Source organism: Corylus avellana, chromosome 6, assembly GCF_965113065.1.
Source record: "Corylus avellana chromosome 6, dhCorAvel1.hap1.2, whole genome shotgun sequence".
Lineage (NCBI taxonomy): Eukaryota > Viridiplantae > Streptophyta > Magnoliopsida > Fagales > Betulaceae > Corylus > Corylus avellana.
Genome location: NC_142495.1, coordinates 20,608,941 through 20,680,300, shown reverse-complemented (window position 1 = coordinate 20,680,300; position 71,360 = coordinate 20,608,941). Strand labels below are relative to the sequence as shown.

Below are 71,360 nucleotides of genomic sequence, written 5' to 3'. Positions count from 1 at the left end.
TATTAAAAAAAATTATTTTCCATGTGCAAGGTAAATATTTTCAAGGAAAATGGCTTTCCTGAAAATATTTTTCGACGAAAACCATTTTACGTCGAAATAAGTTGATAACTCTTTGACACTCTCCCTCCCCCTCTCTCTCCCTCTCAAATTACCAAATCAAATCAAAAAATCAAAATCATAGTAAGACTGTCAAGACTTTGACACCAGACACGTTGCAATTTGTTGTGTCAGGTAGGAGGCTTAGGAGTGTCGTTATGAGCTCGCCAGCTTCACAACCAGCCAGTGCAGCTCTCGTCTCTCCCTCAATCCCTCGCAGTCTTGATCCATTGAGCCAAAGTCAAGACTCCATATTGCATTCCTATATATATAGAGTCACTAATGACCATCAGTTCTTCAGCTTTTTTCTTAGATTTATGGCTCTTCTACATTGGTTTTTAATGAGACAATATATGATCATCTTCTACTTCACTTGTGTACAAGTATTTTTGTGGTTTTCTAAACCTTCGTTTTCTATTGCAAAATTGTCCACAAAAGCAGATTTTTGGGCCGCCCGGGACTAGGGGAGACCATCCCCAAATAAGATAAGATTCCATTTCTCCTTAAAACTCTCTCTGAATGCTTTATTGACTTAAGAGATTCTTGCCAGCAGCCCCAACCGACGCTTTTCCTGCGGCCATTTTCTTGTCTTGGTTAAGGTTACTATTAATTTAAAGAGTTACATATCTCTCTTAATGCTCCCCCACAACTAGGGTGTGATAACATGGGTGTTATAGCCTTTGCCTCTAATCCCATCTTGCATGCTAGAACAAAGCATACGGAGATTGATTACCATTTTATTTTGTGAGAAATTAGTAATTAGGAGTTGCTTGCTCGATATATTTCCATTCATGATCACTGCGCATATATTTTTACCACGGGATTGACCTCTGCTAGATTTCTGCTTTTATGAGACAAGCTCATGATTATTGCTCCTCCCATGAGCTTGAGGGGCTGTTAATATCAACGAAAATAAGGATCCCTAAAGCTTTAGCAATCATGAATTTCGATACAAAAGCAATTTAAACTCAAAAAGTAAATATAAATTTTTTTTTTTTTTTTTTTTTTTGAATGGGCAAAAGTTTTATTTTATTTTTTCATATATATATACCCGGATCCCTCTAAAACATGCATGTCTATTAATTAAAGAAGGTGACAAGACAACATATGAAACAATAACACAACACAACACAACTTTATTAATAATATTCCAATTATATATCACATACATGCATGAAGATGATGAAGAAGAAAAGGTACGTCAGAGCCCCCTTGCAAGCATTTGCTCGTAATTCTCTATGGATTCGAGCCTCTGGATCAAAAGCTGTTGCCGGAACTTCTTGATGAATGCGTCGGCGCTTTCGTTGATGTCTTCGGATGCCTTGCTCTGATCTGCTGCCTTCTTTGCCGCCGCCGGAGCCTCTTTTCTGTCCACACTATGACACTTGGCATCTCCCTTCTCCCTGAAATCATCGGCTCCCCTCTCTCTTCCATGTTTTGCAGTTGTGGGGGCATCCATTAATGGAGGCGGCGTGGAGCTTTTCTCCATCTCTTCTCTCTCAACCAACAAGCTCAAGGACTGCCTTCCTCAGATCCTTTTCTTCAATATATAGAACTGGTATTATTATTATTATTATTATTATTAATGGAAGGGTTAAATATGAGGTGGCCAAAGTGAACATCTTTGCTGACTTTGAAAATAAAGTGAGTAAAAAGTAATTAAGTCTCACGCATGTGATTGGACGTTTGAAAGCAATTGTACGCCTTAAGACATGGCCCAACGTGGGGGTTAGCACCAAAATCGGCCGACCGGATCGCCATTTTAAGGAATAGAGTAATGCTGGATTAGGCTCAGGTGTTATATGAAAAAAATATATATATATTATACAAGACTTTTAGGTTTTTCAACTGTTTAAATTTAATTTTAAATTTTTTTATGATAAGAGAAAATAAAATTAAATGTAGACCCTTTAAAAAAGAAAATTATAGGAGATTTTTTGTAGTTTTTTTAACAGCTCCAAAGTCAAATCCATTTTTCATAACCCATTACACATCGGCTTTAGTGACGGAGTTAGAGGGTACTGGATATTTTAGGTTTTTTTCTTTATTTTGGCCCCTAAAAATATTTTAATACATACGGTTTAACTTCCTTAAAATTAAACTTTTAGTTTTATTCTTGACTGACGTGACATGTTTTAGTCAGCCAAAACATGTCATAATAAAATGAGTGTGATTAATATTGAATGAACATTACTTAATATGAGGAATAAATAATGCAAGGTTAGGATGATGAATTTGTGTATATATAAAACGTAAGCTATAACTATCATATCTCTCTCCTCTCCCACATGCACGCATGTAAATGTATAGGTTGAATTATTAAAAGGAAGAAGGTTGGTGGGAGATGAGTAGCTAATGAATTGAAGAATAGTATGGCAGCCATACCTGACTGTATAATTGCGTATAGGTGCATTGTATTGTATATATGCACATGTTAACAGAATAAATATATAGATATATGGTTTAATCAATTACACATGCATGTATGGCATATTTTGATGAGCATGGCAAGTGGGTCACGCTAAATCATAAATGTCATCAGAATTAAAGGATCGCATATGCATAGGGTTGAGATATTCTTTTTCCATTTGACAATATACAATCTTGGAATGTTGGGCATATAGAAAAGGAACCAAACTTTACATCTCTTAATTTTCTTTGTGTTGAAAAAACAGTCGTTGGAACAAGCTAGATCAAAATGCCTACTTCAACTTAATTTGTGGATACATGTCCACTTTTTTGCAACTTTTTTATACCCCCCCTTCCTCATCTAATCCATCTAACCCTTTTTTCCCTTTTCTTGATACTTTCAGTTATGTATATTTACGTCTCACTCCCTACACATTACTACACTAGGAGTGGCAATTCGTGTTTGTGTGTCGAGTTAATTTGGGTTAAGTCAAGACATATGTAAAAAATTATATTGGTCAATTTTATCCCGACCCATTTAATTAATCGGGTCAATTTCTTAAACCAAAATTCGCTAATTTTGTGTTCAATTTGCAAATCATATCAAAAACTGATAGCCCTAAATTAATGGGCCTGGATCAAGTTGACTTCTTAGAGCATCTCCTGCAATGTTATATTTAAAAAGTATAATTCTCTAGTGTTTTAACTACTGTTTTTTCTATACACACTCTAATAGAGTCCCTATCTCTTCTCTACTTCTTTTTTTTTATTTTTTTTTATTTTTTATATTATTGTCAACACTCATATTATCAGACATTAAGTCATTAACTATCATATTTTTCCAACAATCATATATGCTCATTTATTTTTGGCATAGGAAACTTTAACTAAAACACTCATATTTTTCCAACAATCATATATGCTCATTTATTTTTGGCATAGGAAACTTTAACTAAATGAGTGGTGATATAGAGTACACCAACGTGAGTGAACAGTGCTCACGCTGATGTACTTTTTGACAAAAAATAATATTAAAAAAATAATATTATAAAGTACACCAGCGTGAGCACTATTCATTTACGTTAGTGTACTCTATATCACCGCTCTAACTAAATTGTAGTTAAAGAATCACATTTTTTCTATTTTATTTACCCAGTATTTTAAAGCACATACATCCTAAAAATCTTTCCTTCTTTTTTTTTTAAATGTCTTTTCTTAACAGTTATATTTTCACAAATTTGTCTCTTCCCCAACGGTCATGTTTTAAAAAATTCTTTTCTAACCAGTCATATTTTTCAAAATTCATATTTTGCTAATATTCATCCATTACCCATCATCGCATTAGAAACCGAAAAACTTATTCTCAATTCCAATTAGATCTTATCGAGCACTTATGACAATGTCATGAACAATCTAAGAAACTTGGGTCCTGGGATGGATGATGAGTTTAACATGCATTATTTATGTTAAGTTAGTATTGATTATAATTTAAAATTCCACGATCATTATAGCTTTTTAGTAGTTTGTATCTAGAGTAACGTTGCATATACCATGATACCAAGCAAACATTCAACAAATATTTCACAAAGCTAATGTGGCAAGATCTAACAATTACTAGATTTTTATTTTTTTTAATAATGTCATATACTACATTTTTATCCCACGATGCTGACGTTACAATTCAAAGTAACTCTTGAAACTACTATCTAAGAAATGTGGGATAAATTTTTTTTATTTTTTATTTTTAACAATGGCTAATTAGAAAAGATAATTGAGTCGCTCACCCCTATTACCAAGTCCAGGGCCAGAACAAAACTCAAGGCCGAGCCCAACCTTAACCCACCCACAGAGACACACACACAGACAACCTAGTAGTACCTAGTGGCAGAATCGTAACTTTTCTGCCTTTGGGCCTTACAAGTTACACCCCTGATGGAACAAGTTTTATCTCAGAAGAAAGTAATCAAAATAAGGAAACGGCCATGGAGACACTCCACCGATACTCACTCCGTCTCCGCCCGATATTCCTCGCAGATAAATGCCTTAAACCCGCCACGACCACCCCGATATTTCGGAAAACCAGAATGCACATTTCGGTACCCGGATCTCCCAACCCTAAACGGCCCTTTAATCCCACTTTCACCGCCTGGAAACCGTACAGTTCGGAATCGACTTCCGTTGCCAGAGCAGGGTGGCTTCTGGGTCTAGGAGAAAAGAAGAAGGTGAGCTTGCCCGATATCGTGAAGGCGGGTGACCCGGTTCTTCATGAACCGGCCCGCGAAGTTGAAGTTGGAGAAATTGGGTCGGACCGCATCCAGAACATAATTGATGACATGGTTAAGGTTATGAGGAAGGCTCCTGGGGTTGGCCTCGCTGCTCCTCAGATTGGAATCCCCTTAAGGGTCAGTTTTAAATTTTATTTTTTATTTTCTTTAATGGGTCAGTTTCAATTTTTGTTTCTTTTTTTCCTTGTAAATTTCTTATTTTCTGCCTGGTTACTGAGGAAGTGCGTGAAAAGAAAGGAAAACATGAAGTGTGGCAAATATGGGTTTCATAATTGTTGTGTTTGTTTTGGTATCGAGTTCAGTTGGGTGGACATTTTGGTTTTCTCAGGCGTCGTTTTAAATTACAAATTATGCTACCAATAACTATATGGGAGTATGGTGATCCGTACTGTGTCTTTGGCTGATGTTGAAGCTAAATATTGAGCATATTGCTTTGAGTAATGAGAGAGTGTATGTATTGGTAATGGCTAACTTCAAGCTACAATGGTGGATAAGATTGCACTTTTTTTAGACTTGGTCATTTGCCTGCTTCTTCTTTTTTCACGCACTGGAATTTACCGCATAGGAAGGAAAATTCAGGATTAACATCTTTCAAGGTCTCATATGACAATGTAAGAAATAAAATGGAGATAAAGGAATTAGTCTTGCAGTTGTACCCCATTTTACTTGTCCCGCATCTTGATCTCAAGTAGAAGTATCATCTTATTGTTTCAATGATTACCCTTTTCTTTCTGTTGACATATTTATACATGAATCTAAATTGGGGAACCCATCCAGTGACCACATTTTGTTGTTAATTGCTGCAGTGAAGATTGTAATTTGAATTCAACTCTTTTTATATTACCGTGCATCCCGGCAAAACCGACATTGAGGGAGAGTGGGTATCCTCCTTGTTGACTATCCTATCATTTTATTTCTGCAGATAATAGTTTTAGAAGATACAAAAGAATATATTAGTTATGCACCCAAGGAAGTGACTAAAGCACAAGATAGACGACCTTTTGATCTTCTGGTATGTGATTCTACAGGCAATGTTAAAATTCAAATGATACTGATATTTGTAGCATCCAAGAACTTTCACTTGACAATTACAATTTATTAGTTCTTTCGAGGCAGGTCATTTTAAACCCAAAGCTTAAGAAGAAGAGCAACCGGACTGCTGTATTTTTCGAAGGGTGCCTGAGGTAAAATACAAACACTTAGGAGTAATTTGTATGGTGTTTTTGTTTCTTTTTTTTCTTTTCTTTTCTTTTTAAGTCCATAGCATAGTTGTCTGTTTTTCTACGACCCTTTGTTGTTTTTAACTTTGTTGAACTCATTGTGTGATGTGTGAGATGGGAACTACATTACAAGCTTTAGTACATTGATTGCCTTTTCCTGTAACATCGTGATTAATTGAATATTTGTCATTTGTACATGCTGTAGTCTAATGTTTTAACTTGTCCAACAGTGCCTCTTTGAAGGATCTAAATCTAAATCAGAGCATATCCAAAAAAAAAAAACACATGTAACTATCCAAAAATTAGGTAGTTTTTTTAACCACAAGGGGTGCAAACAACTCCTTGGAGCCACACCCCTGGCGAAAGCCAAACTAAAACGATTCATGTGGTGTGGGTGCATACCGTGCATTACATGGGTCCAGAGTTTATCCTTCTAGGGTGGGTACACGTAGGGGTAATACGATAATTCCCTACTATATACGACATCGTTTCTATATATATAGGCCGTTAGCGGTTTTGAAAACACCTGAAACCGTTAACCGTAACCGCCTAGACGGTTAGCGGCTTTTCCTAACCGCCTTCAAAAGTGGTTAGTGGTTAGTGCAGTTAGCAGTTAGAGGCTAGCAGACAGTTAATAACCGCCTGCCTTTTCACCCCTAGGTACACGAGGTGGTCCCACCTTTGGCCTCAACACATGTGATGGCAACATCATCTCATGAGATCCTATGACCAATCTTGTTTCACCATTTGCATCTATGACGTTTCCTCAAAGGTTCAATTTTCTAAAGACTGATTTACCTTTCACGTGATTTTTTTTTTTTTGATACGTAATCGTCGATAGATTATTAAAAGCATAAGGATGGAAATTGAATGGATGGACTTGAGTGAGATGGAAGAAGTTGGCTTTGTAGGATGATTTGCAAAATTAAGGAGTATTGAGCACTGAAATCTCTGGGATAATACTTAATATATAGTTTTCAAGCAGTTGTTTGCCCTAATATTAATGGGAGGCCTATCCCTCGAATGGTTATTTGTATGATTACATTTGATTGGTAAACCAAGAGAACTTTCAAAACGTGGGTTTGAGTAGGTAGGTGAAGTCATCAGATTTAACTCAACCTTAATGTCTAATGCTTGAGTGAAGCTTACCCACCGAAAATTTGTATGAAATTTGCATCACATTTATAAGATTGAAGAGGAGCTTAGGAGCAAGGAATAATGATAAACTTACTCCTACTTTTTTACACAATTTTTTCACACCCATAAGTGGCTCTTAAATCCACCATTGGATATGAGATGGATCTTTATTGGATTCTGATCCAATGGTAGTTTTAAAAGCCACCTATAGGTGTGAAAAAAATATGTAAAGAAATTGAAGTAAGTGTAGCATTCCTCCAGGAGCAAGACAACACCTATCATGTAGAACAGCTAAATGTTTCTTCTATTACTAAGCTAAATTGAAAATAAACTCAATGCTTGTGTATGAGCAAAAATATTGCTCCCTTTGCTGAAAATGACTATTTAAACTCCTCTCTTATGGAAGTAACTTACGGGGTAGTCAGATATTACAGAGAAATGATGTTGGTCCTTCCTGTACTAGTATTCTCTCTTAGCTGAATGGGGTATGTATTATTTTCTATAATTTCTTGAGTAAGACTGTTTTCCTGCATCTATCTTGATATGAGCTTTTGCCCCCACTGGCTGCTTTCTACATGCTCCAGATTCATTTCCTTGCCGTGTCCAATGCCCCTTGGTTGCATGGAGAAATTTCAGCTTCTGCTTACCATCTGGGTAGTGAAAAATGGTGGAGCGGTACTCCTTGTTAAGGCTATTTGAAAATTTAGTAATGAAAGGTGCACTTAATGTGGTAGTCCTTCCTGCCCATGGATCATTTCTTTCTCTCCAAAAACGCTACATCAATACCCTATACCAAATGGTGAGAGGACAATGGTGGAATTAAAGGCCTTCTTCTTCCATTCCCTATACCCATGGATGGTTGCTTATGAGTGTTTTCATATTTCATGTTTTTATGATTTTTTTTTTAATCTTTTTTCCTTTTATGGTTAGGTGTTTCTCTTGTATATTTCATGTGTACTTGGATCCACCCTTTTGTGTTTTAATGAAGTTCTCTTGCTTATAAAAAAAAAAAAAAAAAAGATGTGATAGTCCTTTGTCAGTACAAGAATGACTGTCCTAGTGTCAATTAGTTTATAACATGATAGGATCCAGCATGCCTTTAATGAGTTTTTGGTACACAAATCTATTTTTTTGGATGAATAATACTCAAAATTTTGTTACAACATTGTAGTTCTATTGTGTTGTAAGTTGACATTTTGAATTGACGAATTATAAGAAATGCTACACATTTAAAATGTATGTCTTGTTGTACTGTTGAACTTCCATTTGTAGCTCAACCATGATATTGATGAGATTTCATCACCTATGATTGGTGATCTTCTTGTATTGGGACATGCAGTGTTGATGGATTCAGGGCAGTGGTAGAGCGGTATCTCGATGTTGAGGTTGCAGGTTTGGATCGTTATGGCCAACCCATTAAGATAGATGCATCAGGCTGGCAGGCCCGAATTTTACAGCATGAGTGTGATCATTTGGATGGAACCATTTATGTTGATAAGATGCTTCCCAAAACATTCCGAACCGTAGAAAACTTGGACTTACCTCTTGCTGAGGGATGCCCCAAGCTTGGTGTTTGCTAGTTTTGGAGCTGGACACTCTAGTGATGTTGATATGCAGGTTTTCAGACTTGACAGAATGAGTTCCACTACTGCAATTGACTGTTGGAAATGAAGGTTCTTTGCTTAAGATTGGAAAAGGATGTTCGGTTTAATTTGGGGTATCATCTTCTAGGCGAATAGCTAATATTTCAAGAATGGTTCGGCTCCTCCCATGCAATTGCTTTTGAATCTTATATGAACGAGATATATGAATTATTTTCTATGAAGCTCTTGGTTTTATTTCTTTTGGCATTTTATAAAGGATAATATATATATATATATAGTTTTTCTGTATGCACAATTGGTATCATACACATTGCAGAAAGCTCCTCCCATTGAACAACATAGCAGAAAGAGGAAAAGCACAGCAATAGCATTGATGAATTTCGCTAAATTATGCTTTGTTTATTGAGTATAGTCCTTCAATGATTTACATATAATAGGAAGAAGGAATCATCGAGGAATTTATGTACGAATTAGGTATATTGAACCCCACAAAGTCATGCCGTATATCGGCACAAGAGTGATCTCTTTGCTATTCTTCTATACAAATTCAAAACTGAATGATCTCTCTTCAGATGGAATGGATGCCAGAATCCAGTAAGACTTTCTGGTTAATGTAGCTTTCACTACAAGAAAAGCAAGCAGGTGGGTTTACCAAACCCGAACTCGACCCATACGCTTTCCAACAAAAAGATCTTGTAATTCCCCCACAGCTTGATACAAGTTGAATGTCTTCCAAGTATAACCCTTCACATGGGAAGTCATCACTGCAACTTAATTTTATTGCTTCCTCTGTAGCTGAAGTCCCTCTGATGTGCATGAAGGATATATTCGCCACTTTTACAGCCAAAGTCTGCATGCCCACAGGATAATACATATTAGCCTATGATATTATATTCTACTTTAATCAGCTCTATCTACAATTCCCTCCATTTAGGCTGTTCATTTTGAATGAACGGCCCAAATTGAGCCACTTAAGCACTAAAAAAAAACCATTAAGGGATGGCCACCCCAAGACAGCTGTGGGCATGGTCGACCATTCCCAAGGGGTTAGCCGACCATCTCTACACCCTTTTAAGGAGTGGTCGGGATACTACAGTTTAACGATATAAAGAAGCGCTAGCAACATCTACGCTATTACACCGGAAAGACTTAGCTTAATCTCACCTGATTTGCACATGGATGCCTTGAATCACAATAATATTGATCTACTATTATTGGATTGGATACGTTTTCCATCAGCACATTCTGGAAGGAAATCCCAGTTGCAAAACCACTACCTCCCTGATGAAGACATAAGAAAACATGGATTCAATCAACCATGAATTAGTGCTTGTATGTTCTGCAAGAGAGAGAGAGAGAGAGAGAGAGAGAGAGATGCAAGGTTGGAGAAGAAGATTACCTGCCATGTTTTGATCCTCACCCCATTTGCAGTGTTGGTGAGGAAAGCTCCATCAACCACTACATCATGCACCTGTGACCATGAGTTTGATTTTCCCAGGCTTCCGATACTGAAAGATGTAGATCAGAATTAGTTAAGGTGTTCATGATATCCCTGGTTCTAACTTGTTGGAAGTGAGCATTTCGTCTACCTTATGCCATGACCAGGGCCACAGATAATGTTTCTGATCCGGATCCGTGAAGAGTTGCTGACAATAGAGATGCAGTCATCCCCTAGAGTCAGTTTAAGATCTCTCCATAAGACAATTAGCAGTGCATTGTTTGGATGGAAAAGAAATTTATGAACTTCAGTAAATGAAATATGCTGCAGTTTTTTTTCTTCTTTTTTGGGTTGATTAGAAAATGAAGAAACAGCTAAATGGAAGAACACATTTATCTTTGAATTTCAGTGATACATTTTGTTTCAAGGCGCGCAGTCAAAATCTAGGCATCTGTATATTCAAAGCTAAACCACAAATAAGCATGTTAGCATGAAAATCTCATCCATATAAGCCGTAGCTATGCAGTCTGAAGTTCATTCTTCTGAAAAATTATGTGAAAGTGAGTTTCAAAAACCGCCTCATTTGCCAACGCCTTTAAACACAAAACTACTTTCAGCTTTATGTCACATCAGACCATTTTTTCAACCTAAAATTAAAAGGTGCATTCTAAAAAACGTTATCAAACAAGCCTATGTTATTGGAAATTTTGGCTAAAACCAACTGATTTAACTCCTTTTGTGTTATGTTATAACCAACCTGTTCTGATTATGCTATCCTTGACCTCAACACCTTTTGAAGCACTGATGTGAATTCCATCAGTGTTAGGGCTACGTGCAGGTGCTATCACATCGAGATGGGCTGCAACAACCCGAAGACACTTGGTGAATGACATGTGCATTTGTTGACTATTAACCACCTTGAGGTGCTTCACATGCAAATACTTGCACCTATGGAAAGTAAAGGCCTGCGGTGTAATTCTTTGTAGTATATTAGGAGAAAAAAAAATGGAAAGAATGGAAAGCAGAAACAATCAAATCAATGAAACCAACTGAAAATTTCTCCAAAAACACAGCAGCACTAACCGTCGGAGCATGATGACATGGCTGCCACAAGACAATAAGAAGCCACTGTTAGAATATAATTAAAATGATTAAAGGTTTTCAAAACAAAAGTCTTGAGTTCGAACCCTGATTCAATAGTTTATCCCCCATTTCAGTTAAATATTTCACATGTTGAGCTTCACTTGGAAGGGGAGAATTAGAATATAATTAAATGATTAGATTCATCCTTTTTTAAGGATAAGTGATGATTTAACCATCGTGATTATAAGCAGACAAACAATATAATCTTTAAAAGAAACAGGTTGAAGGAGCAAGACATGAATACATTTGTGGAGTTGGTCTTGCAAGACCGTGCCCACCATTCCTGTCCCATCCCATTGATTGTGCCTCCTCCTTCTACAGTAAGGTGGTTCACCCCATGGAAGTAGAGCCATTTACGTCGATTCATACCAAACCAGGCACCAGGATCTTTGGGTGCCATGATTGTACCAGAGATCTATTAACAATATAACCCAATAAACTGAATATATCAATAATCTTATATAAATTATTTTTGTCTAATTTGGTTATAAACAGAAATTTGAACATACTTGTAATGTGATTTTTGATCGGCAAGGCCCAGCAATGTCAATAGGATGAATCAGAAAAGTTCTTCCAGCAGGAATTACAATTCTTGCTCTTGGAGAGAAAGAACAGGCTATTTCCCAAGCATCCTTGAAGGCCTGATATCATCAAAGTATTACTCAACAACAAGATTTGAGCAATGTATTTCCAACCCTCTTCCTAAATCCCAATGATTAATCAATATTAATTAATTAATTAATATTTGATTTGATTTGATTATTCCTCCCCCTCCTCAAAAAAAAACTTCGAATATTATTTAACAACCTCCATTGATTAATCAATTTAGAATGACAGCTCGCATACATTATAAAAAGAATATATTTTGAATTCAAATAATGATAGGTCGCCCGGGTAAAGTAAAAACATACTTTTATAAGAAGCTGAAAAAGAAACCCAAGTTGAAGGATTTTCTATACCTTTGTATCATCATGAAGGCCATCTCCTTGTGCACCAAAGTCGCCAAGAAAAAGGACCCGTTTGGATCTAGGCCGCATCCTGGCCGACCCAGATTGTGGGAGCTGTAAAAGAGAGTCAAAACCTTGTACACATGCGAGGTTTGAGGCCAGAAATATGAGCATGAGACATGTTGAAGATGAACAACAACATCCCAGGTTGTACTTTTTCATGTTCTGTTGTAAAAGGAAAGAGCAGAGGAGGCTTCACTTCACACTCTGGGAAGCTCTCAGAATGTCGGTACTGAGTGAGTGAATATTTTTTTTCCTTAAAATATTGTGTTTCCCACCGAACGATACGCCGTTTATCTCTGTTCATCATCCATTTGATGGATAGATACGCGACACGCCGTATAAGAAGATTATATATTATTTTATTAATAATCTTTCTTTTCTAATCTTTAGACCATCACTAAATTTTATTCACCAAAATAATTAAAAGTACATTTTTTTTTCTATTTTAATTATTTATTTTTTTAAAGCATCCCAACTGCTTCACTATTTTAATAATCTACTTTCATTATTCCATTTAAATATTCTTTTACAACAATTTTTTTTTTTTTTACTATTAAAGGAGGAGAGAGAAACTATTTTTATTCAATTGGTGAGTGAATAGTACTCACTCTCTTTTGTCTTTTTTCTTTTTTCTTTTTTATCAAAGTGGTGGGTCTAAAAATGAGACGTTTTAGGCATTTTCACCGAATTGACTCATCAAAATAACCAAAAAATAATTTTGGTGAGGCTGCAAATAGTGCTATTTTTTAGAGCATTAATAGCATCATCACCAAATTTTACTTACCAAAATAACCAAAAGTTTAATTTTATGTATTTTAATGCAGTCTCACCAAAATCATTTTTTGGTTATTTTGGTGAGGGAATCTAACAAAAGTGGTTTAAATCTCCATTGTTCAAATTCACTACTTTAACAAAAAAAAAATAGTAAAATAAACAGTACTTATCAAATATAAAAAAGTATTATTCACTCGTCTATTGATTAAACAACTTATTTCTCTCTCTTCTTTTATACTTTTCATTTCTCTCTTTTTTTTCTTTTTCTTTTCCTTTTCTCTGCAGCCTCTCTCCCTTCTCTTTTTCTTTTCTCTCAGCATTTGGTGCCATTTCTGAGCGTCATTTCTCTCCAGCATTTCATCCTTCATCAATTCAAGTCTCGCCATTTCTGACCATTAGAAAAATTACAAATTTTTAAAAATATTACCATTAGAATAAGACAAATATACTTAAAATAGACCATTGAAAAAATACAAACATTCAAAAATATAAAAGTTAAAGAAAGAATAAACAAATCTTTGAAAAATAATATTTAAATAGAACAGTAAAAGTAGATTGTCAAAATAGTGAGGTTGCTGTGGGTACTCTAAAAATGTGAGTTGTCAAAATAACCAAAAGTGGGTGAGTAAAATTTGGTGAGGCTGCTAGGAATGCTCTAAGAAAATTATTTTTTTATTCAATGGGTGAGTAAATAGTTCAAACTCTGTTCACCCACTATTTTTTTTTTTCTATCAAAGTGATGAGGCTGAAAATGAGACTTTTTAAACATTTTCACCAAATTACCTCACTAAAATAACTAAAAATAATTTTGCTGAGGCTGCAAATAATGCTCTTATGTAAGGTTTTTGCCGTGTAGGGTAGACACCTCAAAATAAGAATTAAGATCCTTTCCACCAGTTAGTTATATTGAACCAATATGTTTGTCTCCTCAAAAATTTTTAAGACAAAAATATCTCTCATATATAGAAAGGCTCAGTTGCTTAAGGAATGTGAATAATGACGAAAAATTTCTGGAACGCAGACAAGTGAGAAATTACCGGGTAGAAGCAAGATTGCGTATCTCATTACAAGAAGCCAGATTTGAGCAAATGGTGCAAGCAAGCTTGCGGATCTCATTACAACATGCCACATTTGTGCAGTTGGCAACAAGAAAGAAGAAAGAAAAGGAAATTGGTATAACAAATCAGTCCCCAGTAACTTGTAGGGTTATACGGCTCGGTCGAATCTAGAGGTGGCAAAATAGGTCCGTAGGTCAACCCATAATGACCCGAGACTTGTTTAGGGTAAATTCAAATACGACCCGTTTAGCCAACGGGTCGGTCCCACCAAACCCAGACACGACAATTTCTTAGATCACCCAACACGATCCGCTTAACCCGTTTAGCCAAGAAAGTGATTTTTTTTTTTTTTTTGGAAAATGAAAGTGATTACCCAAACCCGTTAAAGGTAAATAAAAAATAAATAAATAAATAAACGAGTGTAACAAATCACCAACGGGTGACCTGCAGGTTGACCCGTTAAGAGCAAAATAAACAGGTCATAAACAGGTCGACCCGTTTAGAGTAAACTCAAACCCGATAATTTTGTATCGTGTTCAAGTCGGATTGTCGGGTCGTATCAAAATTGCCAAGCTCTAATCAACTCAACACAACATATTTATCAAATGGGTCATACAATGTCACTTGCCTATTTAAATAGGTTGTATCATAGTCAATAGATCTAACCCGTTTAACTAAATGAATTGTGTTGGAATTAACCCTTAACGGGTTAGTGGGTCAATCAATGAGACACACCAACCAACCCGAATTACCATTCTCCAAGAATGCTGGGAAATTAGTAGACACTATTACCTCGTAGAACATGAGAAATGGGAACAAGGATGAATTTTAGACCCATTAGACTGATCAAGTTTGCAAGCAACTGGCCCAATCTTTTCCACAGTTTCAAAGGCCCAGTATTGTGGTCTGTCGACCTGGAAAGGAGGAAAAAGCAAAAAAGAAAAAGAGAACCAAAGTCAAAGATGGTTGCGGCTAACTTGCAGAGGAGCAGATGGTCCAATTTGACTGCGATGTCGGTGACACGCATCTCCGTGTAAATTGACCCGTCATCATACGGGGAATGACAGGTGCTTGGTTTCCCACCGGACGTGTGAAATTGAATTTTCTTTTTTCTCATTTGTAAAAAAGAAATGTATGATTATTTCTTGTGTTCTATTGATTTTAAATGAATATTAATTTTTTTAAGTGAAACAAAAAAAAACAAAAAGTCTTTATTTTTTTCATTTGAATTTTTTTTTAAAATGTCAATTTACGACCAGAAGAGCACATATCATTTTTTTTTTTTTTTTATAAAAGATAAAAACTTTCTCCAACCTACTATAATAAATGTCAAATGTCCTTTAATATAACATGTTAGATTATTTTTTTTTAGAGAAATGCTAGGTGTTCTTCTTGTGTTCTCAAACTGTGATATGACTTTTAAAATCATGGTTAAATTTAAGATTATCATTATTGATTTTTAATCTATTAGTGATTTTAAAAGTCATATCACAGTTGAGAGAATACCAAGAAAACACTGAAAAAATACCTAACATTTCCCTTCTTTTTATTAGAGTAGGTTGAAATTTTTTTTTCTTCAAACCAATTTGAAGGAATTTTGTGTACTTTGTAAAATGATTGTAATCAAAATACATTTCATGGAGTGTTGAAAAAAAAAAAAAAAAAAAAAAACTATTTTGCATTCACGCTTGATCCATTTTTAAATTAATTTTATTAAAAATTATAAAAATAAAAAATAAAAAGTGAATTAAACATATCACATCAACCGAATATACTATAAAAAATATATATAAAAATATAAAATAGCATTTCTTAAAAAATAAAACATTCCATGGATTTCAAATTCACACGTGGATCAGTTGGATTTAAGCTAATTGGAACTATGAGTCATTTTGTTTTGTCCACCACAGGGACAAATTTAAAAGATTAAGAAAATAAATATTGAAAAGAGTGGGGTGATCGGATATGGATGGTCTCATTATGTTCTCACAGGACGGTCCACTCACAGTGTTCGGCAAAGCATTTTTCAGTTTTCTTTTAAAAAATTTAACTTCAAATTTTATTTTTTTTCACATTACCAAATAATTTTTTTCACTTTTCTCTCACAAATTTTTTTTTTTTTTTTTAACTTTATATCACATCAATAAATTCCTTCCTCATATAATCTTAACGTGCTCTCTCATTTTGCCCTTAATTATGACCATAAACCCAGCTTCATGCATGTAAATTACCTTATTTACATTTATTTCAGGTTAGTATTAGGGGTATTACAAGAATAATATTATGGACCATCTTTTTATTCTTTTTTTTATCCTTTTAAAGTTGATATGGCTTTCAAAATCACCATTTGATCAAAATTCAAGTATGATTCATCTAAAATTTAATAGTGATTTTAAAACTCACATCAGCTTTAGAAGGATAAAAAAAAGTCTCTAGCTAGCATTACTAGTATTATAAATTTATATTATGAAATTATTTATACATTTAAGTGGTAGTTCATACTGAATAAAATAATTAAACAAAAAAATCTAATATATGAATTTTTTAATTATTTTATTAATTATAAATTATCACATCAATTTGTAACTAACTTTGTAATAAAAGTTATATATAGGCCTTATTTGGTAAACAACAATGGCTTTACAATGCATTGTTCGTGATTGGTGATGAAAAAATTAAAATTAGTATAATAGTTAGTATAGAAAAGTGAGAAAATTTTGTTTTGTAATGATTTTTTTTATTTAAATAGTAGTAAAAAGTGAATTATGTAATATAAAAAGTAAATGATGTGATATAAAAAGTGAGAATGTTTTGATGTTGATTTTTTTAAAAAAATGAGATGAATAATGTGAGGGAATGTGATGTTGTTTAACAAACAACACCTATATATCTAACTATTTTCTTTATTTAAAAGAATTATAAGCAAAGTAATGTTAGATACTATAATGTTTATCTTATAATTGTCTAATAATATTGAGGTCGCACTCCAAATTAATCCTTGATTATTATTATTATTATATATTCTATTTTTAGGGTTTTTTTTTTTTTTTTAGCCATATAGAGTGTTCAGTGCATCCTATCACGAAATTAGGCAACTTGATCGATTACGTTGTAGACAAGATGGTGGGGGGTGATGTCTTAGTGAGAGCTCCATCATTGAAGATGCAACATTTTCTCAATAATTTAATCCTTATTACTTTTGATATGAATAGTGGTGGGTCGACCGAAAGGGACCCTAACACTTTTCTAAATCAATGATTAATTGTGGTGACAATTTCCATAGCCATAATCAATGAATATATAATTGGTGTTATTGACCAATTTCTAATAAAGGAATATGAGTAATGCTATTTAGCATATTCTTATATCACTGTCATACAATTAAGATAACGTGACAGTGAAAATTAATCATTTATTTTTTTAAAAATGCTAATTCAATGGCTAATTTTTAATGGTACATCGTCAAATTGTATAACAATTATAAAAGAATCCACTAAATAACATTATTTACTCAAACAATATATACACATGGCCTTACTTTGTTCATTTTGATCTTATATTTAGGGCATGTTTGAGATTGCATTAGAGAGCGTAAAAAGTACTTTTAGTATTTAAAAAGTCGTGTCAAACAAAAATTGGTATATATGTTTGGTAAAAAATTTCAAATGTATTTTTTTTTTTTTACTCTAAAAATGATCAAAACGCACTCTTGGTAAAAGCTTAAAAATGAAGTTTTTGCCAAAAAAACGTTTCTTTTTACTCAAAAGCTTTTATTTTTCAAACGTAATTTCAAACAAAGTCTTAGAGGCCAAGATCTAGACTAAACAGCTTTTGGGTTAGATTTTGCACATGATGAGTCAAAGATGGCATATTAGTAGTACTTGAGCACGAAAGGAGGGATCAAAATTTGAAAGAGAAACACAGACTCTTACTCTCACGCTCTCAAATGCATGTTGCCTTACTTTGTTCATTTTGATCTTATATTTATGGCATATTAGTAGTACTTGAGCACGAAAGGAGGGATCAAAATTTGAAAGAGAAACACACACTCTTACTCTCACGCTCTCAAATGCATGTTGCCTTACTTTGTTCATTTTGATCTTATATTTAGGGCATGTTTGAGATTGCATTAGAGAGCTTAAAAAATACTTTTAGTATTTAAAAAGTCGTGTCAAACAAAAATTGGTATATATGTTTGGTAAAAAATTTCAAATGTATTTTTTTTTTCTTTAACTTTTTTTACTCTAAAAATGATTAAAACGCACTCTTGGTAAAAGCTTAAAAATGAAGTTTTTGCCAAAAAAACGTTTCTTTTTACTCAAAAGCTCTATTCTTCAAACGTGATTTCAAACAAACTCTTAGAGGCCAAGATCTAGACTAAACAACTTTTGGGTTAGATTTTGCACATGATGAGTCAAAGATGGCATATTAGTAGTACTTGAGCACGAAAGGAGGGATCAAAATTTGAAAGAGAAACACAGACTCTTACTCTCACGCTCTCAAATGCATGTTGCCTTACTTTGTTCATTTTGATCTTATATTTAGGGCATATTAGTAGTACTTGAGCACGAAAGGAGGGATCAAAATTTGAAAGAGAAACACACACTCTTACTCTCACGCTCTCAAATGCATGTTGCCTTACTTTGTTCATTTTGATCTTATATTTAGGGCATGTTTGAGATTGCATTAGAGAGCTTAAAAAATACTTTTAGTATTTAAAAAGTCGTGTCAAACAAAAATTGGTATATATGTTTGGTAAAAAATTTCAAATGTATTTTTTTTTTCTTTAACTTTTTTTACTCTAAAAATGATTAAAACGCACTCTTGGTAAAAGCTTAAAAATGAAGTTTTTGCCAAAAAAACGTTTCTTTTTACTCAAAAGCTCTATTCTTCAAACGTGATTTCAAACAAACTCTTAGAGGCCAAGATCTAGACTAAACAACTTTTGGGTTAGATTTTGCACATGATGAGTCAAAGATGGCATATTAGTAGTACTTGAGCACGAAAGGAGGGATCAAAATTTGAAAGAGAAACACACTCTTACTCTCATGCTCTCAAATGCATGCTGCTAATGTGACATTAAAAATCACCATTAAATTTTAGATGCATAACTATTGAATTTTGAATCCAACGATAATTTTTAGTGCCACATCAAAGAGTGTGCATTTGAAAGTGTGAGAATGAAAATGAGAGTATTTGAAGCATTTCTCAATTTGAAATAATGCAAATAACCTGTTTGTTAAAATTTTGAGGATGGGATAAGGATATGGTATATCTATTAAAATTAGTTTGAAATACAACACTTCCAAGGCAATTTCATGAAATTATCCAAATGAAAAATGTAAACAAATAAAAGGAAACTAGAAAGAAAAATGATTCCAATATTTGATGGATACTTTATAGTAGAAGGTACTTAGAGAACCTATTTAGTAGAAGTATTTCTTTTAATGTTACCATCTATATAAATAAATAAATAAATAATAGCACATATTTTGTAGAAATATATCATTAATTTAATAATAACCATTGTTTTTTTTTATATATATACTACTTTTTGGTTGAATGGTGGGCAATTTATCTTTTTAGATATTAATGTTCATCTTTTTTGCTTGGATGATGCTATTTCTTCATTCAAAGTAGCTTCTTGCATGCTTTTTTCTTTGCTAATACCGCAGAAGAGGCAATTTTTCATGCAAAAATAGCATGTGTTTATATATATATATATATATATATATATATATATATATATATATCGTGAGAATTTAATTCAATATTCATCCCACGCAGTGATCATGATCGTAGCTAATGCTAGAATATTCTTAATTTTTTCATTTTCATTGCTTAGGCTTATTGACTCCATGATCTACACCAATAGCTAGGATAGTTGAAAGTTGAACTTAATCCTAAATTTTCTTAACATGAGCATCATCAAAAGATTATATGGACGGGTATATATATTGTTATTATGTTTCCATTGAGAACTGCTAAGAACAGCAAGAGGCTAGGTGCTTCTTCAAAATCAATTGAGTTATAACTTCACTCAACCCCATAAAAATATCAGTAATTCTCAAAGCTGTTAATATTAATTAACTATACAGATAAATTACATTATCTCAAGAAAGTTTGTACATTTGAATTGTAAACAGCAAGGTGAAAAATAATACATTTTTTGAGTTTACATAGTATCGGAGCTCCCAAAAGACTAACGTACGTCTTTTTTTTTTTTCTTTCTTTCTGCGCAAATTATTTTTTTTCCTACGTCACTTTGTCTCCCTCTCCAAATTTTTTTTTTTTTTTTTTCACGTCAATTTTAGTGGAACCCACCCATCCTCAACTTGTCACCTTCTCCATCTTCAACCCAGGATAACTATCCTACATAATTGCCCCCAAATCATTCTACATATTTTAGAGAGGATAATCTCTTTAGATATGTTGAGTTTGTGTAAATAAATTTTCATTGCGAAAAGTCAAACTCATGTTTTAAAACCGCTACTCTTGGTAACAAAAACATTATATTTGATAAAGAAATTGGTATATTTAGAGTGGGATTTGGTGGGCTCTGGCTCACTTTTTGTAAACTTAATTTGGTCCAAACAAAAAAAAGTTTATCTACTTAAATCATTGGGTAATTATTTGTTAGAATTGCATAAGTAATGTGAGAAATTTTATATAAAATTCACCGACCGTCATTAATGTTAAAATAAAGTCTCGTATCTTTTTTTATTCTCTCGTAATGAACGTGACTATTAAAATTATCATAAATGTGATTGTTAAAATTATCACTAATGATAAATTAATATTAAATTTTAATAATACAAATAGTAAGGTCCACCACAGTTTATGATGATCCCAAGAACACCAAAATCTATAGCTAGGGAAGCAGTTGGAGGAGAATCTCCTATGTTGTGACGTTTCTGAGTTTGAGAGGGATCGAGAGAGATTCCAATCCAGAAGGTGAAATCCCTCAATCTACAGTAACAAACGATTCCAATCTAGAAACTTTGATGAGATTTTTCTTTTTCTGTAACAAATCAAGTAGCATAAGTTGAAATTCCAGATCGAAGCCACTTTTGAATAATCATAAATGAAAAAGAGAAAGAGAGAGAGAGAGAGAGAGAGAGATAAAGAAAAACAAAGAGATCCAATCTGAGAATTGCTTTGTACAAAGTTCCTCAAACTAAAAATAAAAAAGAAAAATCCACGATATATATATACACATATAATTACATCCACCCAGACCACAAAACCATCTCTGATATCTAAAAGAAACAAAGCATGAACATGAACATGAACATGAACAGGAACAGGAACAGGACATCCAAGAAACAAAAACAAGAAATCTAGAAGCGATCGAAAACATTCATCATTTGTCATTGTTTTCCTAAAACTCTCTTTCTCTTGCATCTCAATTTATAGAGATGAACTTAATCCCTCTACCGAAGAACAAAGAAAGAATCTACGACATGATAATCAATACGTAGTAGGAGAGAAGCCTATATAACCCCATGACCACCGGAATATCCCACCTCCGATCACCGGAAAACGCGAAACTCTACCGCGATCTAAGCTTACCAGCGTTTGTCCTCCGACCACCCTTTTTCGGCGGCTTTCCGAAGGCGCTGCAAAACCCACAAGCGGAGACCTTCGGGGAAGGCGGCTCGATCGCCGGAGACACCTTTCCGGTGCGGTAGCCGCGTGCTCCGCCGTTGGATCGGCTGCGCTCGATGGTGTTTGGTGCCTTCACCTCTTTGATATCCAGCTTCTCTTGCTCTTTTTGCGCTTGTTGTTGTCCTTCTTCTTGGTCTTCCTTCTTGTTCACTTTGTTCAGCTCCTCCGTCAAGAATCTGTCGTCCCACACAAATCCCGACGAGCCTTGTCTCCTGAATGAAACTGCAGATCTTTGCAGTCCGGCCATTCCCTCTCTCTCTCTCTCTCTCTCTCTCTCTCTGTGGATCCTTCTTGAGCAATATCAAACTTCTGTAGTTGTTGTAAAGAGAAGACTTTTCTTTCTATATATATATATATAGAGAGAGAGGGAGAGGGAGAGGAAAATCAGAAGGATATGGTCCTATGGAGAAGGTTTAATTTTATTTAACCAAGTCAATAATCTTTTATTATTATTATTATTATTATTACGTGTAGTGAATGTTTTGTTATGTTATTTTTATTTTTTATAACTACGCGCAACAAATATACTAGAATTAAAAAAAAAAAAAAAAAAGGTAAATAAACAGAAAAATCTAATCCAGATAAACTTTTTAGCATCGAGAGAAAATATGCTGAAAATATAAAAAGATAATTTCTTTTTAAGTTTTTGTTTTTTTTTTTTGAGAAAATTTGTAATTTTATTGAAGCTCAAAATGAGCAAATCAGGAATGAGGGGATATTTCCTCCTCCCTAATAATACCACCAATACATGGTGGAATACAATGCCACCAACAAATGTCAATGACATGGGTACAAGCCTCCTTAGCTAAGAAATGGGCAGCCGAATTGGCTTCCCTCCTAACATGCACGAAGCTTGCCGAGATGAAATCCTTCATATGCCGTTGCACATCCTCCATAAAATGGCCATAGATGCTGTCACAATCTCCATTGGAATTTACTGCCTTTACAACCGTTAGAGCATCCCCCTCAAAAATGCAGCTTGAGAATCCTAGCTCCTTTGCAAAAATCACAGCATGCAGGGCTGCAAGTGCTTCGGCTCCTATAGGATCCACGACAATTCTTTTATGAATCCCACATGCAACTAAGAATTTACCTGCTGCATCCCGCGCTATTAAACCCAGGCCGACATTGGTATTTCGCCGATCTATTGCAGCGTCCCAGTTCACTTTGATCACATTCACCGGAGGGGCCTGCCATTTAACCAGTTGGGGTTGACGAAATTCACTGTCCTGCTCCTCTGGTTGTGCGTTTACCTTCTGAAAAAACTCCAAGTCAGCAGATGCATTCATGAATACTTGAGTTGGAGGAAGAAATTCTCCTTCATGGACAAAGGCATTACGCCTCAGCCATATATTTCTAGCTACCACCGCGAATAGCTCCAACTCGTGCACCTCACATCTCCCAATCAACTCCTCAAACAGCTGTACAAAGTTGGGAATTCCACATTTATTCTTTTGTAATTTCTTTGGACCGCAGCTCCACACATCAGACGCGGAGGGGCAAGACCATATAATATGCTCCACACTTTCCTCTTCAATCTGACAAATCGGGCACTTTGGTGAGTTGATCACTCTTCTCTTACAGAGATTAGCTTTTGTAGGGAGAAGGTTGTGGCAGGCTCTCCACAAAAACATTTTCACCTTATTAGGAACGTTTAGTTTCCAGCAAACTTTCCACATTTCACACCCTTGTCCTGGTTTCGACGCTTCCCCCCTAATCGCAGCTTGCCCTTCAACAAAAAGATGATAGGCACTACGGACTGAAAACTGTCCATTAGCTGTACATCTCCAGATTAATTTGTCGTTTGGAAGTAAAGGACTGAGGGGTATATTATCGATCACTGCTGCCTCCTCCTCAGAAAAGTTTGCTGAGATTATATCGCTCTTCCATCTCCCCGTATTGACATCAATAAGGTCTTGCACCAAGGAGTTAGCCTCAAGAGTTGTCGGTGGGGATTGAATAGAATATGTCGTTGGTCTTGGAATCCAACAGTCACCCCATACCCTAATATCTTTCCCATTCCCTACCCTCCATATTGCCCCCTTCTTGATGATTTCCTTGGCTGATATTATGCTTCTCCAGGCCAAAGATGGCCTTTTCCCTATTTGAGCTTCCAAAACCGTTATCGTAGGGTAGTATTTAGCTTTAACTATCCTTGCCACCAACGATTCCGGCATTTGTACCAATCTCCAGATTTGTTTTGCCAAGAGCGCTTTGTTAAATGAAACCAAGTCTCTAAAGCCCAAACCCCCTTTAGCCTTTGCCACTCCCATCCTCTCCCAACTCATCCAATGAATTTTGGACATATTTTCCTTGTGCCCCCACCAAAACCGCTGCATAAGCCTATTAATGTCCTTACATAGAGTACTCGGTAGTAGAAACACCGACATACAATATGTGGGGATAGCTTGGATGACTGCCTTCAACATTATTTCCTTCCCGGCTTGAGAGAGAAAATGAACTTTCCAGCTTTGCAACCGTTCCCAAACTCGATCCTTTATATGCTTAAAGGCTTTTGATCTCGATTTTCCCACCAATGTTGGAAGCCCTAGATATTTTTCATATTTTTCCGTGGCTTGCAATCTAGACAACCTGGTAATCTCATCTTTTTTAACACTACTAGTATTGCGGCTAAAAAATATAGAGGTCTTATCTTTATTCAGTTTCTGTCCCGAAGCAGCCTCATATTTGTCTAGGATCTTAGTGAGTCGTCTCCACTCTACTGAGTTAGCCTTGCAAAAGAGAAGACTGTCGTCCGCAAAGAAGAGATGGCTGATTCGTGGGCCCTTTTTGGAAGTAGGTACCCCTGTAATAACCCCTTTTTCTTCTGCTCTACTCAGCATGGAACTGAGAGCCTCAGCACAAATAAGGAAGAGATAGGGGGACAGCGGATCTCCTTGTCTCAAACCTCTCTCTGGAATTATATGGCCCACCGGTTGTCCATTGACAATAATGGCATAACTGACTGTTCTAACACACTCCATTATCAGTTGTATCCATCTTGCAGGGAACCCCATCTTGCTCATAACTGATTCCAAAAAAATCCATTCCACCCTGTCGTAAGCCTTACTCATGTCCAGCTTGATTCCCATATAACCTACTTTACCCCACATCCTGGAATGCATGGAATGTAGGGTTTCATAGGCTGCTAATATGTTATCTGTAATCAAACGCCCTGGAAGGAAAGCACTTTGAAAGGGTGAAATTACATGAGGCAAAACCTCTTTGAGCCTATTAGCTAAGACTTTTGAGATAATCTTATACATAACATTACATAAACTAATAGGCCTGTACTCCGAAACATTCTTGGGATTATTATTTTTTGGAATCAAAGCAATATGTGTAGAGTTAACAACAGGCTCCATTACGGAAGAATTGAAAAAATGTAAAACCGCTTCACATACCTCTTGTCCTATTGTACTCCAATGTTGTTGGTAGAACCCGGCCGTATATCCATCCGGTCCAGGTGCTTTGAATGGCGCCATTTGTTTGAGGGCAGCTACAATCTCCTCCATGGTAAAATTGACTAAAAGTTTGCTGGCCATGTCATCGGTCACCTTTTTGTTCACTGTTGCCACACACTCATCAATGTATTGGGGCCTAACCGACTTGAATAAGTTTTTGTAATAATCCACAAAGGCATTTTCAATCCCATCCATTGTTAACCACTCTTGCCCATTTCCGTCTGATATCTGAGATATCTTATTGCGAGTTCTCCTTTGTGTGGCACACGCATGAAAGTACTTCGTATTACGATCGCCATTCCGAAGCCAGTTCACCTTAGCTCTTTGCCTCCATTTTATGTCCTCTTGTTTTAAAAGCCCATTCACTTCCTCCCTTAAAACTTTTTCAGCTTCCATAGATTCATTCCCTGCCACCCTCTGCAATTCCTCAAGCTTTTTAGACTTGGCCTTTATTAGATCCTCGGTTGCTAGAACTGTTTTCTTTACCCAACATAAAATTGATCTCTGACATGCCTTGAGTTTCCCCTGCACATTCTGCACTGGGTTCCCGCTTTTTCTGTTCGCATTCCATCCTTTCTCCACTTCAGTTTTGAAATCTGGATGGGATTCCCAGCTGGCTTCAAATCGGAACTGTCGCCCAACTCTTCTCCTGCAACCGGCCTCATCGACACTAAGGAGAATTGGACTGTGGTCCGAGTTACGTCGTGCCAACACCTTCACTACTGGGCATGCAAAAAGAGAGAGCCACGCAGGATTTGCAACCGCCCTATCCAGCCTTTCTTGCGTTAAATCAGCATTCGGTCTACCATTGGACCAAGTAAACATTGGCCCTTGGAAACCCAAGTCACTAAGCATGCAGTCCTCCAGTGCAAGTTGAAAATCCTCCATTTGTCGGCATGTTTTAGAAACAGCCCCATATTGTTCTGAAAAGCTGACTATCTCATTGAAGTCTCCTAAGCACAACCATGGCATGGGATCAAGTGTAGAAAGATACCTGAGTAGTCCCCAAGCTTCCTTCCGTTTTGCAACCTCGGGATGACCATAGAATCCCGTAAACTTCCACTCAACCCCACTGCCATTAATGCGTATAATTGCATTGATATGTCGTCGGCTGTAGTTCTGTATCTCCACATTGAAATTATTCTTCCACAAAAGAATCAAACCTCCGCTTTTCCCCACGCTATCCACAGTGAACATATTATCCATCCCGAGTTTGATTCTCACATAATCTACGTTCTTGTCATGCATCTTGGTTTCCATAAGGAAAACCATCATGGGTTTCTTTTCCTTCACCATCTGATGAAGGTCCCGAACTGTCCGAGGGTTCCCAAGCCCTCGGCAGTTCCAACTGAGAAGACTCATAGGTGATGGCGGGGCTGCCTAACAGCCACCGCCAAAGACTCATCATGCAGATTCTCTTCTTCCCCTTCTCGCCTATTTCTTTTTTCTTGGGCCCGGTACTCTCCCTCCTCACTGTCCACATTTTTTCTTTTCCCCGAACCAATATCCGCCTTACCATTACTCATAGGCGTCATGGCTCCCAAATTGCACGTATCCTGCTTTGTGAACTTAGAAGCTTTTGTTTTTTTTCTTTTCGGCCCACTCACACTCTTACTGCCTTGTGTTTGTGATGATCCGAATATAAAACCTGGGGACACCACGTCATGGCTACCAAGTGGGATCATTGTATTGCTACCATTTGGCCCACTTCTCCTAGGCCCATCCATAGCATCATTTTTATCCACCATGGCCCAAACCATTTTCTCCTTAATTGAATCCCATTGGCCCACATAAATATTCTTTCCCCCATCAATACTGCACTCATTTGTATGTTGACTCAGCTTCTTAACTCCCAAATCTTTTCCTTTAGTACTCTCCACCCCAATAGGACACAAATTAAATCCCCCATTAATTTCTCCCGAATCCCCTCCCTCATCAATTGCTTCATCCTGTAACGGAAATCCTCCCTGATTTTTGCTCCGTGATATGGGGGAAACATGATCACTGCGATAAGGGGTTTTTCCAGAATTACCCCTCACCGGAGTTTTTGAGATTTCCGACGACCCACCACCACTTTGGCCCCTCACCGTCTCCTCTTCCCTCTCCTTCACTTCTCTGCGTAGGTTACTGGATTCGCCATGAAACCGCCCCGCGTTCTCATGACCGGCTTGCCCTCCTGTTGCCCAACCTCCGCTTCGCCCATGTCTCCTTGTTGGCGAGGGAACCCGAAGCCAGGGTCCAAATTCGAGTTTTCTCTCCCCTGCATTGAGTCTACGGCCTGCAGGTCCTCCACACCCACGCTGCCCATGCCTTATGACGCCACAGGTATAGCAGTAACGGGGGATCTTCTCATATTGAAAAGCTATCCAGAGCGATTTTCCCCTAAGATTTATGGTCCTCCCTCGTGAGAGTGGTTTAGAGAGATCCAGACGAATCCGGACTCTCAAAAACTCCCCCCACCCTACTCCTTCTTCCGTGACATCAATATCTTCAACATCACCCACCGAAGCACCAATCTTCTGACCCACCTCTCTGCTCATACATGACAGAGGTAGACCAAACAGGCGAACCCAAAAAGATGCTTTTTCAAAATCCAATTGTGCTGGTGAAGAAAATCCATCATAGTCCACTAATGCAAACAGATGGTCATCAAACTTCCAAGGACGGCCTTCCAAAATACGAATTTTGTCACATTCATCTGCAAACTCAATCAAAAACAAATTCGCACCTAGAGTTCTGAAAGTGACTCGGTCCACTGGTCGCCAAGCCCGAATCAGTGGCGTTTTGAGTATGTCCTTCCCCACATTCCGATCTGCAAGTAATTTCCCGACGACACAGGATGAACCCCGGGCTACCAGAGGGGCTAAATCATCCTCTTCAATGGCCAGGTCTGCCCCTTCTTCCTCCATCAATGTCAAATTTTCCCAAAGCCGAGACAGTTCCTCCGCCGTGTTCCCCATCTCGGTTATTCCTTACTCCTAACTACTCCGATGCCGGTACTTACTCCACCCTAAACTCCACCCTAATCACGGGGGATAAGAAGCTTCTACTCTAGGTGCCAAAGGGAAACCCTAGAGAGAGATGACGACCGTAACATTCTTGCTATTTTTTTTCTGTGTGTGTGTGTGTTAACTAGAGCTTTTTTAAGTTTTTGTTACGTCTTTGAGAATTGAGAGGTAGGCTATTTATATGCATGTGTTTGAATATTATTATTATTATTTCTATTTAAAAAAAAAGAATATTGCGTGATTGAGCTTTTTGTCCACCGCGGCTGACCAGACCTTGGTTATCTCGTAGAAGCAAAAGCCAGCCGCCTTGTTTTTTGTGATTATCGCAATCATTAAATGGAGATTCCAAGTAGTTTCGAGGCTAAACAAATTTGACAACTAATTTAACTCTCCCTCTAATCAAAAAATTAATATTAAATACGAATTTATTAAAAAAAAATACATATAGTTTTTATTTTTTTATTTTTTTTTATTAACAATACTCAAAGCCAAATTTATTGGACAACACAGGAAAGGAAATAAGGAATGAATTGGGAAATTGGGTTTGAATTAATTTTGTAAGTATTGATAGCTTGTCACTCTCAAAAAGCCCCCTCCAAAAAAACAAAAAAGAAATACAATAATCGCCCAAAAAATAAAAATAAACAAAAGCCAAGAATCCTTTGTTAATTAGTAGCATAATCGAGGAACACGATGATTCTCTTTTTTAATTTTATTTTCTCTTTTATCACAGAATATAATTGAGGGATAATTGGGATTGGGAATAATTAAAAAGAGATGCTTTGATGCAGAGTTGTCCCATGTTGATCAGTTGATGGTGCCATAACATACAATGGCAGAGAAGACCAACATAAGGATGACAAGAATCAGCATAATTAGGCATAATTGAGGCACACAAAATAAATAAATAAATAAAATAAACCCGATCCTCGGGTTTATTTTATTTTATTTTGGAAACGCCACTAAAATTATGTTTTTTTGGCCTTTTTTTTTCTTAGGTGCCAATAAATTCTTGGCATAACCAAGCAAACGCTAAGAAATTAAAAGCTATACACATGGATTTTAAAACAAAGTGTATTAATTATATTTTTTTTTCATAATGTTTATGTGTTTTTCTATAAAAGTAAATTCGGAGGATTGATCTTGTCATAGGAGAGAGATGCTAGAGAGAGAGAACTTTTGTGAAGCCTCATCATCAAAAGATCGAAGGTAACTCCTAAACCTCAATCTGGATTGTTTTAATATGTATTAACATGTTTTCTTTGGTTTTAATCTACTGCTTTTGTTATTTAACAAGTATCATGTATGGGTTTTAAAGGCATCCAAGCATATTGCATTAGAATTTTCCGTAATCATGCATGTGATAGCTAAACTTTTAAAAAGTTCTAAACTTGTTTCATACTTCAAGCACTTTGAAGTTGCTATTTACGTACGTCGTGTGGGCTAAGTTCGACAATCTATTTTGATTCAGTATTTTCCAAAGACAATTTTCTTTGTATTCACCTTAGGCAGCTAGGGTTTTTCTCAAATCCTCGTCAAATTCTCTCTTGTGATATACATCCATTATTTAATTCATATTCTCTGTCTTTCTGTCCTATGTTGTCTAGATCAATCTTCAATACATATGGCGTTATGCTTTCTCTTCTCTTAATCTTTGTAATTTTTTTTCTCTCTCTTATTTGTAAAATGTGAATGCAAACCAAATAGAACCTATGTTTGTGACCAATATGAATTTTGTTTCTTAGGACTGTCCTAGAATTCTAGTAGATTTGCAAATTAGGTAGTGAGATTGCAATAGAATCATGCATACAACTACCAAATTATAAATACCGTTGACCCTCAAGTTGGTGAGCAGGGGGCAGTTAAAAAGTGTGCACAATTTCTAACCTTTGAGGAAAATTGCATGGCCTTTTTTATCTCAGTCAACAAATCAAAAAGACAGAAAAGGCATTTCTCATCATGATCAGTCCCTGTCGAGAAATTTATTTCGAATTTAATTTACATTTAAATGTTCTTCTTTCAAACATGGCAACCCCATCCTGCAATTGCTTTCTGATGGAAGTCAAAGACATGAATTAATTCTAATATTTGAATAGAATAAAAATTTCTTCTAAATTAGTCTAGAATAAATATTTTTCAACCCATTTTAAATCGTACCAAATGTCTATAAACATTTAAAACGTACGTTAAATTCTTAAAGTCATTAATAGCAATTTACTAACTTAGACTAACGTTTTAAATATTTATAGACATTTTACAAAATTTTAAATGGGTTGGAGGTTCTTAAGGGGTAGTTCAATCGGCTGTGGATCACGCTTAATGAAACGGAGGTTAGTAATTCGAATCTCCTCTCCTCTTCCCTTGTGTAGATATGTCACCTAAAAAAAAAAGTTCGAAGAAATTTCTTTTAGACTTATGCGGAAGAAATTTCTATTCATTTGAATATGATATATTTGTTGCCAAAAAAAAAAAATAATAAAGAAGTCGGACAATAATAAAATATTTGGCCCCACTCCTTTTATTGCTCGTAATTGGGGTCTTGAAATTTGGTAAACTAGCATCATCAATTCAAGACCAAAAATTCGGTTAATCAATTGCAAGTCTAAAACACCATCAACCATCAAGTTAAAAATGTCTTTGTCCTCATCATCACCATTATCATGAACCGAAAATCTAATAACCAAAAATAAAGTCATAATGAATTAAATTTAGATCGGGATTCCTTGTTATTCTTTCCCGATTGAAAAGAGAAGGGGATTAATAAGAGAATAATGTTACTTTTTACGTCTATTTATTGTATTTATTTTACGCCGGCTCATGTGGATATGCTGGACACAAATTTTCCTCCAAAACAACCTATTCTAATAAGTGACAAATGTCATTTAATATTTTTGGGTTTTTAAAGAATTAATGTTTGAATTCTTAAATTAGTGAAATAACAAAAAATGACTGTTAAAATATTAAACAAAACATGTGAAAATGATATTTGACACTTATTAGACTATGTCGAAGGAAATTTTCTCCAAACCAGTTTGGAGAAAATTTTTGTTAGCTAACGTTTAAGTTGTTTTTTCTATTTTTAAGTGATTGATATAAAAATTCACTCAAAACACTTTAGTTAAAGAATTTCTTGTTTGAGCAAGAAAATGTCTGTTCACACAAAGGGAGAGAGCCTCTTACATCATATGCCTATTCATAAAAGAAAAAGTAGAAGTAAGAAATGAGATCCCCATTATAGAGGGTTGTTGTCCATAAATTCCAACTTCTAATCGTTATGATTAATCAAATAATCGATAGGATATTTTTTACTGAATTAATGTCGTGTAATGTTATATATCATTTTTTATTTTTTTATTTTTTTTATCCTTAGAATTGATGTGGTGTAAATTTTTAATAAATAAATAAATTATTTTTATGTACCAAATACTAAAAAAAGAAAAAAAAAAAAAAAAAAAAAAAAACTATGCCATATCAATTTTAAAGGATAAAATGTAAATAAATGGATTATATATATATATATATATATATATATATATATAGCATTACTCATTAATGTCACCTACTTTAATAAATGAGAATGAGCTTCAAGTACGGACACAAATATGACATAATCATGAAGCCGAAATTTCAATGAGTGTTATATTGAAAGTTGCCTTGAGATCGGTAAACACATGTTACTTTTTTTTTTTTTTTTAACTTGTTTTTCTCCTCTCTCTGTGTCGGTCAACCTTATAGATTATAGTCCACAGTAGATGGGATCTTTGGCAATCCTAAGAATTTTTAAATTGTTTATAAATATAATTAGGATATATTATTTCCTTTGTTAAAATATTTTATATTTATCTTATTTAATTTGTAATGTTGGATTTATTTTTTTATTTTTTAAGTATTTTAGGGTTTATTTTGAGTTTTTTTGCTCACTACTTGTTGCCTCTCTATAAATAGATATAAATAGAGATCTATTTAATAGTTTAAGAAAATTCAACAAATGTAAGAGATAGTGAATATACAAAGATGTAGATCATACGTCTCTCTCCGCTTATACACTCTCTTTTCTTTTTCTTTCATATTTTATTATTTTATATATATTTCAATATGGTATTAAAGTCACGTTTCTGTTTTTGTCACTTTCAATAAAAGTCTTATGACGTTTCTACAGTGTTTTCTATCATTCTCTTATGACGATATTCCAATTTTGTTGTGATCCACAGCTTTATTCATTAGCTAATTTTGACACAATTTCACAAGATTTTTAATGGCTAGTTTCTGTTCTCCGGCCTCATTGTCAATTGCGCCTTGGCCCTTCACCAGATTCTTTTAGTGGCTTGTCTCCGTCCTCCGGTATTTATCCGGCCGTCACTTTTAGCATTTCTCGTCTTTCTTGTCGGCGAATCTTGGCACAGTGTGGTTTGGCCCTTCATAGGATTTTTAATGGTTAGTTTCCGTTCTTCGGCCTCATTGTCAGTTGCGGCTTGGCTCTTCACCGGATTCTTTTAGCGGCTTGTCTTCATTCTTCGGCCGTCACTTTCAGCCTTTCTCGCCAGCATTGCTTTGATCTAACTATCAACTTCGGATGCCTTTAATTTCTTCTCTTTTTCAAACTCAAGCTTACACTTTGAGTTTGAGATGGGATGTTAGAATATATTATTTCTTTTGCTAGAATATTTTATATTTCCCTTATTTAATTTGTAATGTAGGATTTATTTATTTCCTTAAGTATTTTAGGGTTTATTTTGAGTTTCTTGCTCACTACTCATAGTCTATTTATAAATAGATATCTATGTAATAGTTTAAGAAAATTCAACAAATATAAGAGATAGTGAATATATATACAAGATGTCTCTCCACTTCCGCTCTCTCTTTCTTATTTTCTTATTTTATATTTTGTATTGTTCAAAAATATAAAATAATAAAATAAGAAAGAGAAAGAAAAGAGAGAGCGGAAGCAGAGAGAGACGTATGGGCTACATCTTGTATATTCATTGTTTCTTATGTTTGTTGAATTTTTGGAATTATCTTAAACTATTACATAGATTTCTATTTATAGAGAAACAATGAGTAGTGAGCAAGAAAACCAAAATAAACCCTAAAATACTTAAGAAAAGAAATAAACCCTACATTACAAATTAAATAAGGGAAATATAAAATATTATAACAAAGGAAATAATATATTCTAACATCTCCCTCAAACTCAATGTGTAAGCTTGAGTTTGGAAAATAGAATAAATTAAAGGCATCCGAAGTTGATGGTTGGATCAAGACAGTGCTGGCGAGAAAGGCTGAAAGTGATGGCTAGAGAAATACTGGAGAATGGAGACAAGCCACTAAAAGAATCCGGTGAAGGGCCAAGCCGAAATTGACAATGAGGCCGGAGAACGGAAACTAGCCGTTAAAAACCTGTGAAGGGCCAAACCACATTTTGCCAAGATTCGTCAACAAGAAAGACAATAAATGCTGAAAGTGGCGGTCAGATAAATACCGTAAAGGGAGACAAGCCTCTAACTAAAAGAATCTAATGAAGGGCCAAGCTGCAATTGACAATGAGTCCGGAGAATGAAAACTAGCCATTAAAAATCCTGTGAATAGCCAAACTACATTGTGCCAAGATTCGCCAATGAATAAAGCTGCGTGGATCACAACAAAATTGGGAGATCCTCATAAAAGAATGCTAGAAAACACTAGAGAAATGTCATAAGACTTTTATTAAAAGCTATAGAAACAGAAACATGGCTCTGATACCATGTTGAAATATATATATAAAATATAAAAAATAATAAAATATGAAAGAGAAATAAAAGAGAGTGGAAGCAGAGAGAGACATATGAGCTACATCTTGTATATTAATTGTTTCTTATATATGTTGAATTTTTTGAATTATCTTAAACTATTACATAGATCTTTATTTACAGAGAGACAATGAGTAGTGAGCAAGAAACCAAAATAAACCCTAAAATACTTAAGGAAAGAAATAAACCCCTACATTACAAATTAAATAAGGGAAATATAAAATATTCTAACAAATGAAATAATATATTCTAATATATTACTAACAAAAAATAATATATTATTTTTGTTAGTAATTGAATTGAACCTTACTATACTTACAGTGGGTTCGTCCAATGTATCTCTTGATAATGTAATTTCCATGCCACGAGTTTTACCTCTTGATTCACAACTATTGGTTGGTTAATTATAAATAACCTTTGGGATGTGTATTAATTCAATTCAATCCATCTATTCAGAAAATAAAATTATGAATCTCTCTTGATCCTTTCTCGTCTCTCTCTTAATTAGGTTGTAGGCATATGCGTTTTTGTTCATTTAATAAAACATATCATTGAATTTTTTTTAATATGGACATGACATGAGAGGCGTCACTGACACTGTACAGTGTAGAGCACTTAAAAATAATCATTGTTTGTGAGTTATTGAAGAAAGATACGTACACCCATAGATAATAAAACTCTGTTCTTTTATGTTTATGTTTTTCAACAATTTTTTATACTATGGTCATGTCAATATTTTTCTCCCTTTTATCTATAGCAATTAGGAAAACAGTTGTATTCGAAGTAAAAAAAAAAAAAAAGTTCTTTAAGAATGATTTTATAGACCATAACTTTGTATACAGCTATGACTTATAACTTAGTATGAAATTAAGTTTAAGACTTATTTACTTTTATTTTAGATAAACGGCATCCACACACGTGAAAAGACTATATATATACCTTAGTGGTCACCCTAGTCTACACAGGGAAGAAAGAGAATAAGTGCATTTACCATTCGTGGTCACCCTAGTCTCATACAGGAAGAAAGAGAATAAGTGCATTCGCCACTCATCCCTCTACTCCTCATCTCATCTCATGGCCTTCTTCTCTTTTATTCCACTTTCACATGCAGACGTAAAGCCCACTTTCGTTTGTGGGAGGGACATAAAATAACATAAAAGGGTTTATTGAGGGATTTAGAATTTTATAAATTATTAGAAATTTTCAAATGACAAGTTTTAAATTAATAGAATTAAAAATCAATAAATTTATACTTCTAGTAAGGGATAAATGCAAAATTGGTCGATTGGCCTAAATTAGAAATCACTCTATCTACTATTAAAAATAATTTATAGGTCCTCAATATATGTCAAAATAACAGTTTACTTCCTAAAATCAATTTATATTAAGGCTCTGTTTGTTTCGACGTAAAATATTTTCAACAAAAAATGTTTTTCTGAAAAATGATTTACTCGTAAACATTTTACGGTGTTTGGCGCATACAGAAAATCATAATTATATATATAATATTCATTAAACTATATTCAACTTTAAATTACGAAAATTTCCCGACCAAGTCTTAGAGGTATCCTAACTGAGTCTCGTAGGGACTCCACTGCGACTCTTCCGGGACCTGCCCGAACCCCACCGGGATTAGCTTGGGTCCCACCCATGACCCAACAGAAATATTTTTGTAATTTAGTGTTTAATATGATTTTCTGTACACCAAATACCGGAAAATGTTTTCTACTGAAAACATTTTTCGTACATGCAAAATACTAAAAAATGTTTTATAAAAAATCATTTCCCAGGAAAATGTTTTTCTTTGAAATTTTTTTTCGACGTCGGGTCCCTGCGGGGTTCCGATCAAGTCCCACCAATGTCCTGGCGGGTTCCGGGTGAGTCCTGGACAAGTCTCGGGCAAGTCTTGGTGGGGGTCCAAGGCAGGTCTGATCGGAACCTGGGTGATCCTGGTCAAGTCCCGGCGAGGTGTTGGGTGAGTCCCGGGTAGGTCAGTTGGGTTCCAGGCGGGTCTCGGTCAAGTCCTAGCGGGGTCTCGGGCAGGACCTGAGCGAGTCTCGTTTAGGTCCCGGGCAGGTTTGGTTGGGTCCCGGGCAAGTCCCGGTCAAGTCCCGGTGGGGTCCTGGGCGGGTCTTGGTAAGGTCCGTGGATTTGAGAATGAGATGTTCAAACTCGAAAAAATGGTTTACGATTTTCAAAATTAGAAACCATTTTCCAAAAATTAAAGAAAAAGTTTCCGTCAAAGGGAAAATATTTTTCATTGAATATAATTTTACGTCGCACCAAATACTCGAAAATACGGATAACATTTTCCCGAAATCATTTTACGGCGAAACAAACGGAGCATAAGTAACTTAACAAAATCTGTCACTTTCACTTTGCCACGTCATATCCAATAAAAACACAACACGTGTTATTATTAATTTCTGACTTTAAAAAATGACAATTATGATTTTTTACATCATTTTACGATGCTAGCTAACATTATACATCAGCCACCACTCCGCGTCTTATGACTACAGTAAATTAACTTAATCTCTTATATCTCCAAAATTTTATCTCGTGTGTAACCCTCTCTCCGTCCCTCATCTTCATCTTTGTTAGCTGCTTCACAAAATGCAACTATCAAATTCTCGGAATATGTTCCTAAATCGTGGCAAGGAAGATAAAAATGAGGAAGGGTTACACACAGAGTAAAATTTTGGATATCTTAGAGATTATGTTAATTTATTATAGAGTATGATGTAATAAAGTAATGGATTCTGTTAAATTACTTAACAAAAATTGATTTTAATGAATAAACTGTTATTTTGGCCTACCTTGAGGACATATAAATTATTTTTTTATACCACAAGGAGTGATTTATAATTTAGGCTAACTACATAGACCTATATATTATTTGTTATACCATATAAAGTAATTTGTAACTTAGTCAAATCACATGGACCAATTTTATATTTATCATTTCTAGTAATGATAATGATCACAATGACAATAACGACGGATAAAGACCAATAGTGGTAATATATATGATAATAATTATTTAGTTAAAATTTTTATGATAACATGTTTTTTCGAGTAATGCTATAAGTCAATCTTGTGTCACTTTTGTGTTCCTCTAATGATGATATCGTTCTTAAAATCACCATTAGGCTTGTGATTGATCATTATTAGATTTTAATCAGATGATAATTTTAAAAGTTATCTCATTTTTTGAGAGAAACAAGAGTAATACAAGAGAAACTTATAAAATTACCCTGTTTTTCCATGATGTTTGAGCTTAAGATTTGGATGCATGCAGATTTTATGAAATTTTTAACACATAGAAATTAACAATTGAAAATTTTAAATTATAAATTTAAGTAATATATATATATATATATATATATATATATATATATATATATATATATATTTCTTCTAAAATATTAAATTTTTTCATTGTAACATTTTCTTTAATGGGGTTTGTCATTTAGTGGGCTTTGCAATTTGTATGGTGTGAACTGTGAAGGGTAAAAACAACAAAAATTTAATGTTAAGGATGCCATGTTATTTGTTTTCTTCTGATCACTCTTGAGGGGTTATCTTTTTCTATTTTTATTTTATTTTATTTAATAGGTAATATGAAAAGTAGGGGTGAAATTTAAAACCGCCTATCGGCAACCGCTAACCGCTATAACCGTTAACCGTTAACCGCCTAACTGCTTAACCGCTTTGAAAGCGGATAGTAAAAACTGCTAACTGCCTAGGCGGTTGCGGTTAGCGATTAGTGAGTTTTGGAAATCCGCTACCCGCTAACCGCTTTTTTTTAAAAATATAATATATATTTATATTTTATATACATATATTTCATATAATAAATAACAATAAGTTGTGAGTTTATGAACTTTTTTTGGTTGATTGAAATGAGGCTTAAGCTTCAAGTTCAACTATGTTGGTTTTTTTGGTTGCTTATGAGTTTATGAACTTGCTTGTGAATTTATGAACTTGTTTGAGTTTATGTATAAGACTACAAGTGAAGTGATGATTTTGTTGTAATTTTATTTGTATATTATATGATGTGTAGATTTGTAAAAGGTAACCAACGAGATTTTGGTATATAGCAATTTTTAATGCTAAAATGGCCATGAAAAGGAGAGGAAAAAAAAAACTTTTAAAATGAGTATAAAAAATGTTTAAAGTGAGCTAAAAACCGGTCCAAAATCAGCCCAAAATCGGTCTAAAAAAAAGCCTAAAAAAGACCCAAAAAAGCAGTAGAAAAAAGCGATTATCCCAAAGCAGTTAACTGCTAACCGAGCGATTAGCAACCGCTATTTCACCCTTAATGAAAAGAACTTTTGCTCAACGCAGACAAATTAAGTTAATTAGAAAAAAAAAAAAAAAAAAAGTGGGAGAAAGCTTACAAAATCAATAGAAAACAAGAAACATTTATTAAAATTGTTTTTATCCGCTATTCTCTCGATTGCACGTGAGGGAAAATGCCAAAAGGTCCATCTCAATTTCCGTCCTCTCTCCTGGAATTTGGATAGAGAAATGTGAAACAAAACTTTGAAATATTTTATTAATGGTGTATTTGAAAACGTCTTCCTCCTCAACCCAAAGAGTCAAAAGACCAACTTTCAATTTTTTTTTTTTAATAATTAATATTGGTTCTCATGAAGACTTTCATTCTTGTTTCAATAGCCATTAAAATGAGAATTATATGTAATATTCTGGTTTCATATTATAAAATAATAATGTTATATATTCACCTCTCATCTTATTTTTATATAATTGAACTAATGTAGTAGTACCCGTAAAGTCTTGAATCGACTTTATTAAAAAATCTACATGAAAGTGGGATAAGAGAAAGACATGATGTATTTACGAGAGTGGGACTTTGCCGACCAGCCAAACATTATATTTTATAGGAGGTACGACTTGGCCTACCTTCGCTCCTTATCTTTTCAGCATAATACCATGAATCTTGTGAAAGATTTTTTTTTTTAGGAGAAACTTCACTTAACTAATTGTCATCACTTTTGCAATGTTTTTCTTAAAATTCAATTTCTCTCAATTTAGTGGATCCATCTTTCAATTGTTTTCAATGTTACTCAATCATTAGGATTTTTTATTAATTATGAACTGAGAGGTGTTAAAATTTCCAAAATACCCCCATTTGTTGTAGAAAAAAAAAATTACAAAGTTTAAGTGGTTGGTTCGGATTTAACGGTATTTGTAAAAATACCATGCCTCAATTATTGCAAAAATTTTAAATATTTTTTCAAGGGGGGGGGGGGGGGTGGTATTTTAGAAATTTTGTTGGAATTTAACGAAAAAAAAATAAAAATTCGATACACTAAATTGAGAGATTTATTGCAAAAAATAGGACAATTCACGGTAAGTGAAGGCTTGCCAACGGTATTTGTCATCACTTTTTTCTTTTTTAACTTTTGAGTTCTTACGTTACATGGGCCGAATTGAAACCTACTAATTTTGGAAAGAGTAATGCTAGAAAAAAGATTAGAGTTTTTTTTTTTTTTTTAATCCTCCCATATGTAACTTGGCTTTTAAAATTATCATAGAATTTAAAATTGCTATTATTAAATTTTGATATATTAGTAATTTTAAAAGCTATCCCCAATGAATAGCAGCTCATTGGGCTGGAGACAACGCCTTCATCAAGCGGACATCAATAAATAGTCCCTATTCTCCTTTTTCCTCTCCTTGTGTCGACATGTAAAAAAGATAATAAAAAAATAATTTTAAACGTTAAATCACATTTGAGAAAAAAAAAAAAAAAAAAAACCTCTAAAGAAATACCCACATCCACCCTCTTATACGTATAAAAACATTTACTTTGGAGTAATGCTACGAAATACCTTTATGCTATTAAAAAAAAAACAAACAAAAAAATTCAAAATCATGCGTGATAGAAGAAGAACTTTAGGGTTTGAAATTTTACAATTTTTTCCCACCAAAAACGTTTCCCTCTTTTTTTCTCCCTCCCTCCCTCCCTCTTCCCCCAACCTTAGGCCTCCGCCCACCGCCATCTACTGCCGCTAGCGAACGCCACCCACGCCACCACCGGCGACGCCCATCGAGTTGAAGAAGGTTTGTATACATGTTTATATATGAAGATTAGATTTTTTCTTTACTTGTTATAATTGCCTAAATGGGTTTGCTTTGGTTTTTGTTTTGATTTGGGTTTGGGTTTGTCTGTTTATCTATTTGTTTTGTTCAATTTATGGAGTGATGCTTGTTTATGCTTTGAGTTTTCGTTTTTATTTGCGTTTGTTTGTTCAGTTACTTGATTTATTATTTATGTTTTAAAAGAGAAATAAAGATGAGATTTTGGTATTGGGTTTTCGATTACTGGTTATGATGCTTTAGTTACCTCCAGAATTCGGCTAGAGTTCTCCACAACGCCCTTAACTCGGCTTATATTCTGAACTAATTGACATTATTTGTTTATTAGTGAAGTTGGCAACAGTTTCTGCATCAAATCCTGAAAACGAAAGCTATTATTGTCGGCTACAATTTCTGCATCAAATCCTGAAGACTAAGTTGGGGTTTGTTTTTCGTTGAATTGAAATATGTATGGGAGAAAGGCTTGCCAACTGGTGAAAGAACTTGCAAGCGCTGAAAAGGGGCAGCTCACGCCTTGCAATGTAAGCCCCGGTGCTTGTTTTCAATCTTCTTCTCTTGAATTGTAAAAGGTTCTGCTGTTTTTATGTCTGAATTTAAGAAAGGTTTTGGCAATGGGTGGATTGAGCATGTTACAGGGTAATAATTAGGAATTCACTTGGCAGGTATGTTTCCATTCTTCACAATTTGGTGATATGTGGCTATGAATTTGGTTTGTGGGCATAGTTCTGTCGATGGGTAGGTGGTGGTGCTATTGGTTCTAAAACAATGTCTGGGGTTCATTCGGAAGGAATGTTTCTTTTCATCAAAATTTGTTAATATGTGGTTGGGAATTTTGGATGATGATGGTAGGAGAATTTTTCTTTTTCTAATAACAATATCTACATCTTGTAGCGAAATTTTGTTATACGTTGAATAATTAACAGAATAACTTTACTGAATGCATGGTAAACTTCATTTTGTGTCAGATTTTTCCTATGTGGTATTCAAATCAAACCTTATCGTGGCAATACTTTAGTTGGATCAACCCAATCTCTATGGATTCTTTTGACCATAATCTTTGGCCATCCAAATTGTTCTTAAATCATAGGGTAAATTACACATTACCCAGACTACCACCCTAATCTCACATGCACCTCAAAACTATGACATCTTCTGCATCTTGTGGCGAATTGTTTTTGTAGGTACGTTTGTTTGGTTGGTTGTTTTGTAACCTGACGATATTTTTGGCAAAAGGGGGTGTAACTTGGAACATTTTGGCAGTTTATAGGTTCGAGAGTTGCAGTGAGATGTAGTTTAGAAGTGCAAGTGAGATTAGGATGGTAATTTGATGGGTAAATTTACCCTAAGTTATAAATATGCATTTTGCCAAGCATATAGTATCTTGTTATGCTTGTGGACTGAATGATAAGTACACTCTTTGGTAAATGTTGAATTTCCTGATAATGGTTGTAAACTGCAAGGGAACGTGAAAATTGATCTTCAAATCTTGGTTTGTTGTTTGAAAGGAAGAAAATAACTGATTTTCTTGAAATTGGACATTTTCTGACTTGCTTGCCTCAAATTTTTTAGCCTTGGCGGACGTAATGTTTCATAAGTCAACTTGTTTTCTTTTCTGGGAAATGGCAATATATGTCATATGGCAACACTTTTGATGCCCCAAATGTTGCAACACAGATTATCTATTTGGATCTTGTTTCAAAAAGTAATATAAAAGGTTCTTTTGATGCCTGATGCATCTCTGTCTCATTTTCAACCTGCACCCAACGTTTAAGACACCCATTAACCTCTCTCTTTCTCTCTTCCATTACAAATTTATCATGCTGCCTTCAACTTGAAATTTGTTTCGCTACGATCTTGTAGAGCGACCTGTTTGATCAAGTGGCTGCTGAATGTAGTCAACATCACCTTGAGCTTCAGTCCTTGATAAGTAAATTTACCCTAAGTTATAAATATGCATTTTGCCAAGCATATAGTATCTTGTTATGCTTGTGGACTGAATGATAAGTACACTCTTTGGTAAATGTTGAATTTCCTGATAATGGTTGTAAACTGCAAGGGAACGTGAAAATTGATCTTCAAATCTTGGTTTGTTGTTTGAAAGGAAGAAAATAACTGATTTTCTTGAAATTGGACATTTTCTGACTTGCTTGCCTCAAATTTTTTAGCCTTGGCGGACGTAATGTTTCATAAGTCAACTTGTTTTCTTTTCTGGGAAATGGCAATATATGTCATATGGCAACACTTTTGATGCCCCAAATGTTGCAACACAGATTATCTATTTGGATCTTGTTTCAAAAAGTAATATAAAAGGTTCTTTTGATGCCTGATGCATCTCTGTCTCATTTTCAACCTGCACCCAACGTTTAAGACACCCATTAACCTCTCTCTTTCTCTCTTCCATTACAAATTTATCATGCTGCCTTCAACTTGAAATTTGTTTCGCTACGATCTTGTAGAGCGACCTGTTTGATCAAGTGGCTGCTGAATGTAGTCAACATCACCTTGAGCTTCAGTCCTTGATAAGGTAATCCTATTATCCTTTTCTGCTTCTAGTGGTTCCTTCGTTTGTTGCTTTATTCTATTTTCTTTCTTTCTTTTTTATTTTTTTATTTTTTTATTTTTTTATTTTTATAATTTGGAAAATGCTGTTCCATTGTATTGTATAATCGGTCTCATGTTTTGGGCTCAACATTTTTGTTTGTACATCTTTTCTCCTTCATGTGGTTTACCAGCTTTGGGGTCACTGTTCTTGAAATAAATCACCAAAATCCCCAGCGACAAAATCCTCCTAAATAGTGTACTGCTACTGTGTCATTTCTTTAAAAATGGCCCAGATGCTAATTTTCTGCATTCTTTGCTCCTTAGAATCATGGATGTGGATCCTTAGTACTCCCATCAAGTTTCTAGAACTTTAGATTTGAATGTCAAACCCAATTATAAAGCACTAAACTCAGGTCAAATAATGTCATGAAACACCCTTACTTGTCTCATAATGTCTTCCTTCTTCTATCAACTTTCAACTAGCAAATATATACATAGATTCAAATTATTGTATCTGCCCTGGTTCACAGTGCAATAGGTTCAACTTTTCAACTGACTCTGGTTCACATTACATTTTGGTTGCTTTGATGAAATCTTAAAGGTGAACCATTTTATATCCAGTTATTGTTGTCAGCCAATATGGTTTTTCAATATTGAATTTATTGTATCTGCTCTGTTCTAAAACATAGTAGATCTTAAAACAAAATTTATCTCAAATTTATCCAGTTTTGTAAGTCCACCATTTATATTTATGTATGTTCTTCAAATCAGACTACCCTTTTTTGGTGTATGTTCCCCTGAAATTCCCAACTGTAATCGCAATTGATATTAGCATATTGGCATAATGAAAAAGTCTGGTTGCTCATTCAGTTGGAATTTTTTTTTGGTAATTCCTTTCATACATTGACTATAGTTGCATCTCTTAACGTCGACTATATTGCCATGCATTCTTTATAGTGATACATAACATCAGTTTGGTTTTGTATGGCTCATATTGCACATGACTTTATTTTACCACAGGAAAATCCAGGAAGAAGGATTGGATGTCCAAACAACTAGAAATGCAGACCACTATGGAGCTCTCATCCACCACCTTTCTTTAGTTCGCAATAAGCGGTGTCTAGTGGCATACGTGTAAGTATTTCTTGCTTGTCAAGTGCATCTGGCTACCTCTTTTTTTGAAGGTTTATCATCTTCACCAGTTATCATGGGTGTGGTTTAATAAACATGCAGGTACAACAGAGCAGAAATTATACGAAGTTTGATATGGAAGGTAGGGCCTGTGCTTCCTCAAGAAATTCAAGAGAAACTCAGTCACACAGAGGAAGATTATTTTAAGAAACTTTCTACTGCTTTGCAAGCATACATGTCGAGACTTGACCTTGATTTGACTGTGGTAATCTCTCTCTCTCTCTCTCTCACATGTTAAAGTGTTGATCAAGTGATTAAATTTACCTCTTCCTATTAGCTTAAGTTTTTGGAATAAACAACTGGTAGTTTAATATGGTATCAGAGCCAAAGGTTCTGTGATCGAACCTTGACTCCGTCAATTCACTCTCATTTAAATTAAATATTCCACGTGTTGGATCTCACCTATTAAAATGAAATTTGAGCTCATATATGAGGGAGAGTGTTAAACTAATGATTAAGTGATTAAATTTACCTCTTTTTATCAACTTAAGCTTTCGAGACAACTGACAGTTTAACATCACACACACAAGTATACAACATGAGTTTGCATCTCAAACGTAACACCTATATCTTGTGTTTGGCAGGATATGGTGCCTCCCAAAGATCCCTACATTCAGGTGAGAGTTCTTGATGATATTGGTGTGGTACTCAGTGATGATAAGACGACCAATTTTGCTCGTCACTCAATGCACTTCCTTAAACGAACGGATGCTGAGCAATTCATCTCACGGGTGTGTTGTCCAGTAACTCAATTAGCTCAAATTTCTCATAGCAGAATGGTTTTTTTGGGATGATTCTAATCTTCTTTCTTATTTCCTATGATCTGCAGGGTTTGATGGAGGAGCTCACAGGCTGACTTAGCAACCTTATTTTCTATGTAGTCTTTTTCTTTATAAATAAAATAGAAATGTAGATAAGAGATGGGTTGTGTTTAAGCATTGGTTAACTATGAAGGTGCCCCTTTTATTTTAATTTTTCATACGTTCCTTGACAATCTTGCTTGATTAATGGGGTTTTATAATTTTTATTGCTTTCCGTACTGTGTACATTTTTTTTACAAAAATTACTGTAGAGGTTTACTATGGTTTGATCTTTTATTAAAATCCCTTCTTAGGATTCAATATGCATCAAATCATTCATTAAGGCAGGCATTGATATCAAAGTCATTTCTTTTGCTAGATTTTTTAATGGTGAACGATGACATATAAGCTGATGGCTATGTCATATTCAATAAAATTTTGATATGTGTACATGTTAAGTCGGCACCAATTAACTTCATGACATCATTTTAAAATGTCACATTAGAAAAGAAAAAATTAAGAAAAGAATGAAGAGGAAGGAGGAAAAAAAGAGGTGATTGGGCGTGGCCAAACTCTCTTTCGAGAAATGCTACACTCTCTAATTTTTTTCTTCAAAAATTGATTCTTAAATTATGTGTTACCATTTCATGAATTTGTGACACATTTGGGAACTAAATTTTGAAAAGAAAAAAGAAAAGAAAAGAAAAGGGAAGTGTAGCACTTCTTCCCTCTTAAAGGCCATTGTGGGTGGTTTGGTAATTCACCATCTCTCTTTCTTTTTTCTTTTTTTAAATAACATTCTCTTTCCTTTTCCTTTTTTTTTTTTTTGTTTGATGTGGAATTTTTTAAATGATGTGGCAAAGTTAATTAGTGCTAAATGATATGTATACGTGTCAAAATTTTATTAAATATAACGTGATCATATCATTTTTCATTGTTAAAAAATTTAATAGAGGGAGTGATTTGATAACGGTGCATACCTTAAGTAATGATTTAATATATTTAAAAATTAAAATCTAAGAGAATGATTTGATAAAAGGTTGACTCACAAGAACCATTAGGTATGGTAAAGAAGATCATCCATAATCAACCTCATTTTTTAGGCCTCTAGATAAATGATTTTGAGATGATAGAACTCTTCATCTCACAATATGTAGCTGAAACAACTCATTCATAACAAATTGTTGGGTTGAGCAAAATGAGTCGCCAGAAGAATTTAATTCTGAAGTCTGCTATCTACAAGAACTTTTTGCTGCCTAGTTTGAGGTATAATATGGGCGGCTAGAAGGATAACACGAAGACAAGATCTCAATCTGAAGGCTTTATTAGCGATATAAATTTCAAGTAAAACTCACCATTGAAAACCGCCATATAAGGAGAAGGTGGCCGGAAAATTTACACATGATTAAGATTATACTTAAGTCATGCGAGACATTTAAGATCGTAACAAGTAATCACTATTTTGTTGTTGAACTCCTTCCCCTGGCAACAAATAAAGATAAGGGCATGAATGGTAGTCAAAATAGGGTTGGTAAGTGCAGGCTTTCTTTGGTCCACACAGAGTTGGGGTTGCAAAACTAATCAAGAAAACCTATTGAAATGAGTGTGGGATTTGTACAATGGTCCTATACTTAATTAGCTTTTGGATAGTCAATAAGACATGGATAAAGCCATATGTATCACACCATTTACAAATAAAATTGATAGAGAACTGAATTAGTTCCTAGTATAGACCTTAAGAAGCTGGGCCTTAGAGTCAAATAAAAGGTACATCTCTCTCTATAATGTAGAAATATGTAATGGTATATATTATATGAAAGACAGAGAGAGAAACTTATGAAGAATAAGAGTTGCATTTGGTCTATATTGAAGTGTGATAAATTGTATTACAATGGTCTCTATTTATAGAGAGGGTAAGAGTCATGAACAAGAAACCCTCAAAGAAAACTAAATAAATCATAATATTGAAAATATTCTAAAGAACCCGAGCTACAACTTTCTGTTTCTACTACTACTACCACTACTACTAGTAGTGGATCCTTTCATTGATCCTTCAGATAGACAAGCATCTACAGCTGCTAACATCCGGGATTCAAATTTATGGCCTTTCAAGGCAGCCCTTACTTTTCTAACTACTTGTTGCTTCATAACCTTCCTCTCTGCCGTTGAAATATGTTTACACTTATCCATTCCCTTGAGAAATCCAACCACAGTTTCACCTGAGCCCCCACTCACTCTTTCTAACTTTGCCAGCTTCTCCACCACTTGCAAAGAGAACATCCGTTCCAAGCAGGCTTTGTTTCCCAATTCGACAACATCCAAAAGACAGTGAACATTCACTTCCTGGGTTTTCATTGATTTGCTGTCAATGGAATGAACCAGTTTCTCTATGAGACCCATTTGAAAGATATGGTTTAAAACCAGGACCCCGCCACTACCAAACAGCATCTGGTGTACTGCTGTGTAGGCTGCATCCTGCAACTCTGTAATGGTGCACTGCATCATCTTGACTAGCTCAGAAATAATATCATACTCTATATATTTCTTAATGAAGGATTCTCCACCAGAGAAAGCTAGCTTCATTAATAAAAAGGCAGATTCAGATTTCATTGACTTTTGTTGTGAGTTTCCATACTGCAAAAGTTCCAGGAGTCTTCTAATGAGGGGACTGTTTAAAATCATGTCTCTGATTTGTGGCTCTCCAGCTTTTTCAATGAATGGTATGAGGTCTTGCATAGCTTCTAATACCTGCTTGTAATTGCTGTCAAGTACCCTGTGGATGAGATCTTCAAAAGTTTGCGGCCTAGGTGAATGGTGAACATTCTGATCCGATAAAACGAAGCTTTCCAAACGAAGCCTGACTTCCCATGGCAAAAGGTTAAGATTAGCAGGTTGAAGAGACTCATTTGTTCGACGGCCTCCCAGCTCATAAAATGCCTTTAATGCGACGATAGCACGATGTTGTGCTACTTCAGTTCCATTCTCAAGAAGCTTAATAAGAGTTTTCTCGATTCCACAAGCAATCATTCTCTCAATAGCTTTTGACTTTCCAGCTTTGGTCAACGACATCAATATTGTAAACATGCTCTCATGCCATTCCTCAGCATCAGGGGAGAGCAAATCAGCGAGTTGGTTAAATGGGATACAGTGAAGAACCTTGTCGACTGTTTCTGCGCTTCCAAATTCTGCGAGCTTTGCAAGGACAGTTGAAACATTAGTTTGGATCATGGGTTCCTCACAGTTTTCAAGTATAATTGCTAGCTTATCAACAGCACCAGTACTTTCAAGTGATGGAAAGAAAAAGTAATAATCACTTCCATTGAATATATTCGTGATGGCTTCTGCAGACACTGCAACCAGACTCTCTGAACCAGACGATATCAGGCCTTCGATTCTAGGTCCCAATATGCCAACAAAGCTTGCTCTGCTAGTTTCAAACTCAGATATGGTTTTGCTAGCCATTAGAGCCTGGATAATTGCTTCTAAGGTGATAACTGCTTGCTTTTCTTCTAAAACACTCAGGATTATCTCTATCTTTTGCTCAGCAATTCTTTTGACGCTCTCTTTCCCAAAAACAAGAAGCCATGGGAAAATAAATGATGTTTCTTCCTCTCCAGAATCATTTATTAGAAGCAAAACTGAATCATTTTTCTTGCTGTCAAGGTACAGCGAAACCATGTCGTGTACTTGATACAATGGATCCGTATCAGTTTTCATCAGCAAGGAGCCCTCAACAAGCTTGCTGACTATGAGAGAGAACAAGCTCTCCTGTCCAAGAACTGCCCAAATGGCCTCCAAACAAGCTTCCGGAACATGTTCTGCCCATGAAAGAGCAGCAAGAGCTGTGAAGAGCTTTCTAGAGTCTCCAGGCATTGCTTCTAGACTGAACTCAAATGACCCAAAAATGGTTAGTGTGTTCTCAGTTTCTTTCTCATTTACATATGAGACAGGACCAGGTGCGCATGTGGCAAAGGTGGATAGATTTCTGATAGCTTTCTCCCATTTCTCAGCTCTGACTTCTTTCCTGAGAGCCTTACCCATGACAGCAACAGTAAGAGGGTGGTGGCCACAACGCTCAAGCAAGCTATCTGCTACACTCTGAAACAAAAAATCTTAGCAATCATCAAGCAAATCAAAATTGTGACAAATAAATAATAAAGGCCACAATTAGGAAAATGATATGAGAATGCGGAATAATTATTAATAGTATCATATATTAAAATATATGATACGGTAGAATATTTTTTATTGTGTTTATTTATTTTCATGTAAGAGTCTTGATGACTTAGCCCTATAAAATATTGTAATAGTTTGCCTATTTAAAGGCCATTATGTTATGAATAAAGTAACCAGAAAATTAATCCAAATTTTATGTTTGAAAAGGTTTTAGGTTCCCTTCAACGAATCTAAAGGGTCTAGGTTCCCTCAAAATCTAACAATCTATCCCATTACGTGTATGTAAAAACATTCATGTAACAATTGGTATTAGAGCAGTCAGGTTGGTTGTTTTCTACAGCAATCAACGATCCATGGAAGATTCACGTCTTGATTGACTTGAGCAACAATTAGCTAGTTTCATAATTATGTTCGAAGGCTTGATCAAGAAATCAGAAAAGCAAATAGAAAGGATGGAGAAAAAAATCGACAACCTTCTCTCAAAGAAAGGGTCGGATGCACAAAAAGATGAAGTCGTCTTTTTTTCATTCTGCCACGTTGATGCCCCAATTCCACAACTCAATCTCACTGCCACCCAATTCCGCCACTATCCAATTGCGTCAACGGATCAAAAAAAGGCATCACCCCCAACCGCAACTATGGGTCTTTTGTCATCATAGTCCAACACTGCCGCATCTCAGTCGTGTCTCCACTAAAATCGCCAACTTTGTCTTGCTTGATTGTGCCAACTTTGTCATCTCACGCTAGATCGTGGCTCACCCAAAGGAGAAGAAAAAGAGGCTTAGATGTTGCTTGGTTCCGAAAGAGAAAGAGAAAAAAAAACAAAATGGTGGGAATGAAAGAAGGCCACGTGAAAACTCTATTCCAAGAGCAAGATTATTTCAAGAACGAGATTTCGGACCTCGAGGACAAGGTCCTCTTCAAGGGGAAAGGAATGTTACGAGAATGTGGAATAATTATTAATAGTATCATATATTAAAATATATGATACGGTAGAATATTTTATTGTGTTTATTTTTATTGTGTTTATTTATTTTCAAGTAAGAGTCTTGATGACTCAGCCCTAGTTTATATTCCAATAAGAGCTGATGATTCAGCCCTAGAAAATATTGTAATAGTTTGCCTATTTAAAGACCATTATGTTATGAATAAAGTAATTAGAAAATTAATTCAAACTTTATGTTTGAAAAGGTTTTAGGCTCCCTTCAACAAATCTAAAGGGTCTAGGTTCCCTCAAAACCTAACAATCTATCCCTTTACATGTATGTAAAAGCATTCACGTAACAAATGAGTACAGTACAAGCAGTGGGGATACAATTCACTTTAGTTGGGAAGTAATTTTTTTTTGGTTTGTACTCAGAAAGAGGGGAAAAGAAAGAGAAATTATCTGAGTAGGACGGTTAGAGGACACGCTCTAGGCACATTATGTGGAAGTTTGGTAAGAATTAAATGACTCAAATATGTTCTAAATAACAATAAAAAAAAAAAAAATAGAAATCCGTTTGTTGTGAGTGGATCATTACAAAAAGTTGTAGACTGCTAAGAATATAAAACATATGAAGGTGTCTGACCTACATTCTGATGCCAATGGTTTGCTAATGTTTCTTTAGTGACTTCATTCTTACCATGTTTTTTTTTTTTTTTTTTTATTTCTCTTGAAATGCTGTTTAATACAAAATGGACCTATATAAAATCTGATGGGAGCAATCCAAAACAAAATCTTTCTTTTCCAAAAATAAAAAATAAAAAAATTCCAGATCAAATCTTGCAATATTAGAAAAACAAAGAGGGAGAGAGATTCATCTCATACCGGCAACTCTTCCTCACTAAGGAGGCTGTGGTACACAAGGATTCCCTTGCTTATTTCCTTTAGGTCATCTTTGCCTAACTCTATTTTCTCTGCTTCTGTAATTTCGTAGACAGCTTCATTTCTTGTTGTTACTAAGTATTTGCAATCATTATCATACAGCTTTGCAAATCGCATAACTATGTCCTGCTCCCACACATCATCAAGAAGGATCAAAATGCTTTTCCCATACAAGGCTTCTTGAAGCAAACAACATATATATTCAAGATCCCCAGTATTCTCATCCTTAATCTTCTTCCAAAATCCAATCTGCACCAGAAATTTACAAATTTTTCTTGCTAAACGCTTCTGGTATTCAGCCTTGTTTCCATCACACGCAGCTCTACTACACCATTGCCCAAAGCCAAGTTCAACTGCTCCACCCACAAATTTAGCAGGCGGATCAGAAGCCACATGACGAGCCATACATGATTTTCCAATACCAGATAATCCGACGATAAGAATCACCCGTTGCGAACCCTCTTGTTCTAGTAAATTCCTTATGAAGATACATTTGCTAGATATAGGGTATCCTTGTTCAGTAGTTATCTTTAATCGAGCTGGAATGTCATGTGCAGAGGATTCTATTACCTTTTCAACATTTTGCACCAATCTTTGAGATTCCAGCCACCAGTTTAAGTCACCCCTGATATTATTTACTAGTTTCCCAAGTGGATCCCCAGCCATAGAACTCCATACTATCTTAGCAAAGTTCTTTAACCTACTCTTTGACACAATCCTTCTTGCCTTCATGATCTTTGGATGAAGTCGTTCTACCAGGGCATTTAAGCTTTGAATTTGATAATCTAACTGAGGATTACGAAGCTTGTAGACATGCTTTTGCTTGACTCTGCGTGTCAAATTATCGAGATCAGACACAAACTCCTCTAGGCTTTTGATTCTCTTTGGAGCTTCATCAAGATCCCTAGAGGCTTGTTCTAGTGCAACAACTGCCCCTACCATACTTGACACTATTTGTGTTGCTGAAGAAACAACTTGCAAAGCATCCATTGCTATAAGAACCAAAATGCTACCCCTTTTTCCCTATTTTCACTAATCAAATAAATGTTCTCAAAACAATGATGGAAATTATCCCAAGAAACCTTGATGATCACACTAATTGATCCAATGTGAAACATATATGACATGATGATTAGTTGTGGATTGTACTGCTCTACCAAAATTGAGAAGACATGTACTCAACCCAGAAACTTGAAATCTCCAATCAATTATCCAATTTTGCAAAGACCATAAATTTCCAGAGCAGAACCCACAACGATCAAACTCTCAAGTCTTCAAAATGCTTTAAAACTATCGATATCCACGATTCCTTACAAAATCAAAACGCATTTCTTTAAAATCCATTCAAATAAGCAATCAGACCATCCACAAGGAGATCATTGAACTCTTAATCTGCAAAACCATCAATTAAAATCAAAACCCAGTTCATTAAAATAGTTTGTCGATCATATTTCAAAACGATCCAAACCCAACTACCAGAGCAGGAAATTGAAAAGCTTTCAACGTTCAAGAAGAAAATGAGAACTAAACATGCATTAAAATTTAAAGCAAAAGTTAAAGAAAGATTGTCTTACCTTGACGGCCTGGAGGGAAACCCAGAAAGCTGTATAAGTGGAAAAACTGCAGCTTCGAATTTCATTTCCTTTTTCTATTTGATTAAGATTGAAAACAGAAAGAAAGATCCAATCGCAGCAGATTTGGAACAGAAGAGGCCTCACACTGGTCAACTGAAGCTACCTTAAAAATGCTGGTGTCAAAGTGGCAGCCCTTCAAAGCTTACTCATTCATCCAAAAAAAAAAAAAGGGCAGCCCTTTTTTTTTTTTTAAATATTATTTATTTATTTTATTTTTAATGTGGCAGCTTTAAATTTAATTGTTAATGATATTCGCACGTGAAGAAGCTATTTACGGATTTATTTAAACTATTTTTTTTTCTTTCTATTTTTTAAAATTAAAAAAAAATAATAATAAACAGTTTAAAATATAAAACACTCAAAATTATTTTTTACTTTTATGTTACGTTAGAACACTTTTGCAAACAAAAAACAAAAATCATGCTCTAAAACTCAACAAACGGAGACTAATTTTTGAAATGTCTATGCCAATCCAGTCAAAACAAAGATAATGGAGTTTTTTTTTTGAACAATCAAGATTTCATTAAATCACAAATGAAACTTGTTCAGCAAATACTAGGGGTGAAAAGGACTAACCGTAAACCACTTTTGAAGGTAGTTAGGAAAAAGTGTTAACCGCTTATATATAAATGAAACGATGTCATGTTTTTGTTTAAAATTTTAAATATATATAAAAATGTATAAAATCTAGAAATGATAGTAGTATGATATTATTGTATTACCATAAAAATGACATTATTTTTGTTTTTTTTTTTTAAATTTTATTTTATAAATTTTATAAAATTTTTCTTTTAAAAAGTAATTCATGGTTATTAAAGTTACTAATTGCTAGCTGCCGATTAATTACCTATTCAGCCCTAGTACATACAACATCATGAATAAAAATAGAATAATCTTCGATCTAGATCTGCTCTAGTGATTTTTTTTTTTTTGACATGTCCGCACAAGGAAGGGGGAAGGGGATTCGAACTAGTGACTTCCGCTTTATTAAGCGTGGTCTCAGCCGATTGAGCTACCTCTTGGAGACGATCTGCTCTAGTGATTGATGTACATCCTTGTTTGCTAATTTATGGATAGTCATATTTGCTTCTCTCTTGACGGGCCACACATCCCAAGCTTTAATTAAAAGCTTTGCTACCAATTGACCATGACTTTAGAATTGTACTTCCATCCGCAAAGCATTTATAATCTCAATTGTATCTCCCTCCACCAAAATATTCCACATTCCTAAATCTTGACTGATATACTGCCTTCGGCGTATGCTTTCGCAATTGCAGTGCCAACTATAAATGTTTTTATGGAGCACATGGAAGCCAATACATACCCCCTCTTCGTCTCTAGCAATACATACCCCTCTTTCGCAAATTTCTTTGAATTATTCTTCATGTGTTCCCACCAAGACTTGAGCATCACCGAGTTAATTTCTTTGCACAGAGTTTTAGGCGGTTGAAAAACGCTTCCAAAATCATTAACAAACATGTCCCGAAGTCACCTGCAAGGTACGAGATTTCTGTCAAAACACAACTCCCAATTTTCGGATGAATGGGAGGAAAGTAAACTAAAGGTAAACAATTCTATTCTCAAAATTATTAATTAAAAACTTGAAATTTTTTATTTTATTTTATTTTTTATAACATTTCATACTTCGTTCGATTTAAAATAGAAAGAGTTTTCAGCTTTTAGCTTACAATATCATAGATACAAGTAGGAGTCTCTTCAATTTAAACTTGATCCAAGACTTATTTAACCGTTGTTTTGACTAGCCCATGTTAGTACAATATTTCCAACAGTCACTTTAAAATAGAAGTTTTGTTAAAATTTAGCTAGTATAACTCATTTTGGAGCTCTAGTAGACACTTTAAAATAAAAGTTTTTATAAAATCCGTTAAAGTGAAATATGAAAGTTTACTGTAGCAACTTGTAAGATTTTTTTTATTCTTTTTTCTCTCTCCTTTCTCTCTCTTTCAATGAAAATAAAAACAATAAAAATAATACTAAAAAATAATATTTAATTAGAGTAGAGAGTTAAAATATATATTTTGCTGGAGTGTGTAATGAAAAACTAGTAACGAAAAAAAAAAAAAAAAAAAAAAAGGTATTTTCAATGGCTAAAATAACAAACTTTGCTAGAGATAAGCTCTAAGCTTAAGTTGCCCATATCAACTCTAGTTCCATTATTTCACGTTCACAACATTCATTACTTGGCTCACATCACCTCCAAAATAATTCGTTGTAGACCCAAATCTCAACCTAACTTTGATGCATTCAATGCCGCCAATGCTTCTGCCACCATTGGTTCTAAAATTAAATAAGTACGTAGTTGTACTTCTAGCTTTGCATTTCCTTTTACTATGTATGTAACTCCACATCCAATTAGATGGAGCGGTAGAATAGTTTATATCATGATAAGTGTATAGCCCTAGCTACTTAACTGTCAGGTTCTCATTTCACATGCATATGGTATAACATATTTAATCACATAACCATACTTTTTACAAATCATGTTTTTCTTTCAAACCTCAATATCTTTTGTAAACCATTTTCCTTTCAACTCAATTTCCACTAAATACATTTAAATCATTTTAAAATAGATTCATATTTGCATTTAAAATATTTAAGGCTCAGTGAAAACATACATAGCATGCTTTTGTAAAATAATTCAAGGTCAATAAATTTGTACTTATATCTTTAGGTTAATCTCCTAAATTAATCCTTCATGTATAGATTATGTACTATCTCTACATTCCATCACACCTATAATAGACCTCTATAATCTTATTAAGGTCCTCTGGGTCACTCAAGTCTTTATAGTTAATTCTCTTTCCTTGGAAAGGTCTTAACCTTTCTGTTGTGGGTAGTCTCAGTCTAATGGGCTTCAATCGGATATCAACCGAAGCTCTCTGTGGTACCTTAGGTCGAACGGTCTTGACGAGGCTTCAATTGAAGTTCTTAGTACCTTATATCCAATGGTGGTTTCCCTCCTTTTTGCAAATATGTGTAAAAATGGATAAAATTGGTGCCATCTTTTAAAATTAGGACAATTTTTATCCCATCATTTTTGCCTTACCGGCTTCTCTCCATTTCATTTTTTGTTTTCCTCATTTTATTTCATTTTCTATTTCCCTCATTTTGTACCTAACAAATGTGGTGGGTAGCTTTAAAATCTAATTATAATTATGGAAACATATATTATACCCAAAAACAAATACAACCGTAACAATTGAATCCAAGTTATACGACACACATTGGAGTTGTTTGTTGATGAAATCTTGAAAAGTCTCATACTACTCATTTCAAATTTAAAAGATAGTATTCTTATTTTTTACATCACATCAATCACATTATACTATTATTCAAATGAAAAAATTACTACAAAAGAAATTTTGTTTTACCTTTTCGTATAAGTTTTTCGCTCATCAATCAAATCTTCCCGGAAAGGTTCTCTCTTGAGGCATGAAACTTTATTAAAATTTGTAGGAGAAAAGCAAAGTAAAGGCACCATTTTTGAGTTAGAATATGCATGAGGGAGCAAGAGTTGGGTGAAGAAGCACTCCTTTTATTGGGAAACTTTGCACTTGTTTTCCTCCAATGGAAGAGCACCCATCAACCCAAAACCATGCCCAAACACCATTTTCTGCAACTTCCCTCCAAACCACCATTCCGGACCCAAGCTCTCTATACAAATAAATCCCCCCATCAATTCCCACACACTTTGTACTTCCCCAAGTACCCTTTCCACCTAAAAGTCTCCTCTCAAATTCAGCCGGCATCTTCTCCACCAGCCGCCACTTATCTCCCTCGCCAAGCTCCCATATGCAAGCATTAATCTCGCCGCACGCGCCACCAACAAGCGTCAGCGCCCCATTCCGCCGCACCACCGTCGCAAATTCGAGCCGGTCCGCCATCGGCACATTCAGTTCCCTCCAAGTGTTTGTGCAAATGTCAAAGCCCATTACAGTAAACGCCCGGGCGGAGGTTATCCAATAGAGGACCCCCTTGGAGAACACGCTCTCACTGGGTGTCCAGACAGTTAACCTCACGGCAAATTCCACCGGCATGGAGCCCACAATTCGCCACCTGTCAATTCGCGAGTCGTATATTTCCAAGGTGGGTTCATATGTAGCGCCGCCGCCGCGTGGCGCGTCGGACATCCCACCTGCGACGTAGACAATAAAGAAAGGAAGCCGAACAAGAACGCCGACGGCTGGGTTAGTTCTTGTGATGTTTAGCAGAGGGAGTTGCCTGAATTGCCTTGAAAACGGATTACAAACCGCCAATTGGAGGAATGTAGAATTTGTGGGTCTTACAAGAATCAGGCTTCCGATGGGACTAACAAGGCGAACTGGGTGTGGAAGAAAGTCGAGAGAGAGAGCATGCCAGTTGTCGAGAATTGGGTTGTGAGTATAACAACACAGTCGTCCATGGCTGCGCTTGGGCATGGCGACGAACCATGGTGGGTCGTGGCGGGAAGCCACCAAAGAGGTTGTGCTGAAGAGGAAAGCCTTGGCAGATTTGTGCCAATGCCGGCAAGCCGACCTGGCGCAAGCCAAGGAGTCTGGGGAGAGGTTGGAGAAGACGGTGGCGAGGAGATCAAAGGGAAGGTCGCTCCACATAGTACCGGAGATGGAGAAATGCTTGCACTGCGGGTGAGGACATATACGACACAGTTGGTGGTCCCGTTGAGAGTGCAATTATTGGTGGTGAATTATTGAAGGAGTACCTTTATTTATTTGCATTGAAATGTGTGACCCACATGAACCGTGATTTATTCATCTCAGCCGCATGTGACTTGTGAGTCTGTTCTTTTGTATTTATTAATTTCTTTCCTTTTATCATTTGCTTTACGAAATCATAATGTTTTGTCCACTTGCATCATTGTAATTTGTAAAGTGTGGAATTATCTTATTTTTATTTTTTTACATGTTCGTATAAGATAAGATGGGAATGAAAATTCAAACTAGTAATATCTGCTTTATAAAACATAGTCCTAATCAATTGGGTTATCTCTTGAAAGACAGTGTAAAATTATCTTATGATCTGTTTGGTTCCTATTTTTAAATAGAGTTTTTTAATGTATAAATTCATAAAATAGAATAGAACAAAATTTATTTTAAATTGGGTCGAAGAAAACTCTTTAGATTCAATCTATTGAGTTGTCATGTCTTTATTAAGTATATGATAAATACATTTTTTTTAGTAGTTTTATTAACAAACCATGTGCTTTTTACTTGTTAATTAAAAAATTATGTGATTCTCATGCATTAAAAAACATATGGCAAATTTATAAATAGATTGAGTTTGATGAATTTTTTCCAAAACAATTTGAAAGAAATTACTGTTCAAAATAGAAAATGACATAAAAATACCTTTTTCTTTTTTCATAGAATATCAAAATAGTTTTTTTTTTTTTTGGTGTTTTAATTCTCAGTTCAGAAAAAATAAAACCATTGCGAATACTATAATTGTAATTTTTTTATTTTTTCCCCTGAAAAACAACTTTTGAAAACTCCTATTGACAAACAGTATTAATCATGCATGGCATTAAAGTATAATAAATTTTTAAATCAGGTGGCCAGTCATATTGATTTCTTTACCAACTTGAGCCCTTGGAAAAAGTAGGAATCGAAACGTTCAAAGTAGCACGTTACAATGACATCTTAATTCGATTTATATAGATTGAAAAGTAATAATGTTGAGGTGAGGCAAATCTGTAAGGGAATATAATCCTCTTCAGTCAATAATGGATAAAAAAATATTCAGTTTATGGTTAAATTTTTTTTTAAAAAATTTTAAAGACATAAATAAGACATTTGTTCCACTAAAAAAAAAAAAAAAAAAAATTCAGATTAAACAAAATAAAAAATAAATTAATAACAAAATAAGGGGTGGTTGGCCACCCATCTTAGCCATAGAGGGTGGCCGGACCAGCGCATTTTAGTTGGGGTGGCTTGAGAGCCACCCCAATGGCAGGCCAAGGGTGGCCGGACCATCCCCAAGGGCCATAGGGTGACTTCGGCCAACCCAGGTCGGCCGGTCTGGGGTGGCCGAAGCCAACCCCAGCCCCAACTCTCAAGCCACCCTTTAATTTTTTATAATTTTGTTTTATAATTTTTTTTAAAGTATATAATATTTTATTATTATTTTTATTAATGAGACATATGTTCTATTTATGGCCTTAAAGATTCTGACAATTAACTGGATATTCTCCAATCCAAAATGGATTGGAGAGAATCCTGTTCCATGTGTAAGACTACGTAGATCAACCATAATCTGACTTATTTAATTAAATAAGTTAAATTCCTCGACCCCATCACTCTAATTTTGTATTGGGTTTGTGTCGAGTTAATGGTTATGTCAAAAATTGTTTGCCATTCTGTTATGTGTCGGGTTCGGATCGTATCGAAATATGGATATAAAACTATATAGAAAACTTAAACCCGGCCCATTTAATCAAACACCCCAGATTCTTCAACCCTAATTTTTTAATTTCGTGTTGAGTTCATGTAAAGTTTACGGGTCATGTCAAAAATTGTCAACCTTAATATTGCTCCATGGTTATTGCTACAGTTGAATTATACTAGTTACGAATGCTTTGAAGAAATTACACATTCCTCTCTCTGCTCCTCCCCAACTATGGTATGATAACTTGGGGGCATTGTCTTGGCTTCTAATCCCATTTTTTATATTAGAACATAGCATATTAAAATTGATTATCATTTTATTAGGGAGAAGATTTTGCATAAGGATATTGTTGATATTTTTACCAAAGGGTTTGTCTTCTTCTAGATTTCTCATATTACAAGACAAACTCATGATGACTCACCAATCTCACCCTCCCATGAGTTTGAGGGGGCTGCTAGTGTACAAGATCAGAGGCAGACATACAACACAGCCGCCATTGCCCTAGATAATGAGCCAAATTCCGTGTCTTTATATTATTTTTACATATGCATCTCTAACAGCATATGTATTTTACCTATCGAAAAAGTATAATTCTTTACTTTAATTATTACCTTTTCATTACACATTTCAATAAGTTCTTTATTCATTTTTTACGTGCTTTACTTATTTCTCATTTTTTTTTTAATTAAATTATTACCAACACTTAATTAAAGGAAAAAACAAAAACATATATAAAAATTATTCATAAAAACAAAAATAGAGAAAAGGACGAGAGATTGGAGAGAGCTCAAACCCATCACTCAGCAGTAGAAGAAGACAAGTAGAAGAAGACAAAGGAGGGAGATAGAGAGAAGGGCAGGAGCAGTGGCGGATTTACATCAAAATTTTATGGGTGCCCCTGGTAAAAAAAAATTACTAGGGGCACCCTTGGCCTTCTTTTGGTCGTTCAAATGGCCCTTATGTACAGAAATGAGGCTATTTTTTATTAAAGAGAAAGAATAAAGTTATATTTTATTAGTGGAGAGAGAATAGATAATAGTTTATTACTAAAAAAAGATAGTGGGTGAATTTTTTTAGTGTTTCTAGTCATAGTTTATAGATAAATGTGATTTGTTTTGTTGTTAAATTTAGACTCTAGTCTCTTTTATGTAGGCTTAAACTCTAATATAATTTATGCTTTGAGATTTGAGACTTTTCTAAAAGAAATAGCCGTATGCTAATAGCCCACTAAAAGTACTCATTTTTCTTAGACACTAGTAGTCATTTAATTGTGCTTAGTTTATTTCATAAGTAGTTTAAATTATTATGTGTTTGTGATACCGTTAGATGAAGATTTTTAATAGTTACTTTGATTTTTGTTGTTTTTTTTTTTTTTTTGTTAGGTAATTTGATGAGTTTGATTTGATTTGTAATACATATATTATGGTATAATTTATTTTTTTGATTGTATTTACTGTATTATAAAAAATATATATAATACATAAAGAGAAAAAAAAAATTAATTTTTTACGCCCCTGGTAACTCCTATTCCTAGATCCGTTACTGGGCAGGAGGGAGGGAAGAAAAAAGAAGGGTGAGAGGAAAGAGAAAAAGGATGAGGATAAAGAAATGATTTGTGTGAAAGAGAAAAAGTAAATGTTGCTAGCTTGAGAGATGTGTTTCAGACGAAAAAGAAATGGTCTTGAGCGAAAAGGAGGAGAATAACGAAACAATAAACAAAGAAAAAGCAATAGTTAGAAATAATATTTTATTCATCTAGTGTGCTATAGTGAATAGCACCAAATTGGTATTCACTGTAGCAGACTAGCAGTTAAGGTATTCTAGCTAATGTAAAGTTATTTTGTTGGAGCTAAAAATTAAAAAGAAAAAAAGAAATAGCTAAATGTAGTTAATATCTCTCTTTTAACTAAATTGCTGAGATGCTTTATAATGAATTGCTAATGGTCAAAATGACAATGTTGATACTCTTAGAGATAAAATATCTACAATTATTTTTTATCACAGCGGATAAATCATCTTATTTTTGTCATATGCTTCATCAAATTCTGTTTATTTTTTACTTTGAGATCTGAAATTCTCTTTTCTCTTTGGAATAAACATTTCACTGTCACATGTTTCGGGTTGGGGAGTTTTGGAGACAAGGCAAAAACTAAGGAATATGAATACATATTCTGTTCTACTATCTTCCAATCCTTTTCATAATGGAATATTAATTCTACGAACCAAACGAGACCCAAAAGTTGGTCAATTTGTTCTTTTCCAATCATAGAATGTGGGTAGGGGTGTCAACCCGGTCCGGTTTCCCGGTTTTTGGCCTAAAACCGGAACCGGAACCGGGGTACCCCGATTCTCAATTTTGAGAAACCGGAACCGGAACCGGGACCCCGGTTAACCGGGGTCCCGGTTACCGGCCGGTTCCGGTATTACCCGGTCCGGTAACTGGTTTTTTAAAAAAATTGATTTTTGGGCTTATTTTAGGTATTGGGCCTAAAATAAGCCATTTTTTTTTTCATAAGTTGGCCCATTTTTTTAAAAATCTATTAGTTTCTTTGTCTAAATTAAAGGGGCTTTGTTGTGATTGTTCCAAATAATTAAAAAATAAACCTTAAAAAGTCCAAAAATCCTAAAAAATCATTATTTTTGCCTATTTGGGCCTTAGAAATAAAAATTTAATTTTTTGAAATACCCTAAACCTAAACCTAAGTGTAAAAAATATTAATATATATAATATATATATTAATATATAAATATAATAATATATAAATATTATTAAATAAAATGGAAACCCGGTTCCGGTATTCCCGGTAAAAACCGGGTACCAAAAACCGGTACCGGAACCGGGGTACCCGGTTTTTAGATTTTTCAAACCGGAACCGGAACCGGGACCCCGGTTTCCCGGTTTCCGGTTTCCCGGTTTCCCGGTTTTCCGGTTCCGGTTCCGGTTCCCCGGTAATTTTTGACACCCCTAAATGTGGGTGTGCTCCAGATCAAATATTGGAGATTTGAAAAGAAAGTGACCCATAACCGATTGCCTCATTCTTTTGTGAGACATGCTATTTTTCCATCTTTCATCCATTTTTTTTTTTTCAAATCCACTATTGAATATATGAGTTCTATAAATCTAATGAACAAAGATGGATGAGAGATAGACGAGAGATAAATAAGAAAAATGCTAGAGCATCTACTCTTGTCTTTCTACCATCATTCTTGATTTTTTTTTTTTTTTTAAAAAATAAAAATAAAATCAACTATTAGATTTGTAGGACCCACTTAAGTGAATATGAATGCAATGGTTGATTTTAAAAAATGGAGGATGGAGAAGGACGAAAGAAATACGAGAGTAAATGATTTGTACGGTACTGATTGTAGTAACTATTTACTGATTGGATCCCTTTTTTTAGGCCACCCGAATTTTAGTAAAATTTAAGGCAGTCTAATTTTAGTGAATCTCGTCCCGTATCTTTTGATATGAGAAACTATAAATTTCAAGTAATGCAGGATCATTTTAATTTCCAAATATGATCAGATCGAATGAAAACCTCAATAAGAAGTTGGCTTTTTCTTTGATAAGATTGGCTGAAAATGCAATACAGAAACTAAAACAGAGGAAAAAAAAGAAAAGAAAAGAAGAGAAATGCTAAAAATGGTAACAATAGGAGCAGACTTATTCAAAATGTGTGACACTTTTATGATGAGAAAATCAAGGGGACTGCATTTTATCAAGGAAAATCTAATGCACAGGTGTGAGGTCCTTGTCTCCACCTTCTCCCTTTGTGGTGGTGCTCCTGCAATGGCTTCTTCAAGGAAATGGGCATGTATCATCTCCTCCGTTGCTTCTTCCATATATTTCCTTGTCATTTTCTTTCAAATTCCACTTTTCAGGTAAACTGCACTACTTTTCCAATTATCCTTTACTTATGAAAATGATGGATGGATTTGAAATCTCCATTTAAAGGAAAACAAAATTTGATGAAAAAAATTAAACCATAAAAGGTTTAAGGTTTAAGGCTTTAGATGAAATCTCCTTTCAGTTTTCTATGTTATTTTTTTTTTCGTTTGAATTTGGATCAATGTTTGTTTGCTGAATCTATAGAAACTAAACTACCAGTTTCTTTCAGAAAAGTACATGTTGTTTTCCTAACAAAGTTGTCTTTTATCTCTGTTTTCCTTTCATCCTAGATTGCTTCTCAGTGTAATCACTCACAGCAAGGAAAAATTAGAAAATGTTTTTAGTATATGTGAAAATGAATCTATTAAATACCCCATTTTTTTTTTCTTTAAACAAAGACAATGGCTCATATATTTACTTGCTTTACTCTAGAGGGTGCAAAATTTTCAAATCAATAATGTATTTTCTTTCACTTATGATACCTAAAGATATTGTTTGAAGAGGTTTTCAATACATGCACATGGAAAGAAGAAAAGCGCAGCAGCGAGTAATGCTAAAAATCATACTTTTGTTTCACCACTATCTTACTATATTGACTTGGCAGTGCCAATTAGCCGTTCCATTGTTTTTAACAAGCGTCGATCTAAAGGCTAATTAACTTTATTAGGTTAGCACGGTGATCTCTAGCATTACTCAACTGATAAATTTGACTCGCATCCCATATTCTTCTTTACACGTAGAGGTTAAAAATGTTACAAAAAACTATAAGTTCACATATTGTTGTTTGCTTTACAGGGTCCCATGTACAAGTGGCTTATGCAGAACACCTATACAGGTGACATGCTCACAATTGGTTGCAAGTGAGCTGTTTCCTACAGTTGTAGTGAAGGCTCTGCTGTATCCAGGGGCCATTGCAAATGCTTTCTTTAAGAATACAACCATCCCAAACTACAACAACTTGCTCAACTTATATCACTTCACCAATCTCACCACAGCTCCTGCAACATCTGATCTTCAGCGCATAGAGGTTTGTATATATATTCAAACTACTCCTTCACAACTACATGATTTTGAGGAGCCACAATTGATGTATATATATATATATATATATATATATATATTCACCGTTTAGGGTTGATTTTAATCAAATCTTTGAGATTTTATTATATCATACTTGTATTTCCTCACCCACCACATGTTTCTTATAAGAAAAATGCTACACATACTCTCATTTTTACACTTTTAAGTGCATGCTCTTTGACGTAGCAATGAAAATCACCATTAGATTTTGGATAGATTACTATTGGATTTTAGATCAAATAGTGATTTTCATAGCCACGTCCAAGAGTGTGCATTACAAAGTATAGAAGTGGGAGTGCGTGTAGCATTTATCTTCCATAAATCAGGAACTTTGTATTGTAAATACAATTAAGTTAATGAGAGCACAATGCAACTCTTAGGTGTCTCACACCAAACCACCCCAAAATTCCTCATGTTTGCCCTTGGTTTATGCAGATTAGGGGGCTAGCTAATTAACGCGTGAAACACTTTTCCTAGGGAGTACAGTCGCAAGTTAATAGTGATCCATCCAAAATCTAATGATGATTTTCACTGTCACGTTAGAGAATATGCACTTAGAGTATAGAAGTGAGAGTGCGTGTAACATTTGTCTTTTTATAAATCGGGACTTTTGTATTGTAAATACAATCAAATTAATGAGAATACAATGTAGCCTTTAGGGCAATTCACAGGGTAGACGTAGGTGTCTAACACCAAACCATCCCAAAATTAATGTCTTTTTTCACTCTTTTTCATCCGCCTTTTCTCTCTATATCTTTTATTTTCCTACTCACTTTGGGTTGCACCAGGTTCTTGCTGGGAGTTACTTATCCATTGCTGGAGCAATTTTGGGTGTGATAAAAAGAAGCAGAATGGGCCTCATTTCAACACTTCTTATCCTATGGGGCCTTGTGAGGGAAGCCACCATAACAAAATCTAGTGACACAAATCCAATGAAACCAATTGATATCTACCCAACAATGTCTATAGCTTTGCTTTCTGCCTTCTTCTCCATAAGAAGGGATGTTAGAAAGATAGTTCGAATCTCCAAAGGTAACAGAAATGCAAAACATTCATGGACTCTTTTGAGAGCAAAACACGTGTGAGTCATTTGTCAAACAATATCGGAATTTTTTAAACCAATTTTCACTTGAAAAAGAAGAAGAAAATTCTTGTTAGTTGGAGATTACTATCATATATGCAGTTGTTCTCAAGGGCATTTCTCTTAGATATTAATCAACACTACATACCTACTGTATTATAAATTACAATTTAGTTTAAAATTGCACTTTTTGTCTATAAAATCACAATCTCAAACATACCCTTATAGTCAAAGGTTGGTTAATATGGCAGGGCGGGAGAAATGCTGCTTACCATACAAACATCTCATATATATCTTATAATGACTACCACTAAATATTGCCATGTCGACTTAATTTATAAAATATTTATGAAATGTTTGTGTAGTAGATAGCATTTCTCATCCATCCGTCTATAAGCATAAGTGCATAAAAACATAAGCTCTTTTAGGCCACAATTTTTTAATGGGCTCTGCTGGCACAAGCAGGGAAAAACTAGAGATTAAAAAGTTTAAGGGGCCGAAATGCAATCCACCAAACTTAAAAGCTGAAATAGGCTTAATGGGGGAACACTTACATGTGGACCCAAATGGGGTAAACCGAACTGACAGCTATGAATTAGAATCTTCCCCATTTTATTTGAACTGAAAAATATCCAGTTAATTATAGTGGAGAAATATTTTTATTTTCTCAAAAAGTGAAAAGACAAAAATACCCATTTTTTACAACTAATTAGATATTTTCCAACTCATTTGAACTGGAGAGAATCCTGTTCCGATAGCTATAGCCTATAGCCAACACTAAAGACTCAAGTTTTGAGGAGTTAGGTCACCATTGGGTAATTAATCTTATGACAACGACTATTTTTTAATACATATCGCATGGGGCACACGGGCTTTTTTTACCAAAGAGTAATGCTTGAAATTGAAATTGAAATTATCACTTTTTTATGAATAAATTTCAGAAAACAGTGATGTGGAATGGCAAAAAGATAATTTTGCATTTAACATTTGCTTCTTTATGTTACACTTTTGTTGTCTTACATTACTTTTTCTGAATGAATTCCAGAAATAGTGACCCTATCTTAATAAAAACTAGCTTAGAGCTTACGCTATGCGCCGGCTTTTCTTTTTTAATTAAATCAAAAAGTCTTTAAAAGATTATCAACAATAAATTTTATTTTCTTCTCTTAATTAACAAATTAGCTATCAAAAATGATAAATGTTCATAAGATCATTTTAAACCATAGTTTTACTTAATAGCATAAATCCACATATCCAATAAATTTAAAAATTCATAAATTTTAGTTCTTATAAATTGAAACGTGTTAAGTATTTGTTTCCATATATGTAGTTTAAAATGAAATATAAAGGAAAAAAAATCAAAATAAAAACCCAGATTAATCAATTATAGAAAATGATTGATTAATCATTATATTCCAATAATGATACACCACTTCTCAAAAAAATTGTTTGTGAGGAGAAAGTTCATTATATTCCAACAATGATACCATTGACAAAAATAAAGAAGTGTTCTAAAATAAATGAGCATCTTGATATATGATTACAATTATGTTTACTAATTTTGTAAACAAAGAATATTGGTAGTTTAATTTTTCTTTTAAAAAGAAAGAGATAAAAAACAGTGGCAGGAATATTGGAACACCAAAAAACAAAAATGAATAACAAAAGTCAATTAAATTTACAAAAGAAAATTTGTAACTTGTATTAAATAAAATTAATAAAATTTGAATGAAAAACAATATATAAATTAGAATAGAAATTAAGGACAAAAAATAAAAAAATGTAAACAAATGAAAAATACTAATATAATAAAAAAGAACTCTTTTTTCTATATTTTTCTCAATTCCAATGAAATACACAAATATTAGAAAAGGTTTTGTCAAATAGATTTTTATTTTTATTTTTTATTTTTTTCAACCATCCTTCACTTATAAAAAAGTAAATGAAACTAATTTTAAGACATAGGAAAACAAAGACAAAAAAAAAAATCTACAATCGGAAAATTGAGTGTGAAATATATTGGAAAAATTGAGTTTCTACGAAAAGAAACTCTCTCACTATTATTTCCTGAATTCAATGTAAAATTTACAAAAGAAAAGTAATCATTTGAATAAAAAATAATATATAAATTAGAAAAAAAATAAGGGTAAAAAAAAAAAAAAAGGAAGAATGTAAGCACCAGAAATAAAGATAAAAAAACAAAAAAGATGAAAATATTAATATCATTGAAAGTAACTATTCTAGCCAAAAAAAAAAAAAAAAAAAAACTGTTGTATAATTTTTCATTGAGAAACAACGATTGAAAAATTGAAAAGAACTATTATAGGAAAAAAAAATATAAAGAAAATAAATAACGGTAGTATAATTTTTCATTGAGAAACAACGAATAGAAACTCTTATAGAAACTCTCTCTCTCTTGTCTTTTTCCGGAATTGATTGATATAAATAGAAAGTTAAAGAAGAAAAAATAAAAAAAAAATAGAAAAAAAAATATAAGGGACAAAAACAAAAATGGAAGAACATAAGTACGAAAATAAAGATAAAAAAAAATATATATAAAATGACAATACTAATATAATGAAAAATAAATGTTTTTTTTTTTTTTCAACCATCCTTCACATATATAAAAGTAAAAGAAATTAATTTTAAGACATATAGGAAAACAAAGAAAAAAAAAATCTATGATTGAAAAATTGAGAGTGAAATATATTGAAAAAATTGAGTTTCTACGAAAAGAAACTCTCTCACTATTAATATTTCCTGAATTCAATGTAAAATTTACAAAAGAAAAGTAATCATTTGAATAAAAAATAATATATAAATTAGGAAAAAGAATAACGGTCAAAAAAGAAAAATGGAAGAACATAAGAACGGGAAATAAAGATAAAAAAAAAAAACGAAAATATTAAAATATTAATATAATTTAAAATAACTATTCTAGCAGAACAAAAAAAAAAAAAAAAAAAAAAAAAACTGTAGTATAATTTTTCATTGAGAAACAACGATTGAAAAATTGAAAAGAATTATTATAGGAAAAAAAATAAAGAAAGAAAATAACTGTAATATAATTTTTCATTGAGAAAAAAAGAATAGAAATTCTCTCTCTTGTCTTTTTCTGGAATTGATTGATATAAATAGAAAGTAAAAGCAGAAAAAAAAATATAGGGGACAAAAATAAAAATGGAAGAACATAAGCACCGAAAATAAACATATAAAATGTCAATATTACTAATATAATGGAAAAAAAATGTTTTAGCAAAAAAAAAATAAAATAAAAGAAAGAAAAGAATTGTAGTATAATTTTTCCTTGAGAAACAACTATAGGAAACTCTCTCTCCCTCTCTCTTGTCTTTTTCTTGAATTGTGTGTGAAATTTACAAAGGAACATTGATATATAAATAGAAAGCAAGAGAGGAAAAGAGAAAAATAAACAAAGAGAATTTGGGAACCTTTTATTTTCTTCATTAAGATATCAATTAAATGCATTCCAAATAAAACCCGTACGTTTTAATTGTCTCACATTGAGATATAAAGAGAAAGCAAGAGAAGATAAAAAGAAAAATAAAGAAAGAGAGAGAGAGAGGGGGAGAGAATTTGTAAACATTTTGTTTTCTTCATTAAGATATCAATTAAATGCATTCCAAATAATATAAAGAGAAAGCAAGAGAAGATAAAAAGAAAAATAAAAAGAGAGAGAGAGAGAGAGAGAGAGAGAATTTGTGAACCTTAAAACCTTTTGTTTTCTTCATTAAGACAATTAAATATATTACAAATAAAACCTATACGTTTTAATTGTCTCACATTGAGATATAAACATAAAGCAAGAGAAGTCCCTAAGGGGTAGTTTAATCGGCTGTGAACCACGCTTCATGAAGCGAAGGTTACTAGTTAGAATCTCCCTCCCCATTCCCTTATGTGGACATGTGAAAAAAAAACATAAAGCAAGAAAAGATGAAAAAAGTGAATTTAAAAAGCTTTTGTTTTCTTCATTTAGACAATTCAATGCATTACAAATAAAATTCTTATGTTTTAATTGTTTCACTAAAAGGCTAATATCTAAAATGCCAATTGAGATATAAACATAAAGCCTATACATTTTAATTGTCTCACATTGAGATATAAACATAAGCAAGAGAAGATGAAAAGAGAGAATTTGAAAAATTTTTGTTTTCTTCATTTAGGCAATTTAATATTTTAATGCATTACAAATAAAACCCTTATGTTTTAATTGTCTCACTAAAATGCTAACATCTAAAACGCCATGTGTCGCAATTATAGGCAAAAGAATTTGTGAACCTTTTGTTTTCTTGATTAAGACAATTAAATATATTACAATTGTCTCACATTGAGATATAAACATAAAGTTAGAGAAGATGAAAAGAAAATTAGATAAAGAGAGAGAAAGAGAGAATTTGAAAATCTTTTGTTTTATTCATTTAGACAATTCAATACATTACAAATAAAACCCCTATATGTTTTCATTTGTGTCCCTTATATTTTTTTTTTTTCAAATTTATATATATTTTTTTATTCAAATTGATTATTTCTCTTTTGTAAATTGTACAAGTAAATTTATTTGTAATATATTTAATTGTCTTAATGAAGAAAACAAACCTTCCCAAATTTTGTCTTTTTGTCTCTATTTGTCTTTATGTCTTCTCTTGCTTTCTGTTTGTACCACGTTTTTTTTTTTTTTTTTTTTAAATGAAATGATGGAGAAAAAATAATAATAATTAGTGGGTGGATAAATGACAGAAAAAAAAAGTTTGAGTTTGAGTTTTTTGTGAGCATTAAACCTCCCAAAAAAGATCCATTGTGAGCATTAAACCCCACTACCTATTCTCGATGCAACAAATATCAAATAACGAGCCTAAGGAAATATTTTGCAAATTATTTTATAATGACATAATATTTTGGCATGATAGGTTATTAATATTAGATTTTTAATCAGACCTATGGTTAATTTGGCCCCTTTCCATGACTCAGTTCCGCCAAATCTTCGTATTACCAATGGACATATTGCTTCATTTATATTCTAATATAACATGTTATTTTTTACCCATGTTATATTCTAATATAACATTCACACAATAATGGGCTTAAGAACAATTTTTCATTTATGAGTTTAAGGAAATTTGTTTGAAATTATTTAATTAGGACATTCTTTTGAACAGATATCAAATAGTCATAGCAAGAAGCAAAAATGAGCCAATGTGAATAAGTATTAACTATATATAGTAAAAGTTCAAGCATGCAAATTATGATTAAGTAGTGGAGTTATTTCCCAATTTCTTTTCTATAAGTTGTTTCTACTTTCTGTTTTTTCTACATTCGGGTCTGAAGGCCAAATTTTGAACTGTAAGTAATAAACGTTTTGAGATAATGAAGAGAGAAAGCTCATGTAAAAACTGTAGAAAAATTCCAAATGAGTATGTATCAAAATGTTCTAAAACTTTTTGGGTTCTTATTATCATAAAAAATCATTAAAATCATTTAATAATTTATAAAATTGGAATTGGTTATAAATTAAATTAATATCATAAGCATTTACGAAGAAAACAGTGATCAAAACACTGCAATAGAAATTGAAAGCGAGAAAAAAAAATGAAAAGGCATTAACGGATTATAAGTAATTAATTCAAGAAATCATTTAGCTTTTGAGGGAAAACTTATAACTATATGTCTTTTTTTTTTTTTGTTTTATTGTATTAAGGGTAGAAGTAAATTTCACCGCACAAAGGCAATCTCTAGGAAATTGTGAATGACAGTTTTTAAGAGAATTTTGATTTTGTAGGGAACAATTTTTAGACTTTTTTGCAAAAAACAAAAATGAAAACAGAATGTTTTTATTAAAAATGAGAACAAAAGTCTGGAAAATTCTCATTAACACAAAAGGGCATCTTTGCATTCAAAGTTTTATGTGTTTGAACAATATGAATATTCTAAGAATCAAGCAAAAGAACATAGTGCAAGAATATAAAGTAAATCTTAACAACAGAGTAAATGAAATTTTGTAAGGCATAATGGAAGGAAAATATATCACATATAAACATAATTAACACAATTTAAACTAAATTTTTAAAATGAATATTCAAAACTTACTCGGGGTACAATGACGAATAGATGGTAAGCAAATTGCAAGTGTTCTAATGGTTTGTCTTTGGGTAAAATGATTTACTGTTCAACTTTTTTTTTTTTTTTTTAAAAAAAAAAAGAGTTGAGGGTGGTTGGGAAGGGAGATAAGACTTTTGTTTTGAATGCCCGCACGGTTTCATTTTAATTTTGAATGTTTATTTTTGAATGCCACGTGTATAGTTCTTATGTTTGTGATATGCCCATTTTTTAATGCCACGTGTCAAGTTGTACCATTTATCAAATAAATGTCATGCCACGTGTCACAATATCAGACTTTTATGTAGAAAACTCCCCTATTAGATATTATGATATTAAAGATTTGATATTAGATTATA

The 71,360-nt window shown here is 34.0% G+C and overlaps 7 protein-coding genes and 1 non-coding gene across 8 annotated transcripts; 3 read left to right on the top strand and 5 right to left on the bottom strand.

Moving 5' to 3' along the window:
• Positions 1 to 1,231: 1,231 nt before the first annotated feature.
• On the bottom strand, positions 1,232 to 1,598 carry LOC132186114 (cotton fiber protein). Its single transcript, XM_059599931.1, has one exon. The coding sequence runs from the start codon at positions 1,583 to 1,585 to the stop codon at positions 1,298 to 1,300; it is 288 nt and encodes a 95-aa protein (XP_059455914.1). The 5' UTR covers positions 1,586 to 1,598; the 3' UTR covers positions 1,232 to 1,297.
• A 2,844-nt stretch (positions 1,599 to 4,442) lies between these two features.
• On the top strand, positions 4,443 to 8,989 carry PDF1A (peptide deformylase 1A). Its single transcript, XM_059601168.2, has 4 exons — positions 4,443 to 4,907; positions 5,713 to 5,802; positions 5,907 to 5,974; positions 8,487 to 8,989. Exons 1-4 carry the CDS (start codon positions 4,488 to 4,490, stop codon positions 8,725 to 8,727), a joined length of 819 nt encoding a protein of 272 aa, XP_059457151.1. The 5' UTR covers positions 4,443 to 4,487; the 3' UTR covers positions 8,728 to 8,989.
• Positions 8,990 to 9,095: 106 nt separating this feature from the next.
• LOC132186776 (Pectin lyase-like superfamily protein) lies at positions 9,096 to 12,558 on the bottom strand. Its single transcript, XM_059600835.2, has 9 exons — positions 12,292 to 12,558; positions 11,842 to 11,973; positions 11,577 to 11,747; positions 11,273 to 11,293; positions 10,947 to 11,154; positions 10,341 to 10,422; positions 10,151 to 10,259; positions 9,916 to 10,032; positions 9,096 to 9,601 (listed from the first exon to the last, which is right to left on the bottom strand). The coding sequence occupies exons 1-9, from the start codon at positions 12,499 to 12,501 to the stop codon at positions 9,320 to 9,322; spliced, it is 1,332 nt and encodes a 443-aa protein (XP_059456818.1). The 5' UTR covers positions 12,502 to 12,558; the 3' UTR covers positions 9,096 to 9,319.
• An 8,800-nt stretch (positions 12,559 to 21,358) lies between these two features.
• On the bottom strand, positions 21,359 to 22,231 carry LOC132187486 (uncharacterized protein At1g15400). Its single transcript, XM_059601811.2, has one exon. It carries the CDS (start codon positions 22,087 to 22,089, stop codon positions 21,727 to 21,729), a length of 363 nt encoding a protein of 120 aa, XP_059457794.1. The 5' UTR covers positions 22,090 to 22,231; the 3' UTR covers positions 21,359 to 21,726.
• A 17,796-nt stretch (positions 22,232 to 40,027) lies between these two features.
• Positions 40,028 to 45,014, top strand: PSF1 (partner of SLD five 1). The gene is made up of 7 exons (XM_088517764.1): positions 40,028 to 40,193; positions 40,558 to 40,750; positions 42,686 to 42,753; positions 43,791 to 43,904; positions 44,004 to 44,166; positions 44,546 to 44,692; positions 44,791 to 45,014. Exons 2-7 carry the CDS (start codon positions 40,676 to 40,678, stop codon positions 44,815 to 44,817), a joined length of 594 nt encoding a protein of 197 aa, XP_088373890.1. The 5' UTR covers positions 40,028 to 40,193; positions 40,558 to 40,675; the 3' UTR covers positions 44,818 to 45,014.
• A 2,262-nt stretch (positions 45,015 to 47,276) lies between these two features.
• Positions 47,277 to 52,505, bottom strand: LOC132188832 (uncharacterized). Its single transcript, XR_015912617.1, has 3 exons — positions 52,379 to 52,505; positions 50,748 to 52,196; positions 47,277 to 48,859 (listed from the first exon to the last, which is right to left on the bottom strand). It is a non-coding gene; the product is annotated as an uncharacterized LOC132188832 (transcript).
• A 3,379-nt stretch (positions 52,506 to 55,884) lies between these two features.
• LOC132186997 (F-box/kelch-repeat protein At5g15710) lies at positions 55,885 to 57,341 on the bottom strand. Its single transcript, XM_059601137.2, has one exon. It carries the CDS (start codon positions 57,049 to 57,051, stop codon positions 55,948 to 55,950), a length of 1,104 nt encoding a protein of 367 aa, XP_059457120.2. The 5' UTR covers positions 57,052 to 57,341; the 3' UTR covers positions 55,885 to 55,947.
• Positions 57,342 to 62,630: 5,289 nt separating this feature from the next.
• LOC132187988 (uncharacterized) lies at positions 62,631 to 64,894 on the top strand. Its single transcript, XM_059602410.2, has 3 exons — positions 62,631 to 62,722; positions 63,525 to 63,756; positions 64,598 to 64,894. Exons 1-3 carry the CDS (start codon positions 62,631 to 62,633, stop codon positions 64,892 to 64,894), a joined length of 621 nt encoding a protein of 206 aa, XP_059458393.2.
• The last annotated feature ends 6,466 nt before the right edge of the window (positions 64,895 to 71,360 follow it).

Bases quoted from the DNA above. Each gene is read 5' to 3' on its own strand.
- LOC132186114 (XM_059599931.1), bottom strand. From the start codon at position 1,585: ATGGAGAAAAGCTCCACGCCGCCTCCATTAATGGATGCCCCCACAACT.
- PDF1A (XM_059601168.2), top strand. From the start codon at position 4,488: ATGGAGACACTCCACCGATACTCACTCCGTCTCCGCCCGATATTCCTC. The intron at 4,908-5,712 runs GTCAGTTTTAAA...TTATTTCTGCAG, and splicing joins AGATTGGAATCCCCTTAAGG to ATAATAGTTTTAGAAGATAC. The intron at 5,975-8,486 runs GTAAAATACAAA...TGGGACATGCAG, and splicing joins TTTTTCGAAGGGTGCCTGAG to TGTTGATGGATTCAGGGCAG.
- LOC132186776 (XM_059600835.2), bottom strand. From the start codon at position 12,501: ATGAAAAAGTACAACCTGGGATGTTGTTGTTCATCTTCAACATGTCTC. The intron at 10,260-10,340 runs GTAGACGAAATG...TACATCTTTCAG, and splicing joins GGCCCTGGTCATGGCATAAG to TATCGGAAGCCTGGGAAAAT. The intron at 9,602-9,915 runs GTGAGATTAAGC...GTGGGCATGCAG, and splicing joins GGCATCCATGTGCAAATCAG to ACTTTGGCTGTAAAAGTGGC.
- LOC132187486 (XM_059601811.2), bottom strand. From the start codon at position 22,089: ATGGCCGGACTGCAAAGATCTGCAGTTTCATTCAGGAGACAAGGCTCG.
- PSF1 (XM_088517764.1), top strand. From the start codon at position 40,676: ATGTATGGGAGAAAGGCTTGCCAACTGGTGAAAGAACTTGCAAGCGCT. The intron at 40,751-42,685 runs GTAAGCCCCGGT...ACGATCTTGTAG, and splicing joins GGCAGCTCACGCCTTGCAAT to AGCGACCTGTTTGATCAAGT. The intron at 42,754-43,790 runs GTAATCCTATTA...ATTTTACCACAG, and splicing joins GAGCTTCAGTCCTTGATAAG to GAAAATCCAGGAAGAAGGAT.
- LOC132186997 (XM_059601137.2), bottom strand. From the start codon at position 57,051: ATGTGGAGCGACCTTCCCTTTGATCTCCTCGCCACCGTCTTCTCCAAC.
- LOC132187988 (XM_059602410.2), top strand. From the start codon at position 62,631: ATGGCTTCTTCAAGGAAATGGGCATGTATCATCTCCTCCGTTGCTTCT. The intron at 62,723-63,524 runs GTAAACTGCACT...TTTGCTTTACAG, and splicing joins TTTCAAATTCCACTTTTCAG to GGTCCCATGTACAAGTGGCT. The intron at 63,757-64,597 runs GTTTGTATATAT...GGGTTGCACCAG, and splicing joins CTGATCTTCAGCGCATAGAG to GTTCTTGCTGGGAGTTACTT.